General features: G+C 42.0%; 1 protein-coding gene across 2 annotated transcripts; it reads right to left on the bottom strand.

The window, feature by feature from the left end:
• Positions 1-27,146: 27,146 nt before the first annotated feature.
• On the bottom strand, positions 27,147-58,121 carry LOC134293434 (uncharacterized). Of its 2 annotated transcripts, none has more exons than XM_062960961.1 (22): positions 53,916-58,121; positions 53,753-53,823; positions 45,128-45,206; positions 36,423-36,505; positions 36,164-36,218; positions 35,986-36,056; positions 35,798-35,828; positions 34,889-34,965; positions 34,734-34,806; positions 34,274-34,407; positions 33,999-34,149; positions 33,716-33,888; positions 33,476-33,601; positions 33,277-33,382; positions 33,008-33,145; positions 32,691-32,867; positions 32,420-32,566; positions 32,207-32,326; positions 32,008-32,116; positions 31,717-31,779; positions 31,408-31,602; positions 27,147-29,601 (listed from the first exon to the last, which is right to left on the bottom strand). In XM_062960961.1, exons 1-21 carry the CDS (start codon positions 54,369-54,371, stop codon positions 31,415-31,417), a joined length of 2,628 nt encoding a protein of 875 aa, XP_062817031.1. In that variant the 5' UTR covers positions 54,372-58,121; the 3' UTR covers positions 27,147-29,601; positions 31,408-31,414. The 2 variants fall into 2 exon arrangements, with proteins under 2 accessions (XP_062817031.1, XP_062817030.1); XM_062960960.1 differs by having other exon boundaries at positions 36,164-36,221; positions 53,916-58,117.
• Positions 58,122-72,089: the final 13,968 nt, after the last annotated feature.

Here is a 72,089-nt window from a genome sequence, read left to right as displayed (position 1 = left end):
TGTAGATATTTTTTCATATAAAAAGCCATATGTGAATTTTGTACAGAACTGAAAAGATTCTCAGTTTCTCAACATTCAGAAAATATGTTTTTCAACTATTTTTTTAAAAAATATTTTTGAAAAAAATGTCCCTATCCATATACAGAAGTTGGAGACTGAAATCCTATGTGGATATGAGTGTGGTATATGTTTGCATCTGTGCTTATCAATAGTGATGGCATCATGAAGTGAGTTTAATCAAAGGGCCCAGTGTGAAATTGGGACACTTTATTTTAGAGGAGGTGCATTATTTTCATAGCATGATATAGTTTGCATTCTTTTCTAGGAGATGGTGCTATTGTTTTTTATGAAGATGATTGAGATGAGGGAATGGATGACCTACAAGGCCATTTCCATTAAGTTGCTGCTAAAACAAAACAGGTCTTTCTAGTTCATGCATAATGTTCACATTTTCGTCGTCCAGCTTTGTTACCATCTCCCTGGGGAACCCTTTCCTTGATTCTCACTTGTTTGGATTCATTTCATGGTGAATGTTTCTTCATTTGGATTCAGATCTGGTCTTCTTCACAGGCTCTGGATGGCTCATACAAAGATTTTAAAAATTCTATAGGAATGGGAAAAGAGCAGATCATTGCTCCTATAGGACTCACAACAATTTAGAGAGGTACAAAGGACAAAAGAGGTGAGGAGAGCGAAAAGACATTTATGACGGTGTGAACGTATTTGGTGATTTCTAATCTTTTCCAGTTTTGAATCTGTTAAAATTGTTCTCTACAGTTTTGTTTTGTTTGTTTTTTTAAAAAAACAACAACATAAGGTTTTAGGGTTGCTGGAACACATTCACAAAAGAATGAAAGAAAAAAAATGTTTAAGAGAATATCAAAAGGGAAGGTCAGTTTCAGGGAGGCTGTAGCTCTTTATAAATGCTAATCCTGGCCAGCATTCTACATAGATAGTATTCTACTTATTTAAGCATCTTTAATAAGGTAACTTATCATGGCTGACTTTTTCCTTTGAAAGAAAAACTGGTGGGAAGGTCATTCACCTGTGCTCCAGTTGTCAGCAGAATGGACCTCTTTCTTCCTATGTAGCTGATGACCTGTAAAATAAGTTGGAAGGAAAATTGAGATTGTGACAGTGGTGTCACAAGTGAATAGAGAGCACTTATGGATGAGTAAATCTAGGTGACTGCTCCATACTCATGATTACTCCTTAGGGTGCATCTAGGACTCCTAGAATAATAATAATGATAATTTATTTGTATTCTGCCCTATCTCCTCAAGGGGACTCAGGGCGGAATCCAGCATAGAGAAACACAAAGGCAAGCATTCAATGCCTAGAAACAACCATAACACAGGTCAAAGTAAAGGCTTCCCCTTCCGGCTTTGTGGGGTGGTGTTCATCTTCGGCTCTGGGGGATGGCCCACCTCCATCTCTAAGCTTGTGCCATCGCGCCTGGGGCTATAACTCTTACCGAAAGAGGCATGGACGTGACATCTTTCCCCAGGGGATTGCTTCTTGCCCTCCTTTAGGGAAACCGGAGCTCCCAAGGACCAAAACACTGTAGATAACTCAAAACTGGTTTTATTGTTCACAAAAGGTTATCCCTTTAAGGCAATAAGCTTGAAGTTTCAAAGGGGTAAAGGAAAATAGTCTTTGGTTGTCTTAAGTCCAAGGAGCTCTGCAGCTGAGAAGCTTTTCCAGGTCCCTCTTTCTCAATGGCTGTGAATGCTGGAGCAATCCTCAGCCTCAGTCCAAATGGCCTATGTTTGAAGACACAGTCTTCCTTTGGTGCCAAAGAACTGATTTGAAGGCTCAACGTCGTCCAGGTTGGCCCTGAACATGAAGCATAAGTCTCAAGGGTAAGAACCTCAGAATTGGTGCTGAGAGGTAACTTAATCAAGGGCTTTTAGAGCCAAGTCTCTCTCTCACGTCCATCTGATAGAAAGCTTGATGGTGGAATGAAAAAAGGAAACACTGTCCTACTCCAGGAAGAGGTGGAGCCAAACAATTGAGCTGAGGAAGCAATATAACTGGTGCAAACAATATTGATTGACAGCTATGAATAACCAATCAATCCAACTACATTTACAGGGTAAATGGCAAAATCAGGCATGATACAATTCAAATCTTGCAACTTGCAGTTTGACATATAGATGGCGCCACTCGTGCCGTCACAAAGCTGAAGAGCCTGCGTTGTCCATAGACACCTCCTAGGTCTCTGCCTCTGGGCGGTGCTGCTCATCTCCATTTCTAAGCCAAATAGCCTGCGTTGTCTGTAGATGCCTCCTAGACCATGTGGCTGTCATGACTGCATAGAGTGCAGTTACCTTCCCACTGAGGTGGTATCTATTGATCTACTCACATTTGCATGTTTTTGAACTGCTAGGTTGGCAGAAGCTGGGGCTGACAGTGGGACCTCACCCTGTCCCGCAAATTTGAACCACAGATCAGCGGTTTAATCTGTTGCACCACCGCAGCTCATAGAAAGTAATGTATCATGTGGTATTCCTGTATGTTGTTATTTAAATTTTTATTTTTACCATATAGTTTTTATTTATTTCTTAAGAGTGTAAATACATCGAAAGAGTGAGAAAAAATAATTACTGGAGAATAGTGGGAAGGAATGTTAATAAAAAAATAGGAGGAAAAAGAGAAAAAAAAATAAGAGAAGGGAAAAATAAAACAGATTGGACAAATGTTATAATTTTTTTAAGAAAAAGAAGAATGAACTTCATGATAGATCTGTCTTGCATATAAAAACAAACAAAAAAGATGGAGGTTAGAATAAATGAAAGGAAATGTCAGGGAAGACGAAAGAAAAGTCTTCAAAGCATGGATGGGAAGTCAAACTACAGGTTTTTTTTAATTTTTATTATTATTATTATTTCTTTTTTTTTTCTCTTTTTCCTCCTATGGTATACCTGTATGTTGTAAAGCTGATTCCCTTCCCCCCTGGACAATTGCATATGGGATGAGTCTGCAATGGACTAATGCATGCCTTCAACTCGGAGACCACTTAGATTTAATAAAAACTGATTTGCTCTTGCTATTACCACCCTGACTTCATATACATGGATGGAGTACTTGACCGTATATAAAAAGATAATACAAGATCCAGATAGTTTTCTATTTTCACCTATTTTTCTGGACGACAGTGTTATAATCAATATGTGTTTCATTCTTCTCTATTGAAATCCATGGATTTGCTGGGCTTAACAGGTATGTTCCCATAAACCTCCACAGACTTTTTGCCAGTGTTCAAAAGAAAATAAAGCAAAATCATGAGGTGAATAGAAGGTTACTGCCTGTTAAACTTTAATCCCATACCAGCCATTCAACCACAGTAGATGTGTGATAAGTCTCCATTATGAAGCTCACTGGGGGAAACTGTGGACACTTATTCTCTTATAGCATAACAAACATTACTATATGCTCTTGAGAGCGAAATGGAATTACTTCATCAATGCTATTTCAAGAATGCTTTGGAGGAACTGAAGCCGAGTTGGACTTTTGGGGGGTCTGCCCCAGCCAGAGAGAGACCCCGCGGCCCCAACAAAGAGGGATCACTACTTTGGCGAGCTCAGAGAAGCCTGATTTCAGCAATTTTAGTTCCCTAGAATCCAATAAAAAGACTCTGCCAAAGTGAAAAAGCGCCACCGAGATGATTTATTAGTGATTCAGCTGAATAGGATGCGATGCCGCAATCATTTGTCAAGCAAAGCATGTGGATACAGAGAAAAATGCCATTTTTATAAGAAATACAGAGGTTTGCTTTTCAAATTTCCCGCTCTCCTCCCTCCTCCTAGCTCCCTGGTGATTGGCTGGCGTGCTTCAGCTGGGAGGAGGCTTGGCCGCCCGTCCCGCACTTGAGCCAATCACAGGGCTTTCCCCCGTCTCGACATTCTGACCAACCAGAAGAGAGGGAGGCGGGGTGAATGGGAACAATGCTTTCATGAATGGATTATAGTTTTCCATGCCCGGCGGCCCCTGAGTCCGGACGTTGGCCTTCTAAAATAGCCTGTTTTATTGTCTTGAGATGGGTCTGTCATAGATATTGATCGCTTAATCCAGGTTTTCCTGTCGTAATCAGATATAACCAACCCAAAAACTGATGATCAGGCCCCTTCAGCCGAGGCTTTTCAAAGCTATTTTGCTGACAAGATCTCACTACTACGCCGGGACCTCCCCGCAACAAATGATACAATGAGAGAACTTGAGACTCCGTGGCCACTTGCTGGGCCCACCCTCGACCAGTTCATCCCACTGGACGCAGAGGCTCTCGATAGGCTCATAGCTGCAGCTAGACCGACCACTTGCTCCCTCGACCCGTGTCCCTCTTGGTTGGTAAAATCCTGCTTGGAGGGATTACGTGACCTGCTGCTGAAGATAATAAACAGCTCCCTTGAGCAAGGAGTCTTTCCAGAGGGATTAAAAGAGGCAGTGGTCTCTCCTCTGCTGATTTAGATAGTTTGGTTCCCACCAGCTACCTCCCAGTTTCGAATCTTTCATTTCTGGGCAAGGTGATTGAGAGGGCAGTAGCTGCAGCAGTTCCTAGACGACACAGCCGGACTGGATCCTTTCCAGTCCGGCTTCCGTGCGGGGCATGGGACAGAGACTGTATTGGTTTCCATCACAGATCATCTCCGATGCCAGCTTGACCAGGGCGGGTCAGTGTTGCTTGTGTTATTGGATCTCACAGCAGCATTTGACACAGTCGATCACAATCTTCTGACCCACCGCCTTGCTGTTGCTGGAGTCAGGGGGACAGCTTTAAACTGGCTGGCCTCCTTTCTTCACAACCGTGGACAGCGAGTGGAGAGGGGGGGCCTGGTCTCTGAGAGGTCCCCTCTACATTGTGGGGTTCCTCAGGGGGCCATTCTCTCCCCTCTGTTGTTTAACATCTATATGCGACCACTTGCTCAGCTGGTCCGAGATTTCGGGCTCAAGTGTTATCAATATGCTGACGACACTCAGTTTGTGTTAAAGATGGAAGGCCAACCGGAGTCTGTACCCGACAGTTTTCACTAGTGCCTCGAGGCCATTATTGGATGGTTGCGTTCCAGTAGGTTGAGGGTGAATCCAGCAAAGACGGAGATCCTATGGCTGGGCCGACCGGGCAGTGGGGATATCCAGTTGCCAACCCTGGATGGCGAAGCGCTACGCCCGTCTTCACTAGTAAAGAGTCTGGGAGTCCTCTTGGACCCTTCATTGACGATGGAGGCCCAGGTCTCCACCGTTACCAAAACTGCCTTTTTTCATCTTCGGCAGGCTAGATGGCTAGCCCCCTATCTATCTAGGGACAACCTGGCTACAGTGATCCAGGCTACAGTCATCTCGAGACTGGATTACTGTAATGCCCTTTACATTGGCCTTCCTGTGTTGGTGATCCGGAAGCTCAAATTGGTGCAAAATGCAGCTGCCCGGCTCCTTGCGGGAGTCCCGATAAGATGCCACATAACACCAATCTTACAGCAGCTGCACTGGTTACCAATTGAGCACCGGATCACTTTCAAAGTGATGGTGCTTACCTTCAAGGCCTTACATGGTCTAGGGCCGATGTACCTGAGGGACCGCCTCACCCCCTACAAACCCCAGAGATCCCTCCGTTCTGAGGACCAAGACCTGCTGGAAGTCCCCAGTTTTAAGACCTTGCATCTAACTGCAACTAGACGCAGAGCCTTTTCAGCAGTGGCGCCATCTCTCTGGAACACCTTGCCACCTGAAGTTCGTGCCTTGCGGGACTTGTTGGCCTTCCGCAGGGCATGTAAGACACACCTGTTTCGGCAGGCTTTTGAGTTCTGTTGCTGATGTTTTAAAAGGTGCTTTTAGGATGTTTTTAAGATTTTTTTAAAAGATGTTTTTAAAATGTTTTTTAAATTGTTGATTTTAGCCTGTTCTTGTAAGCCGCTCCGAGCCCTAGGGGAGTGGCGGCATATAAGTTTGAAAAATAAATAAATAAATAAATAAATAACACAATGGCAAGGCTGGGGTGGATGATCTTTTGATGGAGGAGTTTGAATAGCATACAGTTTTGGGAAGGGGGACTTTCCGAAAGTCCCTTGGCTCCCCATTGATATGTGATGAAGGGTTTGCCAAAGGGAATTCATTCTGATGGGCCAACTCTGAGGTCAGATAGGATCCCCATTGTTATTGTCCATGCAAATATGTTCTAAGATAATAATCTTTTCATGGCAGCTGATCATCCTTTCAGTGACAGGGCGCTTCCTTATGGGAAAGGGAAGGGGGTGGAAAGGGGTCAGGGCAAAGTCAGATACATGTAGGAAAATATACAGGAATAAAAGGAGTTCCCAGAGAATTCATATCCAAACCATTCCCACTAAAACAATTAATAAAAGTTATAACCTTAATATATCATGAGTTCATAATTCATACAGAGAGACTTCACAAAATAGCTTGCGGAAAATTGAAGCTTGAAATAGAAAAGGTTTGGTGGTCTCCACTGAGCCCAAGATGGGGTTCTGCAGCGCGGGAACCGAAGGTGGCCCTTGGTCCTTGGAGTACTGTAACTCTTTCCCAGAGCTGGAGCCCAGTTGTTGGATTACCCCTGGAAGGCTCCGTGGGGCAACCATCTCAAATTTCCAAAAGGGAGGCTTCACACGGGCGATGAGCTGCTAGCCGCGGGAGAGAGAAACGGCGAGGTGCGGACTTTTGACAATCAGCTGTTTTCCCTTTAAATACATTCTCAAAACTTTAAAAGGTTATTCCCTGGGCGTAGGGGCCTGAAATGCAAAAAGCGAGATAGCAGATTATGTTAGAATTTAGCCAGGAAAAAGATGACACCGAAATGGGGCCAATCCGTCAACTTGTGGATACCGGGGCTCATGGTGATTCCGTATCCACGGTTGGGAGGAACGTGGAGTTGAGCTCCCTGGGACGCCTGGAAGGCTTCCCAGGTTGGCCTGCAGTCTCCCACAGCCCAGATAAGTTTTTTCTAATGTTAGTATAGCTTCAGGCAGAGAGGAGACACAATGTATCAGCTAGGAGAGGTTGAAGTTGCAACTTGGTTAATCTTTATTAGGGGCTTGTTACATAGTTGGAGCTGGGTAGGGAGATGAGAGAGAGAGAGAGAGAGAGAGAGCATGCGGTAGAATAGAGTCCCTGGTTGAGACGGCTGATGGGGCACATTTCATCCTTTCTAGCCCAATTTGGCACCCAGGAATTGCGGAACTCCCTGCAAATTGTCAGATCAGCTCAAAGGCAGGGGTTTGGGGTGCCCTCGATAACAGAACCACTGGGAAGCTATGTTTGGTGCTCAATATGATAGGCCTATGCAGAGCTAACCTTAAGAAATGGGGCTACAAAGTGGGGTCCATGATGTGGAAGTGTGGAGAAGAGCAAACCGCAGACCACTCACTGCAATGCAGCCTGAGCCCTGCCACATGCACAATGGAGGACCTTCTTACAGTGACACCAGAGACACTCCAAGTGGCCAGATTCTGGACAAAGGAAATGTAATATAATGCCAGATTTTTAACTCTGTGGTTATTCTATACATTATAAATATAGATAAATAAATAAATAGATTTGTTTTCTATGAATTTGTGTTTTTCTCTGAAACATAAACATACATTACAGTAGCTAATACAGTAGAGTCTCACTTATCCAAGCTAAATGGGCCGGCAGAACGTTGGATAAGCGAATATGTTGGATAATAAGGAGGCATTCAGGAAAAGCCTATTAAACATCAAATTAAGCTATGATTTTACAAATTAAGCACCAAAACATCATGTTATACAACAAATTTGACAGAAAAAGTAGTTCAATACACAGTAATGTTATGTAGTAATTACTGCATTTACGAATTTAGCACCAAAATATCACAATATATTGAAAACATTGACTACAAAAATGCGTTGGATAATTCAGAATGTTGGATAAGTGAGTGTTGGATAAGTGAGACTCTACTGTACTCATGAGTACCAAAATGGAACAATTTCATCTATGCTATCTTAAGCATGCTTCAGATACCAAGTTGGAGAAAGGCAGGGAAATTAATAAATACAGTAGAGTCTCACTTATCCAACACTCACTTATTCAACATTCTGGATTATCCAACACATTTTTGTAGTCAATGTTTTCAATACATCATGATATTTTGGTGCTAAATTCGTAAATACAGTAATTTCTACATAGCATTACTGCATATTGAACTACTTTTTCTGTCAAATTTGTTGTATAACATGATGTTTTGGTGCTTAATTTGTAAAATCATAACCTAATTTGATGACTAATAGGCTTTTCCTCAATGCCTCCTTATTATCCAACATATTCACTTATCCAACGTTCTGCTGGCCTATTTAGCTTGGATAAGTGAGACTCTACTGTACATAAATTGGAGGAACCATGGGCAGTTAACATGTTCAGAGTTCGATTGGGTAGATTTAGAGATCAACTTTCCATAAAATTCTGTTTCTTTCTCTTTCTCTCTCTCACACACATGTTATAACAGTTAATGCTTTTAGCTGAAAATTGGTTCTCAAAACTCCACTCAATGAAGGAGATCACGGTGACTCTCAATATGGCTTTTGCTCCCTTTGGAAGCAGAGAATATGAAACCTTGACTGTGTGATTTATCACTTAGACTAGGTCTGAGATCTCCAGACCATTATCGGTGTAAATGTCATGACTGTACAATCACACACACACATTTTAAAAAACCAAGAAAAAAACAACCAAAGAAGGAGCTCAAGTGCAAAAGTTTGAAATAACTTGGCAAGGATGATGCTCTTCATTCACAACATCATTACCCGTCCGCAATCTTCTTTTCAGAATGCCCGGTTGCTGTATCTTTCCAATGTTATGTGCATAGTTTTCTCTCAAGGCAAGTGATTTGTCCATGGAGAAATGTATTGCTAGACCATTTCTCAAAATGTGGCATGCTTCAGTAATATTCTTTGGAGATTTTCTATAAATAAATCATTTTTTTCAATCTCTCCTCTCCTTTTTTGATTTGCAAGAGTGTTTCCTCCGCACAAACACCTGCAACTTTTCTTTATTTCTTATTTGAGTCCCAGTGACCTCTGCCAATGGACCTTGCTATCACCTTTATTTTCTCTCTCTCATGTTTACCTTTGTCTGATCTTTTTTTTCTTTTCCTTAACTTTCCACAGCTTGCCGCTTGTTCAATTCACAGACTTATCTCTACAGCATTGTTCATATGGTCACAGGTTCACATTAAACTGCCATTCATCTCTCTGAACCCATAATAACCCACCCATCCATTGCAGGAAAAGATGGGACTTTAATTTGGCACTACAGAGGCAAAATTTACATTTTTCTATCCAGAGATCCGTCATCCATACACATAAGTGCACCACGTATAGCAATAATTCCAAATATTGGATGTGACTGCATTCTAAGTGGTCTATCCAATAATGAAATTCATCCGAATATATATAATCCAGGGTATCTTGTTGCAGAATTGGATTGTGCCGGTGCCAGGTACGCCGTTCTAACCTTGGATATGGTCCTTCAACTTCCTCCGCATAAAGTGTGTAATTAAAATTTACTCTGGCACACGGTGTGATTGCATGGCTGCTCATTTGCATTGAGTTTTTGTTATCAGTTGCTTTATCAGGTCCTTCACCCCCAATACAATGTCAATGGCACCATTCCAATGCAAATGTAACTGCACAATTTCCCAAGATCTCTGTGATAAATTTCAATAGACCCTGTCCAGCTCCAATATGCACATTCTTATCTTAACCTTAGATAATCCTCCTGTGTGTATTTTTACTGTTTTGCGGATTTTGTTAAAATCTATCAGCTTTCTGTTAATTGAACTAACCTACGCACTATGATTCTTCGCCAACGGGCTTGTAAGTAATCCTTACAGACGTAGATGGAATTGGCTTCCAAGTGATTATTCTTCAAATCAAAGCGTAAAGAAATACTCTCTCCATTCTCCCTATATCCATTCATAGACTCATCTGGTACTACATTTCTTTTGTGATTATAGTAAAAAATTACCATGGTCAAATCTTGATTGACCTGATTTGTACCTCAATAGACAATAGTCTTGCCCATATTAAGAAGGAGTTCAATAATCTGGGAAGAACTATCTTTTGTCACCAATGTGTCTATGAATATGGTGGGGCTGGAAGTAGCTTTCCTTCTGTAGTGGAATAGACTCCACAGATATAGACCCTCTTTCATTCAAAGTTTTTGATGTAAGTTATTTGCCCACTACTCATTGGGAGTAAAGGTAAAGGTAAATGTTTTCCCTGACGTTAAGTCCAGTCGTATCCAACTCTGGAGGTTGGTGCTCGTCTCAATTTCTAAGCGGAAGAGCCACCATTGTCCATAGACACCTCCAAGGTCATGTGGCCGGCATGACTGCATGGAGTGCTGTTACTTTCCCACCTATTGATCTACTCACATTTGTATGTTTTCGAACTGCTAGGTTGGCAGAAGCTGGAGCTAACAGCGGGTGCTCACTCTACTCCCCGGATTCAAACTTGCGACCTTTCGATCCGCAAGTTCAGCAGCTCAGCACTTTAACACGCTGCGCCACCGGGGGCTCATTGGTACTTTAGTAATAAATAATCATTGCTAGAGAGTGGGACTAGGTGGAATTCTCTCCTTCCTCTTCCCTTTTTTTCCTATTTCTATCTGTCCGCTTTGTTTTCGCTAGAAAGAATGGAGGGCATGGTAGAAAGAAAACTACTCCAGGGCTGATGGCAACCAAGTAGAAAATGAACACCATAGAATGGAAGAAATGTCCTTCAGGTCATTGATGTTGGTTCCAGGATTCAAAGAATTGCAGTTCTGAAACAAAATTATGTACAACAGGTTTAGTGTTGTTCCCCTTTTTTCAGGGCAGAAATGCAAAATGTGGTAATGAACAGTAAATAATATACAAATGCTATTAGTAAAATAAGAAACTGCCTTGGAGAAAATCTTATCCACAGTACACTGGAACACAATTTGCCATTCTCCTTCAAGGTGTGACTACTTTCCAGTTGTGACAAAGGTCCATCACTTTCCAATGATTCCAGAATGAAGAATAACTGATCTTGCAGGAATGATAGGACTTTTCTGTCTTTTCCTGCAGAAATGGGAGGGAGGGCAACTACACAAACATATGACTTCATTAGACGCAATAAAATCAGTGTTTCTACCCATTTAAGAAGCAGTAATGGGAATTAATAATAAAAGCATTAAAAAGAGAAAATAGTGAGCAATTAAAAGGAACAACAAGTAAAATATATAAAATACTAATTAAAGACATAGAAAAAAAGAAAAGATGAACATTAAGAGAATCATGGGAGGAGGAAGTAGGAACAAAGATAACATAAAAAGAATGGGAGGAGATATGGAAAACAGGACAATTAAAAACATGTCAATTGGAATAAAAGAAAATTATTATAAACTATTTATTTACAACATTTATACCCTGCCCTTCTCACCCGAAGGGACTCAGAGCGGCTAATTTGGAAGTGGTATTTAACATCAAGAAGGTTAAATATTATGAATAATAATGAAAAATGCTGGCGAGGGTGCCAGGAAATTAGAACCTACATGCATATGTGGTGGGATTGTAAACATGTAAAAGATTTTTGGGAATTGGTTATAAGGGAAATAGAAAATATTATGAATATAAAAATCAGAAGGAATCCAGTGGAAATATTGCTTTTAATTAAAAAAGAGAATGAGAAAGATAAGAGGGGAAAAAATTTAATAGCCATGCTATTAACAGCAGCTAGATTACTAATTGCAAAATATTGGAAAGCAGAAATGAAAATACAAATTAATGAATGGTATAAAAAGTTTGCAAGATGGCACTAACATCAAATTTAAAAGTAAAGAAGGGATTATGGAAAAAATGATTTTGAAAGTATTTGGAGAAAATTTTTAGAAAAAATATTGGAAAAAGAAGACGGGAATTTACCTCCAAATGAAGAATTGAACTTTTGGTGGGACTACAGAAGAAGAGATGGCTCTGGGGAAGGGGAGCACAGGGGTGAATGTAAATAAAAGAGGGGGAAATGTATAGAATATGTTTATATAATTGTAACTTTTTCTCAAATAATAATAACAATAAAAATAATATTTTTAAAAAAGAAGCGGCAACGCATGGAGTCCATCACATGACACAACATTCAACTGTGGGTTCCAGGTTTTCCATCATTCCTAAAATGTAGGTTTTATCGCAATCACTAAGTTGACTGGCAATTGACTTCTTTTTCAATTCTCCGCATAGAGATGTAAAAATTCCCAATTTAACATGTGATGGGAATCCCCTCTTGCTCGTCTGGAAATAAAACAATGACATTGTCATGGAGGGAGGAGATTTTATTTATTTATTTATTTATCATGTCAGAAGCGAATTGAGGGTACATTTATAATGTATTTAAAAACACAAATAAAGTTTAAAAACTTGGCATCATACTAAATGTCCTTTGACCAGAAGCTGGCCACTTGGAGTGCCTCTGATGTCGCTGTGAGAAGGTCCTCCATTGTGCATAAGGCAGGGCTCAAGCTACATTGTAGTAAGTGGTCTGTGGTTTGCTCTTCTTCACACTCACATGTCGTGGACTCCACTTTGTAGCCCCATTTCTGAAGATTGGCTCTGCACTCGTGAAGCCAGAGTACAATCTGTTCAACGTCTTCCAAGTTGCTCAGTCTTCTGTGTGGCCAGGAGGGAGTCTCTCATCCGGTATCAGCCATGGGTTGAGGTTCCTGGTATCCTGTGATAACGCACCATGTCTCATTAAGAGCCACATCAACTGTTTTAATGTGGTGAGATGTGGGAGGAGGTGGACAGTATTGTTTTCTTTCTTCCAAAATTATTATTTTGGGACCAAAGAAGAAGGAACATACGAGGGTTGAATGAAACGTAATGCCTCCACCTTCGTTACTTAGGTTTCGATGGGAATATTTTAATAAATCAAACACAGAAATAATCCTTAGAATGTTCTCTTTAACTACCACTATTCACTTTTCCATATAATCACCAGACAATTGGATACATTTCTGCCAACGATGAACCAGTTTTCTGAAGCCGTCACGGAAGAAGTCAACGCTCTGTTTCCGCAACCAGCGTCTCACAGTCCCCATCATACACAGATCTTCCGATAGGCGAGCAAAGCAATAATGTGACCCACACATTCTTGTGAAATGCCGATTATGCTTGAAATTTTTCTCTGAGTGATACAGTGATTGTCCTGAATCAATCTGTCAATCTTTTGCTTGTGAAACCCAGTGGTTGCTGTCATAGGACGTCCAACACTTTGTTTGTCAGGCAAGTTAGATGTTCTCACCTCAACATCTTCAAACTTACTCGCCCAATGACGCACAGGACTCACATCAACACAATCACCATAAACAGCTTGCATTCTCTGATGAATCTCCTTTGGGGTGACACCTTCTGCTGTCAAGAATTCAATGACTGACATTGCTTAAGTAGCATTGACCGACTGTCTGTGCAGAGTTCCATACTTTCCATTTTAACAACTCAACTGTTCAATGCTAAGGCTTCCCACCAAATGGAACTGTAGAGGAGAGTCTACTGAACAAGCCAGGACCTGCCGCAGACCAGACCTGCCATCTTTTGAGGAGTTACGAAGGTGGAGGCATTACTTTTCATTCAACCCTCATAGTATAAGCTATTGTATTATTCTGGCATGTCTTAGAAAGCTTTTACTGCTTTCTGAGCAGTGGGAGGCAGGCAGTGGCCAACCAAAAAAGAAAAATGAAATGTCAGAGCACTCCTTGCATCAAACATAATATTTTGTTAACAGTTTGACATCTTATGTTCTTGGAATAATAGAATAGCAAGAATCTCCTTTGAAGAACGTTGTGACCTATTGCCCCCCCCCCCCCATTTCTTTTCCCTTATGTAGGAACTAGCTGTGTTGGAAGAGAGGTGCCATGGCTGTTAACTGCAATTGGCAAGAGGGTATAAGAAATAACAATAAGCTTTTATTTGAGAAATCTATAAAACTAAATCCAGTGAATGCTGAATGTAACAAAATATTAGTTTAACTGCCTGTTTACAGCCCTTCCATAAAAGAGGGGGAGAACAGTCTATTAAAAAAAGATCCTGAAGCAACACTTCATAGGACTGAGGAGCATGCCTATTGTTTAACCAGATGTTGTAAATTTAACACAGTTACTTTGTTGCCACCCAGGGTTTTATTGATTATATATATTTTCCTAAGATGCTTATCGGGAAATTTATGGCATCAGCTTCCAATGTTATTTTCTAAATGATGACTTTTAGTAAGATCTTATTAATGAGCTGCTATTAGAAACTAAAAGGGCTTGGTGAAGGGCAGAAAGAAACACACTTTTTTTGAAAAAACACAGCTATAATTTAGCCGGATACTTGCTTAACCATCATATGTGAAAATGTCAGTTTCATGTGTTGTTAAAGGCTTTCATGGCCGGAATCACTGGGTTGCTGTGAGTTTTCCAGGCTGTATGACCATGTTCCAGAAGCATTCTCTCCTGACGTTTCACCCACATCTATGGCAGGCATCCTCAGAGGTTGTGAGGTCTGTTGGAAAATAGGCAAGTGAGGTTTAATCAAGGTGGTCAATTGCAACCTTCACACTTTCCTTAAACAGACAAGAGTTATTTCTCCCACCCTGGACATCCCACAGATATATAAACCCCACTTTACTAGTTTCCAACAGACTTCACAATCTCTGAGGATGCCTGCCATAGATGTGGGTGAAACATCAGGAGAGAATGCTCCTGGAACATAGCCATACAGCAACGCAATGTCAATTTCATCTTTGTTGTATTCCTTAAAATAATTCCATTTCTGTGACTTGCTCATTTTCAACAGCTATCCCATATAATCTACTATAGATACCTTCCTTCTTCTCCTTACAAGCCCTTTCAAATGTGCAATGTTTTCTTTCCTGTGAGCCTTATGATATGTAAAGTTAACATATATTCTAAATGTTTCTAAGTGGGACACTTTCCTTCCTTCCTTCCTTCCTTCCTTCCTTCCTTCCTTCCTTCCTTCCTTCCTTCCTTCCTTCCTTCCTTCCTTCCTCTCCCCCTCCCCTCCCCTTTCTGTAATCTTCATGTCTTAAAATGGAAATAAAATAGCTCTGTCCAGAAGTCTGAAATAATTGCACTTCCACAGCCAGAGAGAGGAAGGGCTATCCATAAATTGTGGTTAAGACTTCTAAATCTTCCACCAAAGGCTGACAAGCAGTTCAGCATTTCAAACCTCAAATGATATAAGTTGGACTCTGGAGAGACTTCTAGGACACAGAGTCATTCTTTGCGGAGTTGTCATCAGCTGGGGAACCAATCAGTTTTCTCTATGATTGAAAGTCATTTTAATGTGAAGCCTTTAAAAACCCAATGGGAAATGCCTTGTTGATTTAATCTCCCTAGAAGTTGGTTATTTAGGCTCAGACTATGAATCACAAACTCCGAAGATAAGCAAATATTAGAGCTGGTTGGTCCTTCAGAAACATCCAGCCCACTGTTCATTGCAGCACTTGCAACCATATCCTATGTGATGGATGGACCATTTAAGGTGCATCTGCATTGTAGATTTAATGTACTTTGACACTCCCTGAACTACTGTGGCTCAATGTTATGGAATCATGTGAATTGTAGAGTTGTAGACACCTCAACAAACAACAAACCCCCAGATAAAGGGAGTTTTTTTGTTTATTGAGGTGTCTATAACTCTACAGCCCCCAATATTTTGGAGAGGATATCTATTCCACTATGGAACAGTTATTGCTGTTATGAATGTTATCCTAATGTTTTACCTAAAATCTCATTTCTTGCCATTCTAACATATTCTTCTAGATCTACCTTTTAGAAATTAGAAACTTCTTCGATCTTCTCCATGACAGTCCTTCATATACATATATCCTGCTAGCTTGCTTTTTTTGTCATGAATAATATCTTGATGCCATATTGTTCAATTTCTTTCAGATTCTTCTATGGTAAGCTGTGCCAACCATTCCTCATATCATTTGTTTCCTGGATTTCCTACCATCTTGGCTGGTTTCCTCTACATGCCCTATAATAATAATAATAATAATAGTCATCATCATCATCATCATCATCATCATCATCATCATCATCATCTTTATTTATATTCCACTCAATCTCCCTGAGGGGACTCATTGCGGATTGCAGAACACATATACAGCAAACATTCAGTGCCGTTATACAGTTGACAGACAATAGAAAGACAGAGGTAAAGGCTTTCTCCGTCTTTTCTGTTTCCTGATTCTGGAGGCTGTGCTCGACTCTGGCCACCGGCAATGTGTGTGTGTGTGTGCTGTTGCTCCATCTTCCATGCCGAGGAGCTTTGTTGTCCTTAGATGTCCTCCGGATCAAATTGCTTTTTATAACCTCCCCACTTTTAAAGCAGTACCTATTTATCTACTCACATTTCTGCTTTCAATCTACTAGGTGGGAAGGGAACTGGGGCTGTTGGTGGGTGTGCACCCTGACCCGGGCTTGAACTGCAGCATCAGGATTTTCTGCAGCTAGTGGTTTAGCCCGCTGAGCTAAGTTTATTCATGTTAATGCCTTTCTGAAAATTTTAGGTCCAGAAATGGGCACAGCCTTTCTATTAACCTGTGCATATATATTTGAGCTTATATTTTATATTTTATCTTACAAATGCAAGACAGGTCTCCTATCTATCTGTTACAAGAAGTGGAGAAAATCTTTCCATTCAAAACCCAACATGAGCTTAGTTTACACATTCAGGAATGACATTTCCATGTTCTTCACAGGTATCTATTTGTTTCCAGAGCATTGGGTCATATTTAAAAATAAACATTCATGGGATATTGGTTGTAGTACTATTTCTTTCAGCATATGGTGAATTATTGACTGACTGATATAGTTAGGAACCTATTCATTTACGTTACACTGAACTTACATCTGTATTAACATATAAGAAAAAGTCTCCAAACCTAATATGACCCAATGCTCTGTAAACAAATAGGTACTTGTAAAGAGCATGAAAAATTTCACATCCCTGGATGTGTAAACAAAGCTCACATTGAGTTTTAAATGGAAAGGTTTTCTCCACTTCTTCCCTGCAACCAAATAGATAGGAGATCTGTCTTGTATTTGTAAGATGAATATGCACTAATAATAATCATTCAACTTTGAACTCCATCCCAGTACTGCAGTCATAGAAGTGAGTTTATATCCAAGAAGGCTCATGTGTTTTTTAAGTCTTAAAGGTATTCTGACATTTCTTTTTTTCTCCCTCTCTCTTCCACTTTTTAAATTGGCATTCTGTAACAGTACTTCTTAATTTGTCCACTGCTGCATAATCCATCAAAATGATCTCCTGTACAAATGTTCCTAGAGCAAATATATTCATGATTTTGGAAGAAGGCAAGCCTATGAAGGTAGTGATCATTCCAGAGCAGCAAAGGTAAAGAAAATGAAATTGCTTTACTATACTTGTTGCTTGATTGTTATGGACACCATACTACATCCTCTGTGGGATAAAGGCATGATTTAGAAATGTCTGAAATCATATCATCACAAAACCACCACTGTGGAGCCTTGGGAGTTATTTTTCCTACATTGCTTTGGAAGAAGACTCTTGACTTTGACGTTTTAGGCTTCACTGGTATATCAGGGAGAATGGACTTGCAAGGTATTATATTAACACACTGTAGATGTTTGGATAGTGTAGGCAAGATCTCTTCTCTCTAACATCTTGTTTTAGTTACATCTTAAATGAACACCAGTGTTAGCTATTCTGAAGTAATTGCATCTTAATTGCTTTTAGGATATATGTTGTAGTGCTTTACTCAAGTTTTAGTTTACTATGTCTTATTGGATTGTTTTTGATTATTTTCATCTCGATGCTTAATTTCTCGTTGTAAGTTTACTGTTGTTATTGTGCATTATCTTGTATTATTTTGATGCATTTGTACTCATTTGAAGCACTGAATACTGTATATACTCGAGGATAAGCCTAGTTTTTCACCTCTTTTTTTAAGACTGAAAAAGCCCCCCTCGGCTTATACTCGGGTGAGGGTCCTGATTGGCTTATATTTGGGTCAGCTTATACTCGATAATATATGGTACATTTATTATTTTTCTCTATTATTATTGTTATTATTACATTTATTATTTTTCTCTATTATTGTTGCTACTATTACATTTATTTTACTTTATTTTTATTATTAATAATAATAATACATTTATTATTTCACTCTGATCTTATTATTATTGCATTTATTATTTTACTCTATTTAGTATTACTTGTATTATTTTCCTGTATTTATTATTATTATTATTACATGTATTATTTTACTCTATTATTATTAAAAGGATACATAAGCACATTTACATTGAAGAAGACGAGAATAATGATTTGATCAGAGTTGGACAGTTCTATTTCTGAAATTTACCACTCTCGGATTATACTTGAGTCAATGTTTTCCCAGTTTTTTGGTGGTAAAATTAGGTGCCTCAGCTTATATTTGGGTTGGTTTATACTCAAGTATATGCGGTATTTGCCTTTTTGTTTTGTGTCTGTAAACCACCCTGAGTCCATTTGGGGAGAGAGGGCAGTCTAAAAATTATTATTATTATTATTATTATTATTATTATTATTATTAGTAGTAGTAGTAGTAGTATGAGCTTCCCAAGTTTTAGCATACGTGTATCTACAATATATTTCCTCCATGCTTCCATCATTTTTGTCCCAAACTTTTTGTGGATAGTGGGAATTATAGTTAAAAATATATAGAGAATGATAGATTGGAGAAAGTCGCTCTAGAAAGATGCTGTTCATCCTTCACTGCTGGACAGCTCCATTACTTGGTGCAAAATCCAAGAAAGGTACCCAGCTCTGATGTAAATAGGAATGAGATATCAACAAAAGAAACATGTTTACTTCAAATTGTTGAAGAATAAACAATAGCACTTTTGCCCCAGCTGAAGAAGATTGATAACCCAATAATTCTAGCTCATTACAGAATGTATAGTTTAACTCTCTCAAGATTTGTTTGTGTTTGTTGGACATGAAGTTGTTATTTCCTTGGAAAATTCCCATTGTGTTAATAGAAGAGGTTTATTGCTCTTGGGTGATATTCCAGAAACAATTTCTAAGAAAAATGAGCTTTCTCTATGTGGTCTATTTCAACCTTGCATGGGTTAACACGAGAGCTCCTGGCAGCTGGTTTTATCTGAGGAGTGCTCTTGCTTTGTTTCCGAGTTCAATTCTGCTGATGTAATATCTCCCATAAATCGAAAGATAAGAGCTGGGTACAGTATGTCCTTTTGATAAATTTACTGTGATTCCTTAGAGGAAAAAAGAATGTGAGAGAATAAAAACATGTATTCTGCACTACCGCATGGTTACAATATTTGCAGCCTGCTCACAAAATAAGAAGGGATATTACTTCTCAGATGGTGGTTAAGAAGATAGAAGAAAAATCTTCTACAGCACCTTGGGCTCCAGATTCTGCAGCTCAATGCCTTGAGTAGAATTCTTACCTTGAAAAGTGCTCACAATAATATACCAAAATTCCAACCTGTTTCAAAACTGCAATTGTAAAACCAATCCTCAAAGACTGTCTCATGATCCTTTGATATTTAACAGCTATCAGTCTATTTTGAACCTCCCTTCCTGGGCAAGGTTCTGGAGCGTGTGGTTGCCACTCAACTTCAGGGATTCTTGGATGAAACCAATTATCTAGACACATCGCAGTCTGGGTTTAGACCTAGACTGCGATGTCTTGGTCTGGATGTGTTCCGTCTCCCAGGAGTTTGATTTTACAAATTGCTCATAGTTGTAGGAACAACACCTGTTTGCATTTCTTCCAGGGTTGTTGCAGATCCTGCAATAGTTAGCTATTAGCAGAGTTTGTAGCCTGTTTGCAAAGCTTTGCTGCTTGCAGCCTGCAAATGTATCTTATTGTTCTGGAGACCGCCCCTTTTCCTGGGGAAAGAAGGCTCCATTTTGAGAAGCCTCTTGCCTTCTAGACTGAAGAAGAAAGAACTTAGATTTGCTTGTGTGGCCAAGCCAGGCCAACCCTGACAAAGCCATCATAAGTACTGACCTGCCTTTAAAACCAGTGCTGAGCATAAAATAGGGAAAGACTTGCTCTTTCTAAAATTAGTAGCTTAGCACTGGGGCAGAGAATATCTCAGGATTTCTCTGCCACTGGAGGAAGTTCTACCTACTTCGCCTCAAAAACTAACTTGGAGCTTATATAGTTATAGACCTGCTCTTTCTGATAGCTCAGGGCTAGGGTAAAGAGGATCTCAGGATCTCTTTGCCTTTGCAGGAAGTTAAACCAGCAACTAAAAGGGAAAAGCAAGAAAGGAACATCTACAAAGTTTTATAAGTTGACTGTTTATATTTGCAACCTTAACTACGTGTGCCAAGTCTGCCATGGACTTTGTGAAAATAAAATTTTGTTTGACTGTTCAACTTGAAGTGCCTTTGGTTACTGGGATTTCCAGAGCTTCTAAGTAAGGCCCCCACAGTTCACCTGAGCAAAGGAAAAAGCACATCTTAAAGCTTTAAAAGGTGCCTGGGTGTGACGGCATAGGATGATCTCCTCAAAGAACTGGACAGGGGGGAGTGTGTCCCTATTGGTTCTCTTGGACCTCTCAGTAGCTTTGAATACCATCAACCATGGTATCTTTCTGGGTCCACTCATTGGGATGGGATTTGGGGGCATTCTCTTACAGTGGCTCTGCTCATTCATGGAAAGCTGGACCCAGAAGGTGGTGCTGGGGGATGCCTGCTCTGATCCCTGGCCTTTGGCTTGTAGTTCTCGCAAGGCTTGATTCTGTTCCCCATGCTATTTAACATCTCCATGAAACTGCAGGGTGAGGTCATCTGGAGTTTTGGAGTTCTATGCCGTCTGTATGCAGATGACACCCCAACTCTATTATTCATTTCCATCTAATGCCAATGAAAGTGTTCAGGTCCTGTTCAGTGCCTAGCAGCTGTGATGGGCTGCATGATGGCCAACAAACTGAAACTCATTGCTGACAAGACAGAAGACCTCATGGTCAGTCTTGGGGCCGATCGGGGTATAGGGTGCCCCTCCATAAAATAGACTATCCTTCTCTCTCTAGCTCTCCCAGTGGCCCTCGTCCTGATAATGAAACAGTACCCAACTGACATAGCTCAATGCAATGGGATCCTTGGTAGTTGTAGTTTACAAGACCTTTAACCTTCTCTGCCTAAGCATGTTGATGCTTCACCAAACTACAAATCTCTGGGCTCCATGACATTGAGCCCTGGCATATAAAGTGGTGTCTCACTGCATTCATTGTACAGTGTAGACACATCTTCATAATAAATAATTATAATGAACTGATAGAACAAAGAAATTCAATTGGAGAAATAAGCTTACATGTGTTAGTAATTTGTAAAATATCTGTTTGTCTGTCTGTTTTGATTTGTCTTTCATCTCTCTATCATTTCTCTCCCCCTCTTGCTCTTTCTGGCCTAAATCCAGTTGCTGGTCCTAAACAGATGAACCACATTGAATCAATGGGATTTACTTAAGCCTTGACTTATCATTTAGCAATTGATTCAGTCAATCTGAACTACTTGCAACTAGCAATTGGTTTTAGGCCATTATCTCCTGGCATTTTTCCAGAGTGGCTGTGGATATGCACACAAGTCCTTCATCTTCTATTCTTACTCTCTTGGATGCAGTAAGCGTTGGAGAATGCTCCAGAATGGACCTAGTACACTTCAAAATAAACTAACAGTTTCCCCCGACCACATGACAACTGAAATAAGGATTTATAATTTTTATGTCATCTTTGTCCTGCTTTAATTCCAAAACAGAATAAGTGAATACATGACCATATAAGGTCCACTTACACATGCGCTGGTTATTGCCAATTGTTTTGCTGAAGCTGGTATGTAATGAAATGTTTTAACTTTGGTGAGGTTTTTTTTGGTAAAAGCTTAGTTGCATTAGGGGCCCCTGGTGGCACAGTGTGTTAAAGTGCTGAGCTGCTGAACTTGCAGACCAAAAGGTCCCAGGTTCAAATCCCTGGAGTGAAATGAGCGCCCGCTGTTAGTCCCAGCTCCTGCCAACCTAGCAGTTTGAAAACATGCAAATGTGAATAGATCAATAGGTACCGCACCGGCGGGAAGGTAACGGCGCTCCATGCAGTCATGCTGGCCACATGACCTTGGAGATGTCTATGGACAACGCCAACTCTTCGGCTTAGAAATGGTGATGAGCACCAACCTCCAGAGTCGGTCAAGACTGGACTTTACCTTTTACCTTAGTTGCATTATACCTTTTGTATCATGTCGACTTTTAACAACATCTTTTAAATTGTTGTAAGCTACTTTGTGTCCAAATTGTAGGAAGAGGTAAGATAGAAATAATTATAATATTAATAATAATACTATCTATAGGATTAAACGGAAATGTCTACAAAATAAGAGATGTCTTAGCTGGTTTACACCGGTGAGAGACTTCCCCCTTGTTATTCTAAGCAGATTGCCCTACTTTATTTTATGCTTTTGTTAAAATAATCTAGTCTACCAGAAACCTCAAAGGCATTCTGCATATTCATCCTTTAAAGATCAGCTTTATCTTCTGCCTTTGCCTCTAGTTAATTCTTTTCTGTCTTCACAAAAGAATGCCCTGTAGTACCTGCAGCAGTAGATTTGCAGTCAACAAAATACAAATAGCTCTTTTACTTCTAAAGCCCTCTCCACCCATCTACCTCCCACCTTGTTTGCATTCTGTGCAATGCCCACACCCATCGCTTTGGGCATCAGGAACCCAGGCTGGCAAAATTGTGCCAAAGCCATCTTTGATTGAGTAGAAGCATAACGCAGCTACTCCTTGCTGTGGTGAGGAGTGGGAGAAACGTAGAGTCATCCTTATCAGCAAATCATAGGACCTGCAAAGGAAGTGGGGGATTTTCCTTTGCAGGAATATTTTATCCTATAATTACCCAAAGGCTGTGGCTTTTACAGAGATAAATCTCTAAAATGGAAACAAAGTCTTTGCATGACTAAAGGCCAAAACAAAACTGCACACTTCCAATTGAATCAACTGCTCAGCGAAGTGTATTTTTGAAAAAGAGCTGGCAAAGATGTCACCCAGGAACAACTGCCTTAATTGTTTTCCACAGAAATATAAGTGAAGTCAAGGATTAATTATTTGACAGTCTTCAGACTCATTTTTAACCTCAGTTTCAAATACTGGTTTTGAGCATTGTTGTTGCTGCTGCTGTGGTTGTTGTTGATGGGCAGTATCTTCATTTCTGATTTATGACAACCCTAAAACAAACCTATCAAGGGGTTTTCTTGACAAAAGCCGTTCAGTTAGTGTGTGTGTGTTCTTTGTTGAAAGACTGTGACTTGCCCAGAGTCTTAGGTCCCATCTACACTGCTGTATAATTCAGTTCAATGCACATAATCAAAATTCTGAAACTGGACTATATGGGGCCATTGATCAGACTACTCAATCTCAGACTACTATATCGAGATTGTCTTTTATTATTTATTTATTTATTTATTTATTTATAGTATTTATATTCCGCCCTTCTCACCCCGAAGGGGACTCAGGGTGGACCACATTGTACACATATAAGGCAAACATTCAATGCCATATAACATAGAACAGAGACAGAGACAGATGCAGAGGCAATTTAAACCTTCTCCAGCTTCCAGCTTCCTGAGGGCATGCAGAGGGAGCAGCTGCTTCATCATCCACTGGGACGGCACTTCCTCGTTCCAACGGCGGCTGGGTGATTTTTATGGTGTCGTAAATTAGCCTCCCCACATATAAGTGGTACCTAAATTTCCTACTTGATAGATGCAACTATCCTTTGGGTTGCTTAGGTCAGCAGCGAGCAGGGACTATATTTTATTTTTAATTGTCAGGTGCTCACCCTGACATGGGCTGGCCTCGAACTCATGACCTTTTGGTCAGAGTGATTTATTGCAGCTGGCTGCTAACCAGCCTGTGCCACAGCCCGGCCTCTTTTCAACCTATGTTATATATTGCTGTCTACTCCTTGCATCTCTGAGACAATACTGGTGTTAACCAGGTTTGGATTCCAGTAAATATATCTGGGAAGTGATTTAATTGACTGGAATTTTGCTGGTATCTTATTATACGCAAGCATTCCCCTATGGATGTGATTCAAACTCTTTCTACTTTTGGGAACATGATGCTTTTTTGTGCATGGATGTGCATTACATATGACTATACACATGCAGATGTGCACATTCATTATGTCCAATTCAGTACTAAGGTGGTATTTCACAACCACTATCTCTACATAAAATATTATGGGCCCTTGATATCTAGTTGGTAAGAGAAGTCAAACTTGTGACTCTCCATGTTTCTGACTCCAACTCCCAGTAGCCCTAGTCAGCTTGTCCAATGGCTAGGAAATATAGGAGCTGAAGTCCAAACACCTGGAAGGGCAAAAGTTTGATAGCACTGCACTGGGGTATAGTTATTAGGCTTGATCGATCCACGAAAAATTTGATTCTAAACTCGTTGCAAAAGTAGAGGGGGGCAGCGTTTCGTTTTTGAAGGTATTTCCGAATTTTGCCCCCCAAAAATTTCGAAATTAACGAAAATTCGTTATTTTCTAAATTAATTCGTTAATGGCGGACGCGCATGCGCAATTCCCAAAAACAGCACAGAGGGAGAGGACTTTACAGGACTCTCCCACCCTCATTTTTTGAGTGATCTTCTTCCAACTTGGTACAGTGGTAGAACACATTTAACACTGATAGCTCACCAAAATTTGGAACGTTTCCCTTATCCTCTGATTTTTGGCGAATTTTCATAGCTTTTATAATAAACCATTTTTTAATAATTGCAGAAATCTGTTCCTGGTTTGAAAGTCTTATTTCCTGTTAAATTGGGTTGTCTTTACTGTGAAAGTCATTGTTCTACTTCAGAAACTTTGTTTTTGTGGCTGAAACTTTGTTAAATTGGTGTGTGTGTGATATATACTGTGTATATATATATATAGTCCCTGCATATGTGTGTGTGTGTGTGTGTGTGTGTGTATAGGTAAAGGTAAAGGTATCCCTTGATGTTAAGTTCAGTCATGTCTGACTCTGGGGGTTGGTGCTCATCTCCATTTCTAAGCCCAAGAGCCAGTGTTGTCCATAGACACCTCCAAGGTCATGTGGCCGGCATGACTACATGGAGTGCCATTACCTTCCCGCCAGAGCGGTACCTATTGATCTACTCACATTGGCATGTTTTCAAGCTGCTAGGTTGGCAGAAGCTGGAGCTAACAGCGGGCACTCACTCTGCTCCCGGGATTTGAACCTGGGACCTTTCGGTCTGCAAGTTCAGCAGCTCAGTGCTTTAACACACTTCGCCATCGGGGCTCATGTATATATAATATACATACACATACACACAATGTGGAGAATATGTGGAAAGGTAGATAGATAGATAAGTTGGGAGCCACAGCGAAGGCACCTTCCTGGGAGCAAGGTCTAATAATAATAATAATAATAATAATAATAATAATAATAATAATAATAATAAATCCCTTACAATATCCAAGATGGCTCACTGCTACAGAATCTTGGGAGGTTTAGTTTGATATGGTACCATTATTGGCAGAGAAAGCTAAGCTGTAGGAGTTGAAATCCAATCATTTATCCTCCCTATAGAATCAATTTTATATGCATTTTTAGCTACAGAAAAGCTAAAATCAGGACAGTAAAAGAACAACACCCAGAAAATGGGAATTCCAGACAGGAAACAATCAGGGCCAGCTAATACCTCCCAACAAAGGATTCCCCCAGGTAGGAAGCAGCCAGGCTTTGAAGCTGCAAGGCTATTCAATGCTAATCAAGGTAACCAATTGCAACATTCACACTTGCCTCCCACAGACAAGAGTTCTTTCTCCCACCCTGGACCTTCCACAGATATATAAACCCCACTTGCCTAGCTTCGCACAGACGTCAAAACCTCACCGCCGGGCCCCTCTCTGTCTCTCTCGGTCTCTCCATTCCCGGCTCCATCCGCCGCCTTCCCGCCTCACAGAGAGACACCAGGCCTGAGCTGAGGCGAGGCGGCGGCGGCGGCCATTTCCCCCCTCCGTCTTCCTCCTCCTCCTCGGCCTCCTTCCCCCTCGCCCCCTCCCATTGGCTGAGCCCGTGACGCCCCTTTTGCTGAGGGGCAAAAGGAAAGGGCCTGAATGGTGGGAGTTTGGGTGATTTGCAAAAGCTTTTTTTTCCTAACGAAAAAAACGACGACATAACGAAAAACGGCCTCTCGCGATTCGAAACCGCGATATCCAGACGTGTGGACAACCAATGCCATATATTGCTTCAAAACAAACGAAAATAACGAATTAATAACGGGTAACGGGGAAAACGAATTATTTGAGCAAGCCTATGCCCAATGTGTGTGTGTGGATATATAAAATGATATTTAGAGAGGACAAACCAGGAAAGCTGCTTGCTGTTCCATCATTCATAAACAGATATATATATACCTATACGCGAATGATGAAATTGCATGCGGCTTTCCCAGCTTTCTCTCAGTTCCATCTGCTTCCAATGTGACCAATCGTTTAATTCCCTATCCAGCAAATCCCGGCTCGCTTGCCAAGACATTGCCTTGTCCTTCCATTTGGGACCAAAAAAAGAGAGAGATAATTCACCCTGAGTATGGCTATGTTCCAAGGGACAAATATTTCTATTCTGCCCATCGTAACAAGTCAGAATAACGTGGAGGATGTCATTCATTATGATAGGGTTCGCTATTCCCCCCAGTTTTGCATTTCCATAAGGAATGTTTCCCCCAGAAAAACATTTATAAACACACACAAAGAGCTTTTCTTAAAAAATGCAGATTTTATTTACACAGCATGCCATCACAGTCACAAAATGATCTTAACATGACACAAATATTTGCATAAACCAAACACTAGCATTTTCATTTCCTCTTAGGCCTCGCCTATGCTGTCAATTTAATGCAGTTCAAACTGTATTATATGGTTAGTGTAGATTCATATAACTGCGTTAGATTGCATTATATGAGCCAACACTCACCATATAATACAGTTTGAACTGCATTATATGGCAGACTAGGTGGGACCTGAGTTACATGTTCTGATAATTTGGGTTTCTCTCCTCCTCCCCAAAGGAATCCAAGGAAAGCACCAAATTAAAAATAAAGCAGTACATTTATTCTATTAAATACTACAACATTATACGATACAATCATAGAAGGTAAACTACAAAAAACAGAGCATAAGGGATACTCTCATCGTTCGGTTCAAGGGCAGTTCTTCTCCAACGCTGAGCTGAAAGTCCTAGGATTTGCAGTGGAGGGAGGAGGGCCTTGGGAACCCTCCGCCAGAGAAGCCTGGGCCTTCCCCCACTGTAAGCCCAGGACTATATTTGCACCAACTACATTCCCTTCCACACTGCCCCTTACCCCAGGATCTGATCCCAGATTATTTGGCAGTGTAGACTCAAATTATCCAGTTTAAAGCAGATAATCTGGGATCAGATCCTGTGAAATAGGACAGTGTCGATCTCCCCTACACTTTAGTACTATCATCTTCTCTACCTTCTTCTTCTTAGGCCTTGTCTAAACTGCCATATAATCCATTTTGAAATACAGTTAATATGCATTCTGAAGCAGGATTATATGGCAGTTTAGATGGGGCCGACAGCCTTATCTACACTGTCATTTCATGCAGTTTGAACTGTATAATATATTCAGGTTGGATCTATACTGCCCTATATATCCAAGGATCTGATCCCAGACTATCTGTTTTTCCCAGACTCATAATAAGCAGACAATCTGGGATCAGGTCCTGGGATAGAAGGCAGTATAAACCCAGCCTCATATGCAGTTCAACCTGCATGAAAGGGTCAGTGTTGATGGGGCCTGAGTTTGGGTCTCCCTCCCCAAAGGAATTCATGGAAAATGCTAAATTAAAAGGAAAAGGTTATATTTATTCTAATAACACATTAAATAATATGGAAAATGCTAAATTAAAAGGAAAAGGCTATATTTATTCTAATTACACATTAAATAATATGGAAAATGCTAAATTAAAAATAAAGTATTACATTTATTCTAATTCTACATTAAATAATATAATGATATAATTTTAAATTACAATAAACCGAGAGTGGGGGGTTTCTTTCACTGAGCTGCTCAAGGGCGGCTCTTCCCCTCCGGCGCTGGGCTGTGAGTCCTGGGGTTTGCAGAGGAGGGAGGAGGGCCTTGGGAACCCTCCGCTGCAAGAGAGGCCTGGGCCTCCCTCCCTCCACGGCCAGCCCTGGATTCACAGGAGGCAGCCCTAGAAGCCAAAGGGGAAGAGCGGCGCTTTCGCAGGGGAGTGGAATCCTCTCCCACACAAGACAATAATAAATATATTAAAAACATACACATTTTAAAAACAGCACATACACATTTTTAAAAAAGTACATACACATTTTAAAATTTAACAATAAAACAAATAAAGAAGTCCTGTCTTCTGTCTTCTTCCTGCAGGCGCCAGTCAGGGTCCATGGATGTTACGTGTCCCTTGATGGTCACGGTCCCTCGAAGGTCAGGGCCCGGCACCCTTGTTGTTACGTCCCTCGATGACCAGGGTCCTTTGATGTCAACTGTCCCTCGGTGGTCATGGTCCCTCGAAGGTCAGGGCCCGGGTCCCTTGATGGCATGTCCCTCGATGACCAGGGTCCTTTGATGGTGTGTCCCTCGGTGTTCCCACGAAGGTCACTGTCCCTTTCTTCATCCATCTGGAGTGGCCCTGCAAGAAGCGCAGAGTGGTGTCAATAGAGTCCGCCACCCCTCCTCCTCCTCCTTATTGGCTCCCAGCAGCCAGGCCTCCTTCCGGGTGAATCCAGGTGAGCAGAGAGGCGGGGGGGGGGGGCAAGGGGAACCCAAGGGGGATCTCAGCCCATCGGGAGACACAGCACCATGGATGGAGAAATGGCCACCTTTCCCCAAATGGAGCTGAGCCTCCCGAGATGCCTGGACAGATGGAGGGGCTGAGACCCCCTGCCCCTCCCCTTGACCCTTTGGATGGGGTGGGGACAGAGGAGGGGGCAATGGGGTTGTTTGGGGGGGAAGGAGGAGGGAGGGGAGGAGGGGCGGCACATCTGGGTGGGCAAGAGGGAGGGAGAAGCGCCCTTGGTGGGATGCCACCTTGGAGAAGGGAGGGAGGGAGGGGGCGGTGGTGGCATCCCAGGCCGAGAGGGAGGGGTCAGGGAGGGGGCGTAGGTCAAAGGAGGCAGGGGCCCAGCCCAGGTGGAAGAGGAAGGCCCAGGGTGCAGGTGGTGGCCCCTCCCCTCCAGGCCCCCAAATCCCACACAGAAAAGAACAGAACAGAGCACAGCAGAGGGGCCTAGGTGGTCTTCCTTCTCTGCTCTGCTCTGCTCTGCTCTGCTCTGCTCTGCTCTGCTCCCAAGGGCCCCAGGGTGACAATGGGGCCCAGAATGGGAGCGGGGCTTCTGTGTGTGTGTGTGTGGGGGGGGGCAGGGCTTCCCTGGGCCAGGGCTGGGCAGACTCCCACCTCCTGAACGCTACTTCCCTTTGGTGATGCGGCACAGCTGGAGCAGAGGTGTTCCGGGCGGGCGCTCGTGGGATCGTGGTGTTCCTGCAAAAGGGAGAGAAAGCAGGGCTTGGGTCTCCTTCTACTGGTGCCTCTCTTTGGGCCTCAGCTGAAGGAGACCCCAAGGCGCACCTCCCTTGGCTCCCCTGCTCCCCTCTCTTCTCTTCTCCCCTCTCTTCTCTTCTCTCCTCTCTGCCCTAAGAGTCTCCACTGCCTGTGTTTCCGTGTGCGCTTGGAGTCTCTACACTCCAGGCAGATCAGACATAATACTGTTGACTGAGCTCCTTTCTTCCTTTCCTTTCCTTTCCTTTCCTCTCCTTTCTTCCTTTCCTTCCTTCCTTTCTTTCTTTTCTTCCTTTCCTTCTTTTCTTCCTTTCCTTTCCTTCCTTCCTTCCTTCCTTCCTTCCTTCCTTCCTTCCTTCCTTCCTTCCTTCCTTCCTTTCCTTTCCTTTCCTTTCCTTTCCTTTCCTTTCCTTCTTTTCTTTCTTTCCTTTCCTTTCCTTTCTTCCTTTCCTTCCTTCCTTTCCTTCTTTTCTTTCTTTCCTTTCCTTCCTTTCCTTCCTTCCTTCCTTCCTTTCCTTTCCTTTCCTTCTTTTCTTTCTTTTCTTTTCTTTCCTTTCCTTCTTTCCTTCATTCTTTTTTTCTTTCTTTCCTTCCTTCTTTCCTTCTTTCTTTCTTTCTTTCTTTCTTTCTTTCTTTCTTTCTTTCTTTCTTTCTTTCTTCTTCCTTCCTTCCTTCCTTCCTTCCTTCCTTCCTCCTTTCCTTCTTTCTTTTTCTTCCTTCCTTCCTTCCTTCCTTCCTTCCTTCCTTCCTTCCTTCCTTCCTTCCTTCCTTCCTTTCCTTCATTCTTTTTTCTTTCTTTCCTTCTTTTTTCTTCTTTTTTTCCTTCCTTCTTTCCTTCCTTCCTTCTTTCTTTTCTTTCTTTCTTTTCTTTCTTTCTTTCTTTCTTTCTTTCCTCCTTTCCTTCTTTCTCTTTCTTTCTTTCTTTCTTTCTTTCTTTCTTTCTTTCTTTCTTTCTTTCTTTCTTTCTTTCTTGCTTTCTTTCTTCCTTTCTTTCTTCCTTTCTTTCTTTCCTTCATTCTTTTTTCTTTCTTTCCTTCTTCTTTTCTTCTTTTTTCCTTCCTTCTTTCCTTCCTTCTTTCTTTCCTTTTCTTTCCTTCATTCTTTTTTCTTTCTTTCCTTCTTTTTTTCTTCTTTTTTCTTCCTTCTTTCCTTCCTTCTTTCTTTCCTTTTCTTTCTTTCTTTCTTTCCTCCTTTCCTTCCTCCTTTCCTTCTTTCTCTTCCTTCCTTCCTTCCTTCCTTCCTTCCTTCCTTCCTTCCTTCCTTTCCTTCATTCTTTTTTCTTTCTTTCTTTCTTCTTTTCTTTCCTTCATTCTTTTTTCTTTCCTTCCTTCTTTTTTTCTTCTTTTTTCCTTCCTTCTTTCCTTCCTTCTTTCTTTCCTTTTCTTTCTTTCCTCCTTTCCTTCCTTCCTCCTTTCCTTCCTTCCTTCCTTCCTTCCTTCCTTCCTTCCTTCCTTCCTTCCTTTCTTTCCTTCTTGCTTTCTTTCTTTCTTTCCTTTCCTTCCTTCCATCCTTCCTTCCTTCCTTCCTCCCTCCCTTCCTTCCATCAGTCCCACCAACCCTCCCTCCTTCCCTTTCTCCCTCCTTCCTTCCTTCTCTCTTTTTTCCACCCTCCCTCCCTCTCCCCATTTCCTCCCTCACTCCCTCCTTCCTTTCTCCATCCTCCCTTCCTTCTCTCCCTCTATTCCTCCTACAACCCTTCCCCATTGCTTCCTCTTTTCCCTCCTTCCTCCATTTCCTCTTCCCCCTCCCTTCCTCCCTCCTCCTTCTTTTCCTCCCTCCCTCTCTTACCAGTCCATCAGGCGGGTGGCCTCTTGGCGTACTCTGGGGGGTACCTCTCCCGCCTGCAGGGAGCCGCCAAGCGCCGAAGAGCAGCCCGCAGCCCGTGTCGGTGGTGTAGGGCAGTGACCCTGGCAAGGATAGTCTTAGTCTCCCTGCCAACTCGCCTGACTTCAGGGTCACGGTCTTCAAGGAGGTTGATCAGCCCTGGAAGGAAGAGAGGAAAGGAGGAGGAAAGGCAGGTTAGCAGGTGAGGGGTGGCCCATGGACCCCCTGGGAGGCTCTCTCCCCAAGGCCCAGCGCCTCTCAGGCCCCACTTACAGGCATGGTAGGTGTAGAGGTTCCTGTCGGCACACATCTTGTAGTTCTTGTGCAGAATGTGGCCTGGAGAGAAGAGAGGGACCACTTCCATGAGCAAAGACCCCCACACTAGACCCAAGGAAGGGGAAGACCCAGAGGGCCCAGGGGGAGGAAGGGGAACCTGAACTTTGTTCTCCCCAAAGAGGCTCAGGATCCCCAGAAGGGGGGAAGAGGCCCCTCCTGCTGCCCCAAAGGCGGATCTGGAGGCCAGGAGTGAGCACAAAGGGGGCCAAGACCCTCCCAGTTCCTTACCGACTAACATGGCTGCCACCTTTCTAGCCGATGGACGTTGGCTTTTAAAGATACGGAGGCAGCCATACACCTGTTCCTCCAACTCTTTCCTGGGGCGGCAATGATGGATCTAGAGAAGAGACAGGGGTCAAAAAGGGGGCTCCTTCTGCCCACCGGGCATAAGGACCCTTGACTCCCATGCCTCAGGGTGGGCACTCACCAGGCGCTTGGAGATCTTATGCAGCAGCTCCTGCAAGCTGAAGGTGTCCTCCGCCAGAACGCTGTCCTTCAGGTGCCAATTCAGGACGTCCGCCGCCTCCCTGAGGGTCTCCCTCGCAGTCTGCAAAGAAAAGAAGAAAGCTGAGTCAGTTCCACTTTCCTTCCTACCTTCCCTCCCTCCTGAGCCCCAGCACTGGGCCTCCCTCCCGCCTACCTTGGCCACCTCCTCATCCTCATCCTCCACATGCATCAGCACCACCAGGAGGTCACTGATGGTTTGACGCTCCTGAAGAGGATGTCCCGGGCGCCAGATGAAATGCCGGAAGCATTCGAGGGCTGCCGTTCGGATGTTGGCCGCCTCCTAAAAGGGAGAAGGAAAAGGAGACCCTATACTCCCTGTTTCTTCGCATGAAGCCCCTTCTCAGGGCTTGGGGAGAGGGGGGAGCCAGCGCCCTCCCCAAAAAGGCCCAGGGGTTAAGACTCACATGGTGGAAGAGGCGGCGGCATGTGGCAGTTAGGTGAACCTTCGCAAGGGCCCGGTCTTCAATATGCAGCAGGGGCTCCAGCTGGCCAGCCAGGTTCAGGAACTCCATGGCGATGTTAGTGTGCGGTGATTGCATTCCGCCGATGATGCCGTCTAGGAGTTCCTGAAGGCCCATGGTCTGAAAAGAGAGAGAAAGGAGGATACATTCAATGCAGAGAACTCCCGACCATAGGCCTTCTCCCTTGTTTGGGGAAGGTCCTTCCTATGATCACAAGAGCCTCTCTCTGGTGCGTAGAGCCTGGGCTCTGCCTGGCTTACCTCCCAGTATGTCTCGCAGAGCAGGAGAAGGCCCTGCCTGCTCTGATGTTGGACGGCCAGGCTGTGATGTTGAAGCCAGGCCGTCAGCAGTGCCCAGGTCTTCTCCGAGGAGTGTGGGCGCTGGCCGATCTTCAGCAGCTGAAAGACAAGAAGAGAAGCATGAAGGGCTGGAGCTAGGAAGGGAAGCACTGCCTCTCCTCTCCTTGTCTCCCCAGCCTTGCCCTAAGGCCCCTTCCAACCCATAACCCTGGCTGAACAACCCTTCTCACCTGGACGTAGAAGGCCACCATGCCGGCCGAATGCTCCAGCGGCGCTTCTTTCTCCCAGATGGAATGCAGGTGCTGGACTAGGGAGGAGGAGGACTTGAGGAGGCTCCTGGAAGACAAGACAGACCCCTGTGAGGGAACCCAGCCAGAGAGAACAAGCTGGGCTTCCTCCCTGAACCTCCATCAGCCCTTAGCTCCTTACCGCAACTGGAGGGCTATCCCCTCAGGGCAGATGCTTGGGTCGTCTTCTAGCATCCACTCGGAGGTCCTGTTGAAGGACTTCGGTGCCACCCTCTTCACTAGCACGATGATGATATTCGCCAGTTCTCTGAAAAAGAAAGAAAGAAAAAGGCTTACTTACTAGTGAAGGGTCTGAGTCCCCCTTCAGCCCCCCAAAAGGGCTGGGAGTCCCGCAGACCCTTCCTCCCCACCCTCTCCTTACTCTGGAGGAACGTAGCTGTTGCTCCGGTTCCTGCTGGGTGCCTCCAACCCAGGCCTTGTGACCTCGATGAAGTTGGTCACCAAGGCGAGCAGAAGCTCCAGGAACCACCCCTCCAGGCGCGTGCTGTCCCTGATGTGTCTGACGATCCCGCCGATGGCCCGCGTCGCTCTTGCCTGTGGAGAGAAAGAAGGAGGCTCAAATGCAAGGAAAGGTCAAGAAAGAGGGGGCCCCGTTCTCCTTCCCCAGCCCCCTAAAAACAGGGTGCAGGTGGGGAGGTCCTTACCGTGACCGCATCAAAAGTAGGGCTGCCCTGTTCCTCGCCCTCCTGGGCCAGCCAAGGTCCCTCCTTTACCTTGGCCAGGAACAGGTCCAGCGCCGCTTCCAGGCAACAATATGGTGAATTGAGTACGGCGCTTACTAATTCACCACATGCCCTGTGAATGAAGAAAGGGAAGAGGGAGCCAAGGTCAGGGTCAGCCTTGGCTCCAACCCTATGGGGAGACCGCTCAGGGCCCCCTGGGAATAGGGGAGTGGCACCCCCAGGCCCAGCTCCCTTACCTCTCGCCGGACTCCAGAAAGTGGTCCGTGGCCATCTTTAGATGTTTTCGGGCCACGTAATCCACTGCCTGCGTGACCTCTGCAGAGGAGGAACTGCAGACCAGCAGGCAAAGATGGTGTAGGTGTTGTTTTGCCTGTGAAGAAAAAAGAAGAGAAACAATGGCACCTGGCAGCCATGGAAAGGCTCCTGGGCCAAAAGTGCAGGGAGAGCAGTGGCAGGTGAATGCGTGTGTGATGCTTGCTGGAAGGAACTGGGCATTGGGGTCCCTACATACCTTTCCAGTGGCCAAAGAGACCACTGGGGAATGGCAGGAGTTGAGAAGAGCAGCCTACCTGAAGGCTGGACATCTCTCGACAAACCTGCCATCTAGAAGGTCGATGGGGCATCCTGGGAAAGGCGTTGGGCGATGCCTCCTTGGTGGTGGCTGTAGGCCTCGCCAGGAGGAACTCTAAGCTTTACCTGTTCTGGGTCCAGGGAGGACCATCTCCTCGGGTGCAGGGCAGGATCTTCATCTTCGCCGGGTCCTACGGAGCTGGAAGAGAGGCACAAGAGGTGAGACCTGGTAAGACAAGAAGGGGGGCAATGGTCACCCCTCCTGGCGAAGGGCAACGCACCTGCTTGTACTGGGGAGAGGGTCCCACACCTCATCCTCCAGGCTGGGGATGTCAGCCAGCGTTGCCGCTTCGGAGTCCTGTAAAAGACAAGGGAGAAGAGGAGTGAAATTGGGGCTGCCCCCTTCCCTCATGGGTGTGGGGCCAAAAGGGAAGGAATGGGAAGACAGCCCAGGGGAGGAAGACTAGAGTAGGAGTTGGGAATCACCCTGGACCACTCAAGTCTAGATGTAGTCAGATAGATGAAAGGACTAGATTGAGGGAATCCTTTCCCTGTTTCCAAAGCATGCCCAGATAGGCTCTACTGTGTTTCCCCTCTTTCTATCCTGTTTACCTCACATCCCTTACTTTGATGTTAGTAGAAATGTGAATCTTCAGGGACACTAACTTCTCATTGGTCAGAATGTTTTATGGCCCCAATAAACTGGACCATGAGTTCGGAACCATTTTGGTTCAGTTTCTTCTCTCTTTGTTCTTCAAGCTAATAGCAGCATCTTGCTGTCCCTCTAGGCAAGATGTGACTATCTAGATGTTTGTTATTTTTCCTTTCTTATTTTTCCTTAGAAACTAGTCTAGAAAGCTAGACAGCTCCCAAACCTTTCTATCTACAATGGAATTCTTTTTACCTGAATAAATGTTTTTTGAACTTTTACTGAGCCTCTGCAATCGATAGCCATCCTAACAGAAAAAGGCTTCTCTTTGCTCACCGCGTGTAAGTATCTGCTGTTTTTGAAAGTCTGCTTTTGCTACTCTGCTACACTTTTGGTGGAATCTCCCCCAGAGAGGGATAAATTGAGTCTAACGGCTCAGAGATTACCATAATAAAAGGTGTGGTGGGGAGAGGAAAAGAGGTGTGGGGATGGAGAGGAAGCAGCCCCCCCCCCGTTTTGATCACCCTCTTCCCTCTCTTACCGTCGATGTCTTCAGAGGGGGCTCATGGACACTGCAAGGAGAGAGACAAGAAAGCAAGGTCAGAAGAAGTTCTCTCCTATCTCTCAGGTGGAGCCCACCAAACCCCCTGGAATAGGGCTGCATGCGAGGCCCCCTTGGCCTCACTTGGGGGGTAGAGGGGACCTCCGCCTGCCATGAGAAGGACCTACCTCTCTGTATCGAGGGCCCGGGCCGCCCCCTCCTCCAGGACCTCCGAAGGGATCCCAACTTCCTTTGAACCCTGTTGAGGAGAAAGAAGAGAGAAGTGGATGCTCTGAGCAAGAACCCATCTCCCGAAGGAAGGAGAAAGGCAAGCTCTTCCCTTTCCAGCCCCCTTCTTTCACTCACCAACTCTATGGGTTGTTTGTCCTTTGGTGAAGTCAGGATTTGCTCCGAGAGGAAGCTGCTAGAAGGACAAGGGAAAGAAGAAGAGTTTGAGATCCCTGGCCGCCTTCTCCCTTCCATTCCCAAGGCCAGCCCCATCCCAAGGCCCTTGCCAGCCCCTGGGAAGAAGGCGGCGTCCTGGGATGCCCCCCTCCAGATCTCTGGGCCCCAAAAACCCCAACCCCCAGCCTGGCCTTCCCCCCAAAACATGAATAGGAGGTACCTCTCTGCACTCTCTGAGGTCTGGTTCTTACGCTCCGCCTGAAGGCTGCTAGCCTCCCAGGGGAGCTTCTCTCTCCCCAGAAACTGCAAAGAAAGAAAGGGAAACTCAAGGTTCCACCAAAGAAGGGCTTCTCTGCGTCAATCTCCCTCTTTCCACCCCCCTCTGTTTCTAAGAACTGGAATCCCCAGTAAAGTTTGGACTGTCACCCCCAGCATTCTTCCCCATTGACTACACTGCCAGAGGCTGCTAGGATTTGTCAACAGCCTTCTTGAATTGCTTTGCTCAGAACTGGACACAGGGTTATTCCAAGTGAAGAAGTCTGAGCAAAGCAAAGCAAAGTGAGACTACAGTAGAGTCTCATTTATCCAATGTTCTGGATTATCCAACGCATTTTTGTAGTCAATGTTTTCAATACATCGTGATATTTTGGTGCTAAATTCGTAAATACAGTAATTACTACATAGCATTACTGCATATTGAACTACTTTTTCTGTCAAATTTGTTGTATAACATGATGTTTTGGTGCTTAATTTGTAAAATCATAACCTAATTTGATGTTTAAAAGGCTTTTCCTTAACCCCTCCTTATTATCCAATATATTCGTTTATCCAACGTTCTGCCAGCCCGTTTATGTTGGATAAGTGAGACTCTACTGTATTATTTATTTATTTATTTATTTGCTACATTTATATGCCGCCCTTCTCACCCCGAAGGGGACTCAGAGCGGCTTACAAATTAAATTTACATACAATATTATATTATTAGCATAGTACAATACTGGCAATAAATTACTATATTGTACTCTATCTATATATTGTAATATTATTAGTAATATTACATGTAAAATATAATATATAATTAATATTATTATATTGTATTATTAGTATTATATCGTATTACAATATAATATTATGAATATTATATGTATATACAATATGTTATAATTATTATATATTATTGTAAATTATATTGTGTGTGTGTGTGTGTGTGTGTATATATACATATATATATATATAGGAGCCCCGGTAGCAGAGTGTGTAAAAGCACTGAGCTGGAGACCGAAAGGTCCCAGGTTCAAGCCCCGGGAGCGGCGTGAGCGGCCGCTGTTAGCTCCAGCTCCTGCCAACCTAGCAGTTCGAAAACATGCCTATGTGAGTAGATCAATAGGTACCGCTCCCGCGGGAAGGTAACGGTGCTCCATGCAGTCATGCCGGCCACATGACCCTGGAGGTGTCTATTGACAACGCCGGCTCTTCGCCTTAGAAATAGAGATGAGCACCAACCCCCAGAGTCAGACATGACTGGACTTAACGTCAGGGGAAAACCTTTACCTTTACTCTCTCTCTCTCTCTCTCTCTCTCTCTCTCTCTCTCTCTCTCTCTCTATATATATATATATATATATATATATATATATATATATATATATATATCTAGCATAGCATGTTAGGACTAGGACTTCCCTCCATCTCAACACTATGCTTCTATTGATGCAACCTAGAATCGCATGGGCTTTTTAAGCTGCTGCATCACACCCTTGACTCGTGTTCAGTTTGCGGTCTATTAAAACTCCTAAGTCCTTTTCACATGGATTCCATCATCCAAGTCCTCACTGAAGACGATGCATAGCCTTAAAGGCCCAGGACAGGACCCTCTTGATGGTGCCCCACTGGTCCCTTCTCTCCAGGATGAAGAAAGAGGAGCCACTGAAGCATCCTCTGGCTTCGGCCTGTGAAACAATTCCTGATCTACCTGACAGGAGCACTGTCTCGCCCACATTCTACTGGCTTCTGTGTGTCTTGGGGAACCTTCCCAAAGGCCTTCCTGAAATCAAGATGTGCTGCACCCACAGCATCCCCTTCATTCACCAAGATTGTGAGATTTTCAAAGAAAGTGTGTGGGAGTTTTCTTCTCTGGAGGCTTCTAGGCAGAGGTTGGATGTGTCAAAAGGGATGGACATCTGTTAGGAGGGATTGGGTGGGCCTTCCTGTCTGGCAGAAGGGGTTGGACTGGATGGCCCTTGGGGCTCCTTCTATTTATTTCCCATATTTGTACCCTGCCCTTCTCACCCTGAAAAGGACTCAACAGGCAACAATTCGATGTTAACAACACACAATTCCAAAATAAACAATTACAGTAGAGTCTCACTTATCCAACACTCGCTTATCCAACGTTCTGGATTATCCAACGCATTTTTGTAGTCAATGTTTTCAATATATCGTGATATTTTGGTGCTAAATTTATAAATACAGTAAATACAGCATAACATTACTGTGTATTGAACTACTTTTTCTGTCAAATTTGTTGTATAACATGATGTTTTGGTGCTTAATTTGTAAAATCATAACCTAATTTGATGTTTAATAGGCTTTTCCTTAATCTCTTCTTATTATCCAACATATTCGCTTATCCAACGTTCTGCCGGCCCGTTTATGTTGGATAAGTGAGACTCTACTGTACAATTAAAATTGAAACAATTAAAACATCAATTAAAATCATGCAAATTCAAATAATAGTCCAAGGCCCACCCTTTAGTCTTTTTTATTGTTATTTTATTGTTTTATCCCACTCCCACCCTCCCCTCCTTATACATGCAATTTATACAGTAAACTACAGAAGTTACATTTGAAATACATTTGAGTCCCCTTCGGGGTGAGAAAGGTGGGGTATAAATGGGGCAAATAAATAAATAAATAAATATCGATTTCTGTCCAATTTTTTCCACTCCACATCTTAGCATATTTTCTAAATAATTCCTAACTGGTTCCCACGTCCTCTTAATGATTGTAACCTTTTCAATTTTATTTATATTGTTCCATTTGCAATTTGTTATTTTCACATTTAACATATTATTTATATACTTATACCAATTCATCAGTGTCTATTTTGTTTTACCTTTCCAATCCCTCACTAAAATAATTTGCGCACATGCTATGAATTTGTCAACCAATTTTTCTTTTTTTATATTCTTCACTCCTCTTATCCTTGCAAGTAGTACATTTCTATTAACTATTGCTATTTGTAGATTTAACATTATATTGATTTCTGCTTCAATCATTCTGCAGTATTTTGTCTGAATGCATCTCCCTCTATGAACCATTGCTGAGATTAAGATCTTCCGGGTTTTAAATAATGGTTTTAATGTAAAGATAACTGATTTTAGTGTTTATGTATTTTTATGGTTTATTTTATGTTCTGGCATTGAATATTTGCTATACCAAATACCAAATGTATTTAATGCTTAGACCACAGGTCTTTCGCATGCAAGACAAACAAACAAATACACAAAAGCCAGACCATCAAATACAATATAAAACATGCCATTAAAACCCTATATAAATCATTAAAACATTAAAATGCTGCAAATATCAATGTCAGGATATGCCCTTCAAATACTACATATTTCATGGATTAGCACCAACATAATTAAAAACAAGATAAAACCAAGTAAGTACAGCATTATTAAAACCCAAGCAGGGAACACATTGGATATAAAAAACCACTATTAGTTAAAAGCATGGTTTTAAATAATGGTTTTAATGTGAAGATAACTTATTTTTGTCTTTATGTATTTTTATGGTTTATTTTATGTTCTGGCATTGAATGTTTGCTATATATATGTTGTGCTCCACCCTGAGTCCCCTTCGAGGTAAGAAGGGAAGAATATAATAATAATAATAATAATAATAATAATAATAATAATAATAATAATTTATTTTTCTATCCTGCCACCATCTCCCCAAAGGGACTTGGGGCGGCTAACATGGTGCCAAGCCCAAAACAAAACAAATATGACAGTTAAAACCAATATACTGTATATACTCGAGTATAAGCCTAGTTTTTCAGCCCTTTTTTAGGACTGAAAAAGCCCCCCTCGGCTTATACTCGGGTGAGGGTCCTGGTTGGCTTATATTTGGGTCAGCTTATACTCGGGAATATATGGTACATTTATTATTTTTCTCTATTATTATTGGTATTATTACATTTATTATTTTTCTCTATTATTGTTACTACTATTACATTTATTTTACTCTATTTTTATTATTATTAATACAGTTATTATTTCACTCTGATCTTATTATTATTATATTTATTATTTTACTCTATTACAACATGTATTATTTTCCTGTATTATTATTTATTATTATTATGACATGTATTATTTTACTCTATTATTATTAAAAGGATACATAAGCACATTTACATTGAAGAAGATGAGAAAAATGATTTAATCAGAGTTGGACAATCTTATTTTAAATTAGAGCTTTATGTAAATATTCAAAAACATTTAACCTACTGATGCTTCAATTAATGTAATTTTATTGGTATCTGTTTTTATTTCTGAAATTTACCACTATCGGCTTATACTGGAGTCAATGTTTTCCCAGTTTTTTTGTGGTAAAAATAGGTGCCTCGGCTTATATTCGGATCGGCTTATACTCGAGGATATACAGTCATCAATGTGTTACAAATACACATGTTCATAGAAAGCCTAGCTCTTATACTCAAGGTTTGTGAGTCCAGTTCATGTTCCACATAGAAGACTGTGCATTCAAACCTATATGTCCAAGTTTGTAAATCCTTTTTGAATCCAAAATTTTAAATAAATCCAAAGTTTATAACCATCCACGACCAGTTTTGACTGTGTAGTCTTCCTCAGGTGGTAATTTACAAAGGTACAGAAAACCTAAAATAGCTAATTTTCCACTGTAGCAAGTTCTTCAAGTAAATAAATTTAATGTATAAGTATCATTGACGAAGTATACAAGTGTTTTATAGCCACTCATATGTATTCCCTGTAGGTACACTCCATCGATGATACTTATACATTAGGTGACCTTGGGTAAGTCACACTTTCTCAGCCTCAGAGGAAAGCAGCAGCATCCTCTCTTTGAACAAGTCTTGCCAAGCAACTCCTGTGATTGGATTACCATAAGTTAGTAAGTAACTTTATTTTTCTACCCTGCCACCATCTCCCGGCAGGGACTCTGGGAGGCTACATGGGTCAGAAGCCCAAAATACAAAACAATAAATCAGTTAAAACACATTGCAATGCAAACACAATAAAATCAGCAGTTATACAAAACAGTTACCTTAACCAAAACAATACAGTAAATCATAAAATCTCAGTTAACATATAAATCAGATAAAAATAAGATCAGTTAGAATAAAATAAAATAAAATGGGACACCAGTTTGATGGAGGGGATGGCATGGTTAGGAATGGCTTGAAGGCACAATGACCTAATCTAACCTAAAACTAGGAAATGAAGCACCTAAATACAGTAGAGTCTCACTTATCCAACACTCGCTTATCCAACGTTCTGGATTATCCAACGCATTTTTGTAGTCAATGTTTTCAATATATCGTGATATTTTGGTGCAAAATTCATAAATACAGTAATTACTACATAGTATTACTGCGTATTGAACTACTTTTTTGCCAAATTTGTTGTCTAACATGATGTTTTGGTGCTTCATTTGTAAAATCATAACCTAATTTGATGTTTAATAGGCTTTTCCTTAATGCGTCCTTATTATCCAACATATTCGCTTATCCAACATTCTGCCAGCTCGTTTATGTTGGATAAGTGAGACTCTACTGTATTAGGAATAATGTTTTTATTCTGTGTGATAGTGGAATCAATTACAGTAGAGTCTCACTTATCCAACACTCGCTTATCCAACATTCTGGATTATCCAACGCATTTTTGTAGTCAATGTTTTCAATAAATCGTAATATTTTGGTGCTAAATTCGTAAATACAGTATTATTACATAACATTATCGTGTACTGAAATGCTTTTTCTATCCATTTGTTGTAAAGCATGATATTTTGGTGCTTAATTTGTAAAATTATAACCTAATTTGATGTGTAATAGGCTTTTCCTTAATCCCTCCTTATTATCCAATATATTCACTTATCCAACGTTCTGCCGGCCAGTTTATGTTGGATAAGTGAGACGCTACTGTATATGGGACTGTTGTGGACTTTTCTTGTAGCTTTGAACCCTGGCTGATTCCTGCTTGGTGGAAGGAGTTAGCTGGCCCTGATTGTTTCCTGTCTGCAATTCACCTGTTTTCAAATTGTTATTCTTTATTTACTGTCCTGGTTTTAATTTTTTTGTAATTCTTAGAGCCAGGATTAGGAGGTTTTGTGGGAGCCAGTGGGAGTTTTGTGGGAGCCTGGGAGGGCGCTGAGTGGAACACTACAAATCACCTTTAGTGAGAAGCTTATCTTGCGACCTTTATGAGGACCACATTACCATTTCACAGATGGGAAAACTGAAGGTATAAAACAGCTAGACTTGTTACCTTGAACTAAGATTTGAAGACTTGAAGATCAACACCACGTGTGGGCAAACTTTGGCCCTCCAAGTGTTTCGGCTATTAGGAATTGTGGGAGTTGAAGTCCAAAACAACTGGAGGGCCAAAGTTTGCCCATGCCTCATTTACACTATTCTCTACAGATGTTGCAACACAGACTTTACATACTTTCATCCTTTTTAAGCTTTTAAGATGAAAATAACAATCCCTGGAATAAATCCAATTTTCATTCTGAAAGTCTGTACAATGTGGTAGTGTATTTCAATTATAAGAGCAAGTACCAGTTGTTACAAAATGGATCTTGGAGCCCTCGTGGACAAGTTAAACATGAGCCAACACTGTGGCAGTGCCTTAAAAATCCAATGGGATTTTGGCCTGTATCAATAGGAGTATCTAGATCCAGGGAAGTCATGCTATTCTGATATTCCAGGGAAGTCATGCTATTCTACTCCATTCTGCCTTGGTCAAACCAAGGAATACTGTGTCCAATTCTGAGCACCACAATTGAAGAGAAATGTTAACAAAATGGAAAGTGTCCAGAGGGCAAGTAAAATGATCAAGGGTCTGGAGAAAAAGCCCTATGAGGAGCGGCTTAAAGAGCTGGGCATGTTTAGCCTGCAGAAGAGAGGGCTGAGAGGAGACATGATAGCCATGTATAAATATGTGAGGAGAAATCATAGGGAGGAGGGAGCAAGCTTGTTTTCTGCTGCCCTGCAGACTAGGATGCGGAACAATGGCTTCAAACTGCAGGAAAGGGGATTCCACCTGAACATTAGAAAGAACTTCCTCACTGTGAGAGCTGTTCAGCAGCGGAACTCTCTGCCCTGGAGTGTGATGAAGGCTTCTACTTTGGAGGCATTTAAGCAGAGGCTGGAGGGCCATCTGTTGGAGGTGCTTTGAATGCGATTTTCCTGCTTCTTGGCCGAATGGGATTGGACTGGATGGCCTACAAGGTCTCTTCCAACTGTAGAATTCTATTTATGTTTTACTAATTGCTTATTATTGATTGTTGTGGGTTTTATACTGCATTTGTTGTTGATTGCTGTTGGTTTTATTTTGCATTTAATTGCATTATAACAAGCTGGAAGCCGCTTTGGGTCCCTTTGTGGGAGAAAAGCGGAATATAAATAGATGTCACTAATGCTTCGTGAATATCAAGTGCAGAGCTTTCATCAGATATGAAATTAGTCCATAAAAAAGTGGTCCCTACCTAAATATATTAAAGGTACCAGCTTGTGCTTGATCTTGAAAACTAAGCAGGGTCAGCCCAGGTTAGTACGTTGATTGGGAGCAAACAATAAATATCAAGTGTTGTACACTAGATTTCAGAGTAGGAACTGGTAAAAACACCTCCAAGTATGCCTTATCTTAAAAAATCCTATGAAATTAATATTTATTATATTCCGCCCTTCTCACCCCGAAGGGGACTCAGGGCGGATTACAATGAACACATATATGGCAAACATTCAATGCCAACAGACAAACAACATACATTAGACAGACTCAGAGGCATTTTTAACATTTTTCCAGCTTCACGATTCCGGCCACAGGGGGAGCTGTTGCTTCACTGTCCAGTAGTGGCTGTACTTCCGCATTTCTTTCCTCGTGTTTTGCTGGCAGTTTTATGGTGTTGTAAATTAGCCTCCCGCATAAAGCGTCCCTAAATTTCCCTAATTGACAGGTGCAACTGTCTTTCGGGGCTGCATAGGTCAACAGCAAGCCAGGGCTATTAATGGTCGGAGGCTTAACCCGACCCGGGCTTCGAACTCATGACCTCTCGGTCAGTAGTGATTTATAGCAGCTGGTTACTAGCCAGCTGCGCCATAGCCCGGCCCCATAATAGTCATAATAAGTCAACAGCTGACTGAATGAATGCACACACTACACCAACTTGCCCAAAGCTCCACTTTGTCAACTGCTTAGAATCATAGAATCATAGAGTTGGAAGAGATCTCATGGACCATCCAGTCCAACCCCCTGCCAAGAAGCAGGAAATTGCATTTAAAGCACCCCCGACAGATGGCCATCCAGCTATGCTATCCAAAGAGCTGTTCGGCAGTGAAACTCTCTGCCTCAGACTGTGGTGGAGGCTCCTTCTTTGGAGACTTTTAAGCAGAGGCTGGATGGCCATCTGTCAGGGGTGCTTTGAATGTGATTTCCTGTTTCTTGGCAGGGGGTTGGACTGGATGGCCCATGAGGTCTCTTCCAACTCTATGATTCTATGATTCTATGAAAGCGCTAGCACTCTCTCTCTCTCTGGAGTTACACTTTAAACTGTTCCATCTTAAAAACAAATTCAGCTTAAGAATAAGCCTACAAAACCTATCTTGTTTTTAACTATTTCTCAAAGGTTCGTGGGAGGGAGAGGCCTCCTTCCTTACCTTGGACGCTGGCCTCACTTCAATTATCAGCGTCCGGGGAGAGGGCGCCTCCGCGCGCGTTCCTTGTGTCTCCGGAGGACTGGAAGGGGACAAGAAAATGTATTATTTATTGATTTACTACATACCCTGTTTCCCCTAAAATAAGACATCCCCAGAAAATAAGACCTAGTAGAAGTTTTGCTGAATTGCTAAATATAAGGCCTCCCCTGAAAGTAAGACCTAGCAAAGGTTTTGTTTGGAAGCATGCCTGCCAAACAGAACACCAGAGCATGCAGGATTGGTAAATGTACATACCATAGAGTGTTGTACATGGAAATAATGGTAATAACAAGAAATTCTTGATAGGATTCACAGTTTGTCTGGTTATGCTGGTTTGTGATGACAACTACTGTACAGTATATAATAAATGTTCATTTTTTTTTGTTCAACAATAAATGTGAATTCTTCTTCATGGAAAAATAAGACATCCCCTGAAAATAAGACCTAGAGCATCTTTGGGAGCAAAAATTAATATAAGACACTGTCTTATTTTCGGGGAAACACAGTATATTTCTAACCTGAAAGGGACTCAGAACAGCTTGAAAAAAAACTTGAAAATGCTCAAGAAAAACTCATGAGAAAAACTTATGGGCCAAAATTGCCATGCATACCTGATATGCCCAGATTTGAATACTGATCGGTTTGGAGGGGAATTGGCCTGGACATTTGGGAGTAGTAGGTACTGGGATTTATAGTTCACCTGCAATTAATGAGCACTTCAAACCCCTCCGATGATGGACCAGGACCAAATTTGGCACACAGAGCCCCCATAACCAAAAGAGCATATTACTTAAGTTTGGGGAAAAGGGAGTTATAGTTCACCTGCATCCAGAGAAACAGTGACCCCCACCGACAATGGATCGGAACTAAACTTTGCACAGAGAAGTCTCATGACCAACTGAACATACTGTAGGGGTTTGTGGGAATGGGCCTTGATTTTGGGAGTTGTAGTTGACATGCATCCAAAGAGCACTGAACCCAGCCAATGACGGATCTGGATCAAACTTGGCACACAGACTCAACATAACCTGTGATGGATACTGACAGATGTTTTGGGACAATTGCCCCTGGAATCTGGGAGTTGTAGCAGTTCACCCCCATCCAGAGAGCACTGCAGCCAGGCGATGACCAGCCAACGACAGATCTGGACCACACTCGGTACACAGACCCAAAATGGCCAACTTTGAATACTGGGAGGGTTTGGGGAGAATTGACCTACGATTCTGGGAACTGTAGTTCACCCACTCCAAACTGAGAATACCTGACAATCAAAAACAAATCATGCCTTTTTCAAATAATCCGGGCATCGCTGGGTTCCCAACCTAGTGTGTGTGTGTGTGTGTGTGTGTATATATATCTATATATATAAAAGAGTGATGGCATCACGGCGACCCACAAAACAACAAAACTACAGCCCCCCCCCCAACCTCAAAATTTGACGACACAACCCATCATCCACGGCTCTAGGTTGATACAACAAAAAGAAAAGAAAAATAAAGTCCTAATTAGAGAGAGAGGAATAATTGCTTTTATCCAATTGCTGCCAGTTAGAAGGCTAAGCTCCTCCAACTTGGTCTCCTAGCAACCCAATAAAAAATAATAAAAAACACTAAAAAATAATTAAAAACACTAAAAAATTAATACAATAAAATACCATAATAACAAAAAATAACTAAAAATTATACAAGAAAATAATAAAATATAATAAATAAAAAGATAACTTACAATAAAATTAATTAAAAAATACAAATAACGTCAAATAAAAATTACACAATTTTTACCCAATACCACCACCACTTTGCCACAGCAACGCGTGGCCGGGCACAGCTAGTATATATATATATACACATATACACCAGTATATACTTGAGTATAAGCTGACCCAAATGTAAGCCGAGGCACCTAATTTTACCACAAAAAACTGGGAAAACATTGACTCCAGTATAAGCCGAGAGTGGTAAATTTCAAAAATAAAAATAGATACCAATAAAATTACATTAATTGAGGCATCCGTAGGTTAAATGTTTTTGAATATTTACATAAAGCTCTAATTTAATCTAACTCTGATTAAATCATTATTCTCATCTTCTTCAAAGTAAATGCGCTTATGTATACTTTTAATAATAATAGTGAAATAATAAATGCAGTAAAATAATAAATGCAGTAAAATAATAAATGTAATAGTAATAAGAAGATCAGAGTGAAAAAATAAATGTATTAATCATAATAAAAACTAGATTAAAATAAATGTAATAGTAACAACAATAATAGAGCAAAATAAATGTAACAATAATAGGGTAAAATAATAAATGCAACAATAATAGAGTAAAATAATAAATACAACAATAATAGAGTAAAATAATAAATGTACCATATATTCTCGAGTATAAGCCAACCCGAATATAAGCCGGCCAGGACCCTAACTCAAATATAAGCCGAGGGGGGCTTTTGCAGTCCTAAAAAAGGGCTGAAAAACCCGGCCTATACTCGAGTATATACGGTATATATATATATATATATATATATATATATATATATATATATATCAGAGAAACGGGGAGAATCGGGAACCCTCTATCCCAATTGCATGGAGGAGAGATCAAGTCCCCTCCCCTCCTTCCAATCTAAGATTATCCTTTACATACAGCTTCCTACAAACTCCTGAAAACTCCAGCAACCTTCTTAAATGATCAAGGCTCTGCAATTGGTGCAAATCCCTCCCCTTCCAGGCTTCCAATTTGTTCCAGGATTTTCTGCATTTTCCCTCTTACAATACTGGTTTGAAACTGCATAGAAATGTCAGCGTGGATAGATTATTATGTCTTTAATCCTCCTGTATTAAGAGCCCCAATTTCCATCTGAACGTGCTCTAACCAGGGTGTCCCAAAAAAGGTATACACACTTAAAAACAGATACAGTAGAGTCTTACTTATCCAACATAAATGGGCTGGCAGAACGTTGGATAATCGGATATGTTGGATAATAAGGAGGGATTAAAGAAAAGCCTATTAAACATCAAATTAGGTTATGATTTTACAGATTAAGCACCAAAACATCATTTGACAGAAAAAGTAGTTCAATACGAAATAATGCTATGTAGTAATTACTGTGTTTACAAACTTAGCACCAAAATATCACGATTTATTGAAAACATTGACTACAAAAATGCGTTGGATAATCCAGAATGTTGGATAAGCGAGTGTTGGATAAGTGAGACTCTACTGTACTTTAATTGAGGTTTGTTTCCCCCCCCCCCCCCCATGTTAAACCCATTGGAATTAATAATGGAAATCAAGTCCCTTCTACGTTGCCTTATGTTCCAGGATCTGATTCCAGATTATCTGATATAAACTGGATTATATGAGTCTCCACTGCCATATAATCTGGGATAAGAAGATAATCTGGTTTAAGATCCTGGGATATAGGGACAGTGTGGAAGGGGCCTCAGGCTGGAACTACACTGCCCCTATATCCCAGGATCTGATCCCAGATTATTTTATCCTGGATTACCTGGCAGTGTAGACTCATATACTCCAGTTTAAAGCAGATAATCTGGAATCAAGATCTTAGGATATAGCAGCAGTGTGGAAGGGGCCCCAGGCTGAATCTATGCCCTAATTCCCAGGATCTGATCCTAGATTATCTTCTTATCCCAGATTATCTGGCAGTTTAGATTCATATAATCCAGTTCAGAGTAGATAATCTGGAATCAGATCTTGGGATACAGGGCAGTGTGGAAGGGATCTCAGGCTGGATCTATACTGGCCTTTATTCCAGGATCTGATCCCAGATTATCTTTTTATTCCAGATTATCTGGTAGTGTGGACTCATATAATCCAGTTCAAAGGAGATAATCTGCTATCAGATCCTGGGATATAGGAGCAGTGTGGAAGGGGCCTCATGGTGAATCTACACTGCCCTATATCCCATGATCTGATTCCATATTACAGTAGAGTCTCACTTATCCAACATTCCCTTATCCAACGTTCTGGTTTATCCAACGCATTTTTGTAGTCAATGTTTTCAATATATCATGATATTTTGGTGCTAAATTCATAAATACAGTGATTACTACATAGCATTACTGCATATTGAACTACTTTTTCTGTCAAATTTGTTGTATAACATGATGTTTTGGTGCTTCATTTGTAAAATCATAACTTAATTTGATGTTTAATAGGCTTTTCCTTAATGCCTCCTTATTATCCAACATATTCGCTTATCCAACATTCTGCCGGCCCGTTTATGTTGGATAAGTGAGACTCTACTGTATTTGATTTAAACTGGATTATATGAGTCCCTACTGCCATATAATCTGGGATAAGAAGAAAATCTGGAATTAGATCCTGGAATATAGGGCAGTATAGATCCAGCCTCAGATTTAAGTTTTGAACAAAGGAAAATAATTTTAAAATGTGACTGGAAGTGTGAAAAGGTAAAGTCCAAAGAGAGTTGAGGACGGAGTTTCAAGGAGACTTGCCATAAATCGAATATGATATTTTTGGAGTAACCTTTTTGTCCCTGATCATATCCACCACTGGAATGACCCCCAAGAACATAAGGCACCATTGTACAAGACATGGTTCATGCCTCACACTTTTACAGTCAGTTGAAACATTTTGATTCTTTTTATAATTTTTTTCCATATGTGTTGTATGATGCTGCCAACACACAAAACTGTTTATTCCTGTCCTCTCCCTGTATATATTATTAATACCAACGTACAGCTTTATTGATATCCAGTGGGCCCCCCTCAGTATCAACTGTTGACTGGTTACAGCTCTCTCCATGGATTCCAAAATCTGTGGATGCTCATGTCACATTATATGCAATGGTGTGGTAAAATTGCATTCCTTATATCACTTATCCAACATAAATGGGCTGGCAGAAGGTTGGATAAGCAAAAATGTTGGATAATAAGGAGAGATTAAGGAAAAGCCTTTTAAACGTCAAATTACGTTATGATTTTACAAATTAAGCACCAAAACATCATGTTTTACAACAAATCGACAGAAAAAGCAGTTCAATACACGGTAACATTATGTAGTAATTACTGTATTTACGAATTTAGCACCAAAACATTGCAATGTATTGAAAACATTGACTACATAAACATTGACTAGGTAAAGGTAAAGGTTTCCCCTGACGGTAAGTCCAGTAGTGTCTGACTCTGGGGTTGGTGCTCATCTCCATTTCTAAGCTGAAGAGCTGGCGTTGTCTGTAGACACCTCCAAGGTCATGTGGCCGGCATGACTGCATGGAACGCCGTTACCTTCCCACCGGATTTGAACCTGGGACCTTTCAGTATGCAACTTCAGCAGCTCAGTGCTTTAATTTTGGCAGGTGAGTATTGTGAGGTAGGGGGGAATTTGCATGTGGGAGGTGATTGGCTGGGGAGTGAGAGGAGGGAGGGGCCCCTGGGAGGGAGCAGGGATATGCAAATTTTGGCAGGTGGGGATTGTGAGGTGGCAGGAATTTGCATGTGGGAGGTGATTGGTTGGGGAGTGAGAGGAGGGAGGGGCCCCTGGGAGGGAGCAGGGATATGCAAATTTTGGCAGTTGGGGATTGTGAGGTGGCAGGAATTTGCATGTGGGAGGTGATTGGTTGGGGAGTGAGAGGAGGGAGGGGCCCCTGGGAGGGAGCAGGGATATGCAAATTTTGGCAGGTGGGGATTGTGAGGTGGCAGGAATTTGCATGTGGGAGGTGATTGGTTGGGGTGTGAGAGGAGGGAGGGGCCCCTGGGAGGGAGCAGGGATATGCAAATTTTGGCAGGTGGGGATTGTGAGGTGGCAGGAATTTGCATGTGGGAGGTGATTGGTTGGGGAGTGAGAGGAGGGAGGGGCCCCTGGGAGGGAGCAGGGATATGCAAATTTTGGCAGTTGGGGATTGTGAGGTGGCAGGAATTTGCATGTGGGAGGTGATTGGTTGGGGAGTGAGAGGAGGGAGGGGCCCCTGGGAGGGAGCAGGGATATGCAAATTTTGGCAGTTGGGGATTGTGAGGTGGCAGGAATTTGCATGTGGGAGGTGATTGGTTGGGGAGTGAGAGGAGGGAGGGGCCCCTGGGAGGGAGCAGGGATATGCAAATTTTGGCAGTTGGGAATTGTGAGGTGGCAGGAATTTGCATGTGGGAGGTGATTGGTTGGGGAGTGAGAGGAGGGAGGGGCCCCTGGGAGGGAGCAGGGATATGCAAATTTTGGCAGGTGGGAATTGTGAGGTGGCAGGAATTTGCATGTGGGAGGTGATTGGTTGGGGAGTGAGAGGAGGGAGGGGCCCCTGGGAGGGAGCAGGGATATGCAAATTTTGGCAGGTGGGGATTTTGAGGTGGGAGGAATTTGCCTTTTCGTAGTCAACTAGCTGTGCCCGGCCACGTGTTGCGTTGCTGTGACTTTTTGGATTTGTTTGTTGGCCAGGTGGATTAGCAGTGAATAGCCTTGCAGCTGCAAAGTGTAGCCGTTTTCTTCCTATTGTAATCCAAGTTTGGTGAGCTAGAATACACTGAATAGTCTCGGTGTGGCAGGTATACCTGCTGTTATTAGTCACCTTGATTAGCATGTAATGGCCTTGCAGCTTCAAAGCCTGGCTGCCTCCTCCCTGGGGAATCCTTTGTTTGGAGGTGCTAGGTGGCCCTGATTGAACCCCCTCCCTTCCTGTCCAGGGAGTTGAAGAAGGACCAGCAGAAGACAGGGCTGAGTGGAAGGCGCCTCCCCCAGGCTGCTGTAATCAATAGCAATGATATTTAGTAATAATATGAAGGATGTGGGCGGACTACAATTTCCCAAAAATTTTGGGTCATTTCCCCCAAAACTTCCCCAATATTCACAGTTGGGCATGTTGAGTCTGTGTGCCAAGTTTGGTCCAGATCTATCTTCAGTGCTCTCTGGATACGGGTGAAGTACAACTCCTGGATAGCAAATTCAACCACCTCCAGACCCCGCTACTATACCAAGTTGGCCGTGTTGGCTCTTGCACTGCATTTCATTGGGTTGTGTTATATGGGTCTACACTGCCTTATTATTATTATTATTATTATTATTATTATTATTATTATTATTATTATATAATGCGGTTTGAACGGCCTTGGACTGCTTTACATGGGTCTATGCTGACCATATAATTCAGTTTGAACTGCATTGGTCTTTGCTTTCAATGGCTGCATTTCAGTATTAATGTCTAGTCCATGTGATGGCATACTATGGGGCATAGCATTAATACAAACTCTCAAGCAACCAGAGACAACTCTCAGTTATCCGGCATTGACCACTCCCCAAGGGTGCCGGTTAAATGAGAGTCGACTGTCAGCATTAATACAAACTCTCAAGCAACCAGAGACGACTCTGTTATCTGGCATCGACCACTCCCCATGGGTGCCGGTTAAATGAGAGTCAACTGTCATAGCATTAATACAAACTCTTAAGCAACCAAAGACTCGCAGTTATCCGGCATCAACAACTCCCCTCGGGTGTCAGTTAAATGAGAGTCAACTGTCATAGCATTAATACAAACTCTCAAGCAACCAGAGACAACTCTCAGTTATCTGGCATCGACCACTCCCCACAGGTGCCGGTTAAATGAGAGTCAACTGTCATAGCATTAATACAAACTCTCAAGCAACCAGAGACGACTCTCAGTTATCTGGCATCGACCACTCCCCACGGGTGCCGGTTAAATGAGAGTCAACTGTCAGCATTAATACAAACTCTCAAGCAACCAGAGATGACTCTCAGCTATCTGGCATCGACCACTCCCCACGGGTGCCGGTTAAATGAGAGTCAACTGTCATAGCATTAATACAAACTCTCAAGCAACCAGAGACAACTCTCAGTTATCCGGCATCAACCACTTCCCCTCGGGTGTCGGTTAAATGAGAGTCAACTGTCATAGCATTAATACAAACTCTCAAGCAACCAGAGATGAGTCTATAATGTTCTGACCATTGCTAATTTAATCTAAACAGCGAAACTGAGGCCCTGGGCTGAGTGGGTTGCTAGGAGACCAAGTGGAGCTTAGCCCTCTAACTGGCAGCTATTGGATAAAAACAATTATTCCTTTCCCTCTAATTAGGACTTCATTTTTCTTTTCTTTTTGTTGTATCAACCTAGAGCCGTGGATGATGGGTTGTGTTGTCAAATTTTGAGGTTGGGGAGCCTGTAGTTTTGTTGTTTTGTCCGGTGCCCTGATTCCATCGCTCTTTTATATATATAGAAGATGGAGCCTCCGGTGGCTCAGTATGTTAAAGCACTGAGCTGCTGAACTTGCAGACCGAAAGGTCCCAGGTTCGAATCCGGGGAGCGGAGTGAGCGCCCGCTGTTAGCTCCAGCTTCTGCCAACCTAGCAGTTCGAAAACATGCAAATGTGAGGAGATCAATAGGTACTGCTCCGGCGGGAAGGTAACGGCGCTCCATGAAGTCATGCCGGCCACATGACCTTGGAGGTGTCTACGGACAACGCTGGCTCTTCGGCTGAGAAATGGAGATGAGCACCAACCCTCAGAGTCAGTCATGACTGGACCTAACGTCAGGGGAAACCTTTACCTTCCCTTCCCTTAGGGTGGGGGGACCCCGAAGGGAACGGGGGGCCAGGGCTTACCTTGGAGGATCCACAGGAACAGCTACGTTTTCGGGGCTCACGCGGCGAAGCGAGCGCCTTGTCCTGACCTTCTGCAGAGGGAAGCAATTAAGGGGGCCCTCAGTGCCAGAACAGAGCTGGCCCCGGGCCCCCAAAGGGAGCGGGAGGGGGGTGCGGTCCTTACCCTGAACCACGAGTCCAGGGCCGTCCATCGGGGGGCACGCGGAGGGACTTCTGGCGCAGAGGCATCGCTCCCGGCTGGCCTCAGTGGGAGCTGTCTGGAGTGCTCTCTGCCCATCTTGGTGCTCAGGAAGGCAATGCCAGCGCCAACTGACTTGAGGCTTCTCAGAACCCTCGGTCTCCATGGCAAGAACGGAACCTTTTCAAAGGAAAACAACCCGCAGCCTGGAGATGCTCCTGGAAGGGAGGGGCCCCCAGCAGGATGGAAGCAAGGAAGAGTGGCCCCATGCATCTTCCTTTTCTGCTCTTCTGCTCTGAAGGGTGGACTCAGGGGCCATGAGACCCAAACTTTGTGTGCCACAGTGGGTGGGTGGCGATGTTTCTCTTGCCAGGACAAAGTTTTTGCCCTGTAATCCACTTTCCCCATGCCTTTAGGATAAAGGCGATCAGGAACAGACATGCATAACCCAGGAACATCGCCCTGTAGTTCCCAGGCGCAAGTCCACTACCAAACCTGTCTGCACGGGTGGCCACGCAGCCTCTAAAAAGTCATAATAAAGTTCTGTTCCTGGCACGAAAGTGTGTCTTCCTGTTTGATTGTGTAGTCCTGATTTGGAAAGTCGTGATCCTATTCCATAAATTTTGCTTGCGTCCTAGAAACTTCGTTTTATTTATTTCGTGTCCAAAGCATTGCATAATAAATAAGTTTAAAAGTGATAAAATAAAGGAATCACAAACAGCTAAGTCGTTTTGGACCAAAAGTGGACAACAGCAATCGCATTGTCCGTAGCTTTAAACAACTCCTCCTCCGTGCATGAGGTAGGGCATTGTGGGCAAGCACACATATGAGGAGTTGTTTGTTCAGCTCCACAGTCACACAAGGTGGAAGATTCCTCCAGGTAGTGCCATCTTACCAGGTTGTCTTTTGATCTGCCCACTCCGCTTCTCAGTCTGTTGAGGGAATTCCAAATTGCCCATTTGGGTGGATGACAATGTTTATCTTGCCAGGACAAAGTTTTTGCCCTGTAATCCACTTTCCCTGTGTCTTTAGGATAAAAGCAATGAGGAACACACATGCATAACCCAGGAACATTGCCCTTGTAGTTCCCAGGCACAAGGACACAACCAAAGCTGTCTGCACAGATGGCCATGCAGCCTCTAAAAAGTGATAATAAAGTCCTATTCCTGGCTTGAAAGTGTGTGTTCCTGTTTGATTGTGTACTCCTGACTTGGAAAGTCATGATCCTATTCCATAAACTATCATGTCAGACTACACAGAGAAGCCATTGAAATTCACAAGCATGTGGACAACTTCAACAGAAAGGAGGAAACCATGAAAATGAACAAAATCTGGCTACCAGTATTAAAAAAAACTCAAAAATCAGAACAGTAAATAAGAAGCAACACTCTGAGACAGGGGTCCCCAAACTAAGGCCCGGGGGCCGAATGCGGCCCATCGAAGCCATTTATCCGGCCCCCACGGCAAAAGGGCAGAAGGGGGTTGGGCTAAATGACCCAAGGGGTCTCTTCTTCTCTTACAACCATCATCATTATTATTTTATTATGACACAGCAAACAAGATAGATATGCTGGATTTCATATCACAAAATCACAAGTCGAACATATTATTATTAACATTGAGGCTGGGTGGACATCTGTCAGGGGTGCTTTGCTTGTGCTTTCGGTGCACAAAGGCAGAAAGGGATTGGACTCAATGGCCCAAGGGGTCTTTTCCAACCCTCTTTTTTATTATTATTAACATTGAGGCTGAGTGGACATCTGTCAGGGGTGCTTTCGGTGCACAAAGGAAGAAAGGGATTGGACTCAATGGCCCAAAGGGTTTCTTCCAACCCTCTTTTTATTATTATTATTGTTGTTATTTATTATTATTATTATTATTATTATTATTATTATTATTATTATTATTGTTATTGCTCGGTGGCCAACTATAGTCCGGCCCTCCAATGGTCCGAAGGATCGTGAACTGGCTCCCTGTTTAAAAAGTTTGGGGACCCCTGCTCTGAGACATGGGAACTAGGGGCAGCTAACAAAGGATGCCCCCAGGCAGAAAGTAGCCAGTAGATGAAGCCATTCAATGCAAATTAGGGTGATTAACAGCAACATTCATGCTGGCCTCCAACTGACAAAGGTTCTTCCCTCACCCTGGACTTTCCACAGATATATATAAATCTTCCTTGCTGAGTTTCTCCATACCTCAAAACCTCTGAGGATGACTGCCATAGATGTGAGCAAAATGTCAGGAGAGAATGCTTCTAGAACATGGCCATACAGCCCGGAAAACATACAACAACTCCATAAACTTTGTTTGCGTCCTAGAAACTTCATTAAACGTGTGGAGGGTGAAGTTTCTCTGGCCAGGACAAAGTTTTCGCCCTCTAGTCAACGTCCCGCATCTTTTCACGATAAAAACAATGAAGAACAGAAATGTATTACTCAAGAACAGAACTTGTACAACGACTTGCATATTCGCATCTGCGCATTTTAAGTTTTTTAAAAAAGTCTAAATTTCCAGCGGACATCCCTTGGCGGCCAATTTTTGGGCTTCAAAAACCCAGGACAAAGCAGCAAGTCTGGACATTGGAGGAGAAATCCTGGGACCAACTGAACTGTATATGGACCTTTTCTCAGGTCCCTTTTTTGTTTTGTTTTTTGCCCCTGAGGTAAAACCCGTTATTTGGTGCTGTCTGGAAGCACCCTAAAATAGAAACAAACACAATCCCAAGAACTCTTTGAAGGTTGCCTGTATTCATATCCTGGGAGTTTGTCTTGATGATATCCTCGTGATGCATCACATACTAATTAGGCATTCAGTTTTCCCATCAATAGACACTGACCTCCATTCCATGCACAGTGTCATAACGTCTGATGTGTCAGATTACAGTGCCCATCGTCCTTACCGAGCATGTCCTCTTGGGTGATGGGAGTCATAGTCCCACAAATCTGGAGGAGGCCTCGTTCAAGAAGGCCGATTTAAACCTTGCTTTTGAGCCGAGTTTCTGAGAAAACTGAACTGAAAGACCACAAAAGACAAAACAAAAAACACCCCAAGGAGGTTTAAACAGGCAAAAGTGTGACTCCTGAGAGGAGATCCCATTGTTAACAATGAAATAATGATAGGGAACATTTCCGATTGTGGCAGCAAGGTTCAGAGCTTGACTCAAATAATAATAATAGTTTAAAGTTAAGACAGTATTGACACTGCACCATAAACAGATTCCAGATTGCTGTGAACACGATCCCTTTGCGATATTTTCTGACGGAAACTTCAGGCCTGAGATTCTTTGAGGATCGGCCTCAAAGGGGCCGAAGTCGGGAGGCAGCTCTCTTCCCAAACTGAGACTGAGAAGAACGAAATGGCGCTTGTGGGGCAAAGAAGGCCTTCAAACTGGGAGGAAAGTCCCTTGGGAAGCCGACCGCTGACTGAGGCTGACTCCACAGGCCAGAATGGATCCTGTTTGACATCCATTTCCATCCCGTGGCTCAATACAATGGGCGCCTGGAAACTAGTCTGGCGAGACAGTATCACTCTTTGCAGGGCCCTGGTGAAACTACGACTCCCAGGATTCCGCAGCATTGAGTCATTGCAGTTGAAATGGTGCCTGATTCCCGCTGTTGCCTCAAAGCATTGGGTGGCAACAGGAGGAGGGCGAGTAAAATGATCAAGGGTCTGGAGCACAAGCCCTATGAGGAGCGGCTTAAAGAGCTGGGCATGTTTAGCCAGCAGAAGAGCAGGCTGAGAGGAGACATGATAGCCATGTACAAATACGTGAAGGGAAGTCATAGGGAGGAGGGAGCAAGCTTGTTTTCTGCTGCCCTGCAGACTAGGATGCGGAACAATGGCTTCAAACTGCAGGAAGGGAGATTCCACCTGACATTAGGAAGAACTTCGTCACTGTGAGAGCTGTTCAGCAGTGGAACTCTCTGCCGCAGAGTGTGGTGGAGGCTCCTTCTTTGGAGGCCTTTAAGCAGAGGCTGGATGGCCATCTGTCGGGGGTGCTTTGAATGCGATTTTCCTGCTTCTTGGCAGAATGGGGTTGGACTGGATGGCCCACGAGGTCTCTTCCAACTGTAGGATTCTACAGTAGAGTCTCACTTATCCAAGCCTCGCTTATCCAAGCCTCTGGATAATCCAAGCCATTTTTGTAGTCAATGTTTTCAATATATCGTGATATTTTGGTGCTAAATTCGTAAATACAGTAATTACAACATAACATTACTGCGTATTGAACTACTTTTCCTGTCAAATTTGTTGTATAACATGATGTTTTGGCGCTTAATTTGTAAAATCATAACCTAATTTGATGTTTAATAGGCTTTTCCTTAATCCCTCCTTATTATCCAAGATATTCGCTTATCCAAGCTTCTGCTGGCCCATTTACCTTGGATAAGTGAGACTCTACTGTATTTATGTTTTACTAATTGCTTATTATTGATTGTTGTTGATTTTATATTGCATTTGTTGTTGATTGTTGTTGGTTTTATTTTGCATTTAATTGCATTATAACAGGCAGGAAGCCGCTTTGGGTCCCTTTGTGGGAGAAAAGCGGGATATAAATAGATGTCACTAATGCTTCGTGAATGTCAAATACCTAAATATCTTAAAGGCACCAGCTTGTGCTTGATCTTGAAAACTAAGCAGGGTGGCTGGACATCTGTCGGGGGTGCTTTGAATGAGATTTTCCTGCTTCTTGCAGGGGGTTGGACTGGATGGCCCGTGATTTTATGAATCCCGTTCACACTAGAAAAGGGCTGTTTGGGGTTAGAGTTTCCACAAATCACTACACTTTGAATTACGAAATCGCTTATATTATTTTAAAATGATATAAAGACAATTAGAACAGATGAAATGGTATTGGGAAACTTCCTTAAATATAGAGAAGCTGATCTACAAATAGAAAAAAAAAAACCAATACAGGGGAAGGACTTTCTCCTGGTGTAAAATGATATAGATATGGATGGAAGTCAGACAAAAACTTTTTTATTTATTATTATTATTATTTTTCTTCTTCCTTTTCTCTTGCTCTTTCTCCTTTTTTGATTTCCTACTTTCCTATAAGATTATAATGTTCTCTCAATTTTACTGTAACTTTTTGAAATCTTAAATTAAAAAAAATTGAATAAAGAAAAAAACTTAGGCTCCAAGTTCATTATTTTTTAAAGACCACCACATTGAAAAAGCATGCAAACTTTACCAAGGACTTTTGCATTTTTATATCGCCAGTTGTTCAGATTTTTGTGTATGTATATGTATGTGTGTATATATATATGTGTGTGTGTGTGTGTGTGTATATATATGTGTGTGTGTATATATATGTGTGTGTGTGTGTATATATATATATATATATATATGTATGGACACTTTAGCTTTTTTTTGGTTTTTTGTTTTTTTCTCTCTCTCTCTTCCTTTTTGATCCTTTTTTAATCGCAGTTTTCCTATTTTCTATACAATCAAATGTTCTCACTCTTTTGATGTTAATTTACTCTATCTTATAAGGTAAAACTTCAATAAAAATATATTTTTTTTTAAAAAAGAAAAAGCATGCAAACTTTTGAATGACATACAACTCTCCTCAGGACGGCTGAGATGGAAAAGAAGGGAAGACAATGGCGGACCTGGTTGTGGGAATACAAGTCGGAAGCCATGACTGGAAACTGAAGGAGAAAATGTCATTTCACAGAGGAATTTTGCTTGGTTTTCAAAACTTAGGCTCCAATTTTATTGATTTTAACATTTTTTTAAAAGATTTCACATTGAAAAAGCATGGAAATTCCTGAATGGCACAAACTTCTCCTCAGGACGGCTGAGGTGGAAAAGGAGAAGAGAAGACAATGGCGGATCTGGTTGTGGGAATACAAGTCGGAAGCCATGACTGGAAATTGAAGAATTGTCATCTCACAGAGGAATTTTGATTGGATTTCAAAACTTAGGCTCCAATTTTATTGATTTTAACATTTTTTTAAAAAAAAATCACATTGAAAAAGCATGGAAGCTCCTGAATGGCACAAACTTTTCCTCAGGACGGCTGAGGTGGAAAAGGAGAAGGGAAGACAATGGAGGAGCTGGTTGTGGGAATACAAGTCGGAAGCCATGACTGGAAATCGAAGAGTGGACGGCTGTGGGGTCTGCCTCGGAGAAGAGCTCCTTGGAGCAGAAGGGGGTCGTGGCCCCACATCCCCCAAATGCCGGACACAAGGCCAGGAATGGCGTCTCCTGATTTCTCCACAGCAAAGTCGGAATCGGCGGCCATTTTGTGGCTGGATGAAGGCTCCAGTCTTAGACAAAGGACTTTGCTGGCCAGAAGGTTAGAGCTGAATTATCTGATTTCTATCTGCATCCAGAGACATTGGCCCACACCGACAATGGACCGGGACCAAACTTCGCACAGAGATGCCGCATAACCAACTGAACATATCGTGTTTCCCCCAAAATAAGACAGTGTCTTATATTATTTTTTACTCCCAAAGATGCGCTAGGTCTTACTTTCAGGGGATGCCTTATTTTTCCATGAAGAAGAATTCATATTCATTGTTGAACAAAAAAAGCCCATTTATTCTATACTGTACAGTAGTTGTCATCACAAACCAACATAACTAAACCAGACAAACTGTGACTCCTGTCAAGAATTTCTTGTTACTACCATTATTTCCATATACAACTGGTATGTAAGCCTCTGGGGAGATGGAGGCGGGGTATAAAAATAAAATTATTATTATTATTATTATTATTATTGACACAATGACGTTGTATGACACAGCAAACAAGATAGACATGCTGGATTTCGTTTCACAAAACCACAAGTCAAACACTTCCCAAGTGTCTAGGACTGTGTGATGTATTTTCGGATGATGCGTGCAGATCCCAGCAGGGTGGCCTTTTGCAGTTGGCAGATCGTAATTTTGTCAATGTCTATTGTTTCCAAATGCCAGCTGAGATCTTTTGGCACGGCACCCAGTGTGCCCATCACCACCAGGACCACCTGCACTGGTTTCTGCCAGAGTCTTTGAAGTTCAATCTTGAGGTCCTGATAGCGGCTGAGTTTTTCCTGTTGTTTTTCATCAATGCGACTGCCACCTGGGATGACAACATCAATGATCCAAACCTTTTTCTTTTCCACAACTGTGATGTCTGGTGTGTTGTGTTCCAGAACTTTGTCAGTCTGGATTCGGAAGTCCCACAGTATCTTTGCGTGCTCATTTTCCAATACTTTTGCAGGTTTGTGATCCCACCGGTTCTTTGCTGCTGGGAGGTGGTACTTGAGGCATAAGTTCCAATGAATCATTTGGGCCACATAGTTGTGCCTCTGTTTGTAGTCAGTCTGTGCAATTTTCTTACAGCAGCTGAGGATATGATCAATGGTTTCGTCAGTTTCCTTGCACAGTCTGCATTTTGGGTCATCATCTGACCCAATAATAATAATAATAATAATAATAATAATAATAATAATAATAATAATAATAATAATAATTATTATTATTATTATTATTATTATTATTGAAGGGGGAACGGCTGTGGGGTCTGCCTCGGAGAAGAGCTGCCTGGAGCAGAAGGGGCCCAAGGCCAGCAATGGCGTCTCCAGATTTCTCCACAGCAAAGTCGGAATCGGCGGCCATTTTGTGGTTGGATGAAGGCTCCAGTCTTAGACAAAGGACTTCGCTGGTCAGAAGGTTAGAGCTAAATTTTCTTGATTTCTATCTGCATCCAGAGACACTGGCCCACACCGACAATGGACCGGGACCAAACTTCGCACAGAGAATCTGCATGACCAACTGAACATACTGCAGGGGTTTGTGGGAATGGGCCTTGATTTTGGGAGTTGTAGTTCGCCTGCATCCAAAGAGCATTGAACCCAGCCAACGACGGATCTGGACCAAACTTGGCACAAAGAGTCAACATAGCCTGCTGTGGATACTGACAGATATTTTGGGACAATTGCCCCAGGACTCTGGAAGTTGTAGCAGTTCACCCCCATCCAGAGAGCACTGCAGCCAGGCGATGACCAGCCAACGACAGATCTGGACCACACTTGGTACACAGACCCAAAATGGCCAACTTCGAATACTGTCAGGGTTTGGGGAGGATTGACCCACAATTCTGGGAATTGTAGTTCACCCACTTCAAACTGAGAATACCTAACAATCAAAGACAAATACAGTAGAGTCTCACTTATCCAAGACTCGCTTATCCAAGGTGCTGGATTATCCAAGGCATTTTTGTAGTCAATGTTTTCAATATATCATGATATTTTGGTACTAAATTTGTAAATACAGTAATTACAACATAACATTACTGCAGGTTCTAACCCCGGGAGCAGCATGAGCGGCCGCTGTTAGCTCCAGCTCCTGCCAACCTAGCAGTTCGAAAACATGCCAATGTGAGTAGATCAACAGGTACCGCTCCGGCGGCAAGGTAACGGTGCCCAAGCAGTCATGCCGGCCACATGACCTTGGAGGTGTCTACAGACAATGCTGGTTCTTCGGCTTAGAAATGGAGATGAGCACCAACCCCCAGAGTTGGTAATGACTGGACTTAACATTACCTTTACCTAGTCAATGTTTATGTAGTCAATGTTTTCAATACATTGCAATATTTTGGTGCTAAATTCGTAAATATAGTAATTACTACATAATGTTACCGTGTATTGAGCTACTTTTTCTGTCAAATTTGTTGTATAACATAATGTTTTGGTGCTTAATTTGTAAAATCATAACCTAATTTGATGTTTAATAGGCTTTTCCTTAATCCCTCCTTATTATCCAACATATTCGCTTATCCAACGTTCTGCCGGCCCATTTATGTTGGATAAGTGAGACTCTACTGTAATGCCTTTTTCAAATAACCCGCGCATTGCCAGGTTCCCACGCTAGTCTTACATAAATGGTGAGCTAATTTTTGCAGACCTTTCTATGACTGTGATTTTTTTTTCAGATGTAAAGAACGTTGGCTTTGGTTCTCCCTTTGGATTTTTTTGGGGGGCAGTGTCCTCTTTCCCCTTTTGGGGCGATTGGGGAGACCGATGCCATGCAGCATCCAGCAAGGAGAAAGGAGAGGGGAAGGCAATGTTACAGTTATTGCTGAACTGTGTAATGTTTATTCTTAAGCTGTGTCATGTTAGCCATATGTTGTTTACTAGGCTTGATCGATCCACGAAAAATTTGATTCTAAACTCGTTGCAAAAGTAGAGGAGGGCAGCGTTTCGTTTTTGAAGGTATTTCCGAATTTTGCCCCCCAAAAATTTCGAAATTAATGAAAATTCGTTATTTTCTAAATTAATTCGTTAATGGCGGACGCGCATGCGCAATTCCCAAAAACAGCACAGAGGGAGAGGACTTTACAGGACTCTCCCACCCTCATTTTTTGAGTGATCTTCTTCAAACTTGGTACAGTGGTAGAACACATTTAACACTGATAGCTCACCAAAATTTGGAACGTTTCCCTTATCCTCTGATTTTTGGCGAATTTTCATAGCTTTTATAATAAACCATTTTTTAATAATTGCAGAAATCTGTTCCTGGTTTGAAAGTCTTATTTCCTGTTAAATTGGGTTGTCTTTACTGTGAAAGTCATTGTTCTACTTCAGAAACTTTGTTTTTGTGGCTGAAACTTTGTTAAATTGGTGTGTGTGTGATATATACTGTGTATATATATATATAGTCCCTGCATATGTGTGTGTGTGTGTGTGTGTGTGTGTATAGGTAAAGGTAAAGGTATCCCTTGATGTTAAGTTCAGTCATGTCTGACTCTGGGGGTTGGTGCTCATCTCCATTTCTAAGCCCAAGAGCCAGTGTTGTCCATAGACACCTCCAAGGTCATGTGGCCGGCATGACTACATGGAGTGCCATTACCTTCCCGCCAGAGCGGTACCTATTGATCTACTCACATTGGCATGTTTTCAAGCTGCTAGGTTGGCAGAAGCTGGAGCTAACAGCGGGCACTCACTCTGCTCCCGGGATTTGAACCTGGGACCTTTCGGTCTGCAAGTTCAGCAGCTCAGTGCTTTAACACACTTCGCCATCGGGGCTCATGTATATATAATATACATACACATACACACAATGTGGAGAATATGTGGAAAGGTAGATAGATAGATAAGTTGGGAGCCACAGCGAAGGCACCTTCCTGGGAGCAAGGTCTAATAATAATAATAATAATAATAATAATAATAATAATAATAATAATAAATCCCTTACAATATCCAAGATGGCTCACTGCTACAGAATCTTGGGAGGTTTAGTTTGATATGGTACCATTATTGGCAGAGAAAGCTAAGCTGTAGGAGTTGAAATCCAATCATTTATCCTCCCTATAGAATCAATTTTATATGCATTTTTAGCTACAGAAAAGCTAAAATCAGGACAGTAAAAGAACAACACCCAGAAAATGGGAATTCCAGACAGGAAACAATCAGGGCCAGCTAATACCTCCCAACAAAGGATTCCCCCAGGTAGGAAGCAGCCAGGCTTTGAAGCTGCAAGGCTATTCAATGCTAATCAAGGTAACCAATTGCAACATTCACACTTGCCTCCCACAGACAAGAGTTCTTTCTCCCACCCTGGACCTTCCACAGATATATAAACCCCACTTGCCTAGCTTCGCACAGACGACAAAACCTCACCGCCGGGCCCCTCTCTGTCTCTCTCGGTCTCTCCATTCCCGGCTCCATCCGCCACCTTCCCGCCTCACAGAGAGACACCAGGCCTGAGCTGAGGCGAGGTGGCGGCGGCGGCCATTTCCCCCCTCCGTCTTCCTCCTCCTCCTCGGCCTCCTTCCCCCTCGCCCCCTCCCATTGGCTGAGCCCGTGACGCCCCTTTTGCTGAGGGGCAAAAGGAAAGGGCCTGAATGGTGGGAGTTTGGGTGATTTGCAAAAGCTTTTTTTTCCTAACGAAAAAAACGACGACATAACGAAAAACGGCCTCTCGCGATTCGAAACCGCGATATCCAGACGTGTGGACAACCAATGCCATATATTGCTTCGAAACAAACGAAAATAACGAATTAATAACGGGTAACGGGGAAAACGAATTATTTGAGCAAGCCTAATAGTTATAGTATCCTCTGTGAATATCCAAATGCATCGATATTTGAGTCCCATATATACAATGGCATAATATAATCCTTTCTCTTTGTATACAATGACAAATTCAAGGTTTGCCATTGATATTTATTTCATGGAATATTTTCAAGCTGTGGATAGTTGAATATATGAATATAGAATCCATGGATATAAGAGAAGGTCATCTGCAATTGTTTGCACCCTTGAACTTACTTAGGACTCAGACCGTAAGACTTCTGCCACCCGCAGCTGGCATTCACTTCCAATCGACACTACAAGTCAACAAAATGGTAACTGAGAAATGAATGTAAGCAATTAAAGTTTGAAAACGACTGCAGCAAGGTATGCAACCAAGCAATTACTGTATATACTCGAGTATAAGCCTAGTTTTTCAGCCCTTTTTTAGCACTGAAAAAAACCCTCCTTGGCTTATACTCGGGTGAGGGTCCTTGTGAGCTTATATTCAGGTTGGCTTATACTCAAGTATATATGGTATATTTATTATTTTTCTCTATTATTATTGGTATTGTTACATTTATTATTTTACTCTATTAATTATTATTATTACATTTATTATTTTACTCTATTATTATTATTATTATTATTACTTTTACATTTATTTTACTCTACTTTTATTATTATTAATACATTTATTATTACATTTATTATTTTAATGCATTTATTGTTATTATTATTACATTTATTATTTCACTCTATTATTATTAAAAAGATACATAAGCACATTTACATTGAAGAAGATGAAAATAATGATTTAATCAGAGTTGAACAGTCATATCATAAATTACAGTTTGATGTAAAGATTCTAAAACATTTAAACTACTGATGCCTCAATTAATGTAATTTTATTGGTATCTCAGCTTATACTGGAGTCAATGTTTTCTCAGTTATTTTGTGGTAAAATTAGGGCCGGGCTGTGGCGCAGGCTGGTGAGCAGCCTGCTGCAATAAATCACTCTGACCATGAGGTCATGAGTTCGAGGCCAGCCCATGGCGGAGTGAGCACCTGTCAATTAAAAAATAAAAAATAGCCCCTGCTCGTTGCTGACCCAGCAACCCGAAAGATAGTTGCATCTATCAAGTAGGAAATAAGGTACCAAGTGAGGAGGCAAATTTAACTAATTTACGACGTTGGAATGAGGAAGTGCCATCATAGTGGATGATGAAGCAGCTGTTCCCCCCGTGGCCAGAATCGAACATCCCCTCAGGAGAAGGTTAAATTGCCTCTGTGTCTGTCTCTGTCTTGGTTCTATGTGTATATGGGCATTGAATGTTTGCCCTATATGTATATACAGTAGAGTCTCACTTATCCACCACTCGCTTATCCAACGTTCTGGATTATCCAACGCATTTTTGTAGTCAATGTTTTCAATATATCGTGATATTTTGGTGCTAAATTTGTAAATACAGTAATTACAACATAACATTACTGCGTATTGAACTTCTTTTTCTGTCCAGTTTGTTGTATAGCATGATGTTTTGGTGCCTAATTTGTAAAATCATAACCTGATTTGATGTTTAATAGGCTTCTCCTTAATCCCTCCTTATTATCCAACATATTCGCTTATCCAACGTTCTGCCGGCCCGTTTACGTTGGATAAGCGAGACTCTATTGTAATGTGATCTGCCCTGAGTCCCCTTCAGGGTGAGAAAGACAGAATATAAATACTGCAAATAAATAAGTAAATGAATATATTCGGGTTACCTTATACTCGAGTATATACGGTAGTTGAGCAATCCACTAAAGTTTCTCTGTAGTTATCACTGAGCTGGAAAATATGAAAAGAGATTGGGCAAGCTGTGTCTCTCCAGCCATTGTTGAATTTTTGCTACCGTTAGCCAATATTGTGAGTGATGGGAATTATAGTTTAGTATCATCCGAAGAGCCATAGGGTATCTTTTCTTGGCTTAGAGGACAGCAGGCGGTGTGGTTGAAATTTCTGAAGCCATCTATCTGACTCAGACATCAAACTAGGGCCTTCCAACTGCAAACCTCTCCTCCTCCATTCCTGCAGGCAAAGCCACCCACCTTTTCACTGCAGTAAAGCAATATCATCACCATTTATTTTTGCTGCTCACAATTGCCGTCATTTTTGCATTAGATACATCCCCTTGCATTAATTCCATGTGATTTATTATTTGTTTCAAGAGATGCCTCACAGTCTGAGAATACATTATCCTTTCAGTTTCAAAAGAAATATGTTTATCAACATTTTAGGGGAGAAGAGTGCTGTTCTATCAAGGGGTGCTTTTCCGGTTATTTATTAGCCTGTGCTCAATATCGCGCTGCTCTGCATGAAGCCATCCAACAGGCACACATATGTTCTCTCTTTGCAGGCAAGGGAAATCTGCTGCTGGATAAAGATGATTCAAAATGTCTTCCATTACTTTTATATTTATGACAACGGCTCCTGTTCCTTTAAAGCATAAACCATTGTCAGTAATATACAATGAGGAATATTATAGAACGACAGCACATAATTCAGCTAGAAATTAACTTTCAAAAGCCTCTGAGTTTGAAGCACCATTTGCTTCACCAAGTGAATAGCTTTGAGATTTGAAATTTATTTCTCTTTGCCCCTGCGCTACTCTAATTTTCACTGTGGAAAGAAATGTGATTGCAGTGGAAAATGACAGAAATATGTCAAAATGTACTATGTGCACTAATTGTTTAAGACATTTTTGTGTAACGTTCCTCAGGTGTTACAATTATGGCAAGCAAAGTCGAAAATAAGAGAACTTATTACCAGTACTTCTCTCATTCTCTCTCTGTCCTTAATTCTGTTCACTGTACATTATTTCTAATATGTAGATTAAAGTACCTATCTGTCTCCCTATCCATTCCACAGTTATAATGTAAATCAATTCATTTCTCTGTAGCATTTTTCATGCTTTTTCAATCTGATGCTTTCTCAAGTCTCATCTTCTCTACTTATTAATGGGCTGTCTCTTCCAAATAATCCAAAGGGCACCACATTATGAAATCTGGTCCAAAGACACATGGTTCAACCAAAGATTCAGGAAGTTAGGAATACTTGATGATAAGCCAACTGTATAGTCCCTTTGAATTGGGTTACTGAATAACAGAGATTGAAAGAATAGAGTAAAATCCCAATATCCTTGTAGGTTACATTCCTGGATTTCAGATGGATACATGAAACCTCAGATGATATTGAAACTAAGAACTACCTGCCCTAGAATATTATAGAAACACACTTCAGGACCTAGAAAATGCCTTTTGTTTATTCATTCAGTCATTTCCAAGTCTTTGCAACCTCATGGACCAGTCCACGCCAGAGTTCCCTGTCAGCCGTTGCCACCTCCATCTCCTTCAAGGTCAAGCCAGTCACTTCAAGTATAATATCCCTTGCCCTTGGTTGGCCCCTCTTTCTTTTTCCTTCCATTTTCCCCAGCATCATTCTCTTCTCTCATCTATCCTGTCTTCTCATTATGTGTCAAAAGTACTTCATCTTTGCCTCTAATGTCCTTCCCCACGCTGAGCAGTCGGGCTTTATTTCCTGGAGTATGGATTTTCTGGTTGGATCTTCTTGCAGTCCAAGGCACTCTCAGGATTTTCCTCCAGCACCAAAGTTCAAAAGCATCTATCTTCCTTCGCTCAGCCTTCCTTATGGTCTAGCTCTCACATTCATAGATTACTATGGGAAATATAATTGCTTTAACTATGTGGATCTTCATTGACAGTGTGATGTCTCTACTCTTCACTATTTTATCGAGATCGGTCATTGCTCTCCTCCCAAGAAGTAAACATTTTCTGATTTCCTGACTGCAGTCTGCGTCTGCAGTAATCTTCATGCCTAGAAATACAAAGTCTGTTACTGCCTCCATGTTTTCTCCCTCTATTTGCCAGTTATCAATCTCTGATGGCACAGTGTGTTAAAGCACTGAGCTGCTGAACTTGCGGACCAAAAAGTCCCAGGTTCAAATCCCAGGAGCGGAATGAGCGCCCGCTGTTAGCCCCAGCTCCTGCCAACCTAGCAGTTCGAAAACATGCAAATGTGAGTAGATCAATAGGTACCGCTCCGGCAGGAAGGTAACGGCACTCCATGCAGTCATGCCGGCCACATGACCTTGGAGATGTCTATGGACAACGCCGGCTCTTCGGCTTAGAAATGGAGATGAGCACCAACCCCCAGAGTCGGTCACGACTGGACTTAACATTAGGGGAAACCTTTACCTTTACCTTTTTACCTGGTTGCCATTTTGTTTTGTTTTTTTAATGTTCAACTGCAACCCAGGAAAATGCCTACAGAGTACATATTTTGTTGGATGTGGATAAGTGAAGCCATTGTTGCGATGAGGTTTGGGCACTTCTGTGATAGCTTTTTGTCAATCTTCAGAGGCGAATTGTCCTCTTCCCTCATTGAAGGGGCAGGATTTTTTATTACCATATACTTCACATAATTATAAAGTGTTTTTATTTTTAAAAGTGGAGGTAGAAGTGACAGCAGATGGGTGTAGTTATGCTGGCCACAGGGAAACGCATTCTTGCACTCCCAAGACATCACAGTTATATGACTTCAGCTGTAGTGTGATGACTAGGGTGACAATACTGGCAAATAACTGCTATCCCAGGTAATGGGAATGCTGCAGAATAGTGGTTTCAGGTAGTAAAGTTCTAAATTATTGTAGCAGTCTCAGGAGCACCAGAACATTGTATTTAATGTCTGAATCAGCTGCCATAATTGACCTATCTCTTCTGGCAGGCCTACCCAGTCAAATTTAAACCATGAATTTTAAATTAACATTCGATTACTATTGTATTTTGATGTATGTTCCATATATTTTATTATGTCTGTTTTATAGAAATGTGCTTTATTGAATGTATATTAATATGATACGTTTTATCTGTGTTATATATGTTGTGCCCCACATCACACCAATATTATTATTATTATTATTATTATTATTATTATTATTATTATTATTATTATATTGTATGACACAGCAAACAAGATAGATATGCTGGATTTCGTTTCACAAAATCACAAGTCGAAGACTTCCCAAGTGTTTAGGACTGTGTGATGTATTTTTGGATGATCCCAGTAAGGTGGCCTTTTGCAGTTGGCAGATTATTATTATTATTATTATTGTTATTAGATATGAATTCCATTTGGGGAGAAACAGTGAGCAAAGAGACTGCTTCCTCCTCCTACATCACATTCTGTTCACCCAAAAGACAACACATATTGGGGAAATTCTATTTTCAGGTATTTGCTTGGGAGAATATTAAAGACCCATCAGGACAGTAAAGGGAAATCACATCACTGCTAGTTGCAATGCAAATCCGTGAAACAAATTTCATTTCTGACAGGTTTTTGTGTTTAGAGTAATTGAAGCTGGCAGCACTGTAACATAGCCACTGCCAATGAGCAAAGCGGCATCATAGTCAGCATATTCTCAAAGCAAGAGTTGATGGGAGGAAGTATAAAGTCCAGCATAAATAGCAATTCAAAATAAGAGCCACAGAGTCTTTTTTGTATAAATGGAAGTTGGATGATAATGGCATGGTTGTTTTTAAAGCTATTTAATTACTGTTTATCAGGCCTGTGTGTTCAATGAAAAAAATGTTTCAATACTCATTACTAAATTTGTGGGCGGGGGGGGGGGGGGATAGTTTAGAAACACTTTAGAAATTAGTAACTGCCCCCCTAATTTTTTACAGTAAGGGATCCATATCATAACTATAACAATATAAATAAGTTTTTGTTACTTTTTTGTTATGTAATTGCACAATGGGGGGGGGGAGCTTCCAGGTCTCCTTTCTCTCTCATTTTTAGAGCTATTGGGATGAAACTTGTTACAATGATAGAACACATTATCTACTGTTACCCAACCCACCCAAGTCGCAGAACATTTCACACATCTACTGACTTTTGGAAAATTTAAAAAGTTTTTATGAACAACATTTTTTTTAAATAAAACTTCAAGAGCAATCTCCTTGAATTTCTATTTGCGATGATACAACATAATCAGGGCATCATCTCTCCTCCCCCCAAGTTTCAGAAAGATTTTCATATCCACTGATTTTTAGGGAATTTTAACCAACATAAATTTAACAGTACTATTTCACTGGAAGACCCAAGGGGCCATCCAGTGTAACACCCTTCTGCCAGGCAGGAAAAACACAGTCAAACCACCTCCAACAAATGTTCATTAAGCCTTTGAAATAATAATAATAATAATAATAATAATAATAATAATAATAATAATAGACATTGACAAAATTACGATCTGCCAGCTGCAAAAGGCCACCCTGCTGGGATCTGTGCGCATCATCCGAAAATATATCACACAGTCCTAGACACTTGGGAAGTGTTCGACTTGTGATTTTGTGATATGAAATCCAGCATATCTATCTTGTTTGCTGTGTCATAAAATAATAATAATAATAATAATAATAATAATAATAATAATAATAATAATAATAATAACTGGTGAAAGAAGGCTCTCCACAGACAATTCCTGGAAAAAATTGAGAGCCAAATTGACAAAGAAAAAACATGGATGTGGCTCATAAATGGAACTTTGAAAAAAGAGACTGAGGGCCTGATTCTGGCAGCCTAAGAACAAGCCATTAGAACCAATGCCATCAAAGCCAAAATGGAAAAGTCGATGACAGATCCCAAATGTAAACTCTGCAAGGAAGGAGATGAAACAATAGATCACATCCTCAGCTGCTGCAAGAAGATTGCACAGACAGACTACAAGCAGAGGCATAACACCGTTGCTCAGATGATTCATTGGAACTTGTGCCACAAATACCATCTGCCTGTGACAAAGAACTGGTGGGATCACAAGCTGGAAAAAGTTACAGAAAATGAACATTTCAAGCTACTTTGGGACTTCCGAATTCAGACAGACAGAGTTTTGGAGCACAATACTCCCAACCTCACAATTGTGTTAAAAAACAAAGTATGGATTATCGATGTTGCAATCCCAGTGGACAGCAGGACTGAAGAGAAACAACTGGAAAAGCTGACACGATATGAGGATTTAAAGATCGTATTACAAAGATTCTGGCACAAGCCAGTCAAGGTGGTCCCAGTTGTGATTGGCACACTGGGTGCA

Source organism: Anolis carolinensis, unplaced genomic scaffold (assembly GCF_035594765.1).
Source record: "Anolis carolinensis isolate JA03-04 unplaced genomic scaffold, rAnoCar3.1.pri scaffold_8, whole genome shotgun sequence".
Classification (NCBI taxonomy): Eukaryota; Metazoa; Chordata; class Lepidosauria; order Squamata; family Dactyloidae; genus Anolis; species Anolis carolinensis.
This window is presented reverse-complemented; position numbering and strand designations above follow the sequence as displayed.

Coding starts and splice junctions, on each gene's coding strand:
- LOC134293434 (XM_062960960.1), bottom strand. CDS start 54,371: ATGTCTGTTCCTGATCGCCTTTATCCTAAAGGCATGGGGAAAGTGGAT. Junction 53,824..53,915: donor CCCTGGACTCGTGGTTCAGG/GTAAGGACCGCA, acceptor TTCCCTCTGCAG/AAGGTCAGGACAAGGCGCTC. Junction 36,057..36,163: donor ACAAACAACCCATAGAGTTG/GTGAGTGAAAGA, acceptor TCTCCTCAACAG/GGTTCAAAGGAAGTTGGGAT.